This window comes from Salvelinus fontinalis, chromosome 8, assembly GCF_029448725.1.
Source record: "Salvelinus fontinalis isolate EN_2023a chromosome 8, ASM2944872v1, whole genome shotgun sequence".
NCBI classification, from domain to species: Eukaryota; Metazoa; Chordata; class Actinopteri; order Salmoniformes; family Salmonidae; genus Salvelinus; species Salvelinus fontinalis.
The window spans coordinates 8,084,579-8,152,090 of NC_074672.1; the positions used below are offsets into that span (position 1 = coordinate 8,084,579).

At 42.8% G+C, this 67,512-nt stretch overlaps 2 protein-coding genes across 2 annotated transcripts in view; one reads left to right on the forward strand and one right to left on the reverse strand.

Moving 5' to 3' along the window:
• LOC129860457 (serine/threonine-protein kinase 35-like) overlaps window positions 1-9,780 on the forward strand; it is a 21,344-nt gene extending 11,564 nt beyond the window's left edge. The window contains exon 3 of the mRNA XM_055930853.1: window positions 6,908-9,780. The gene's annotated coding sequence lies outside the window, so the exon portion shown is untranslated. The remainder of the gene's footprint in view (window positions 1-6,907) is intronic.
• Window positions 9,781-32,102: 22,322 nt separating this feature from the next.
• LOC129860458 (mitochondrial carrier homolog 1-like) lies at window positions 32,103-60,120 on the reverse strand. Its single transcript, XM_055930854.1, has 12 exons — window positions 59,849-60,120; window positions 59,150-59,234; window positions 58,951-59,057; window positions 56,978-57,055; window positions 55,930-55,987; window positions 47,358-47,409; window positions 46,902-46,961; window positions 40,831-40,924; window positions 36,847-36,894; window positions 36,575-36,642; window positions 35,885-35,960; window positions 32,103-35,698 (listed from the first exon to the last, which is right to left on the reverse strand). Exons 1-12 carry the CDS (start codon window positions 60,017-60,019, stop codon window positions 35,624-35,626), a joined length of 972 nt encoding a protein of 323 aa, XP_055786829.1. The 5' UTR covers window positions 60,020-60,120; the 3' UTR covers window positions 32,103-35,623.
• Between the last annotated feature and the right edge of the window lie 7,392 nt (window positions 60,121-67,512).

The window sequence follows — 67,512 nt, forward strand, 5'->3', positions numbered from 1 at the left end:
ATGTCTGTAAACACACCAGCCAGCTGGTCTGCGCATGCTCTGAGGATGCGGTTAGAGCCGGCAGCCTTGTGAGGGTCAACACGTTTAGATGTCTTGCTCACATCGGCCACGGAGAAGGGGAGGGGGGGGCGCAGTCCTTAGTAGCGGTCCACGTCGGTGGCACTATTATCCTCAAAGCGGACAAAGGTGTTTAGTTTGTCTGGAAGCAATACGTCAGTGTCCGTGACGTGGCTGGTTTTCTTTTTGTAGTCCGTAATTGCCTGTATAAACCCAGCCACATGTTTTTTGTCTGAGCCGTTGAATTGCAACTCCGCTTTGTCCCTATATCGACATTTCGCTTGTTTAATTGCCTTGCGGAGGGAATAACTACATTGTTTATATTCAGCCATATTCCCAATCCTCTTTCCATGGTTAAATGCGGTGGTTCGCACTTTCATTTTTGTGTGAATGCCGCCATCTGTGGTTTTTGGTCTGGGTAGGTTTTATTAGTCACAGTGGGTACAACAACTTCAATGCACTTCCTTATAAACTCACTCATGGAGTTAGCATGCATCGATTCTCTGAAGCGGCCTGGAACATTTCCCAGTCCGTTTGATCAAAAAAAATCTTGAAGCGAGGATTCCGATTGGTCAGACCAGCGTTGAATGGTTATAGTCATGGGTACATCCTGTTTGAGTTCTGCTTATAAGACGGTAGGAGCGAGATGGAGTAGTGGTCGGATTTGCTGATGGGAGTGCGAGGGAAGGCCTTGTATCCCTCGTGAAAGTTAGAGTAGCAGTGGTTCAGTGTATTGCCCGTGCTGCAATCAATATGATGATAGAATTTAGGTCGCCTTGTTCTCAAATTTGCTTTGTTAAAATCTCCAGCTACAATAAATGCTGCCTCAGGATATATGGTTTACATAAAGTCCAGTGAAGTTCCTTGAGGGCCGTCGTGGTATCTGCTTGAGGGGGTATATACACAGCTGTGACGATAACTGAAGAGAATTCTCTTGGGAGATAATATGGTCGGCATTTGATTAAGTAATTCTAGGTCAGGTGGACTTGAGTTCCTGTATGTTGTTATTTTTACACCATGAGTCGTTAATCATGAAGTATACACCCCCATGAATTTGATTCTGGATGTTTTTTTGAAGAAGTTAAATTCACTCCGTGTTTTGTTTCCTTGCCATGATACTAACGAGTATCGCGATACTGGTCTCATCCTGGTCCTAATGTTTGCCCAAGTAACTTTTTGGACCTGAATGCCAAAACATAGAGGTGCTCGAAGTTGACCCATTTTCCATACCACACGCTACCATGACACATCCATGTCTTCATCACTGAAATGGACAAACAGAATTTTATATACTTTGAATTGCTTACAAACAGGGTTGTCAAACTATTCTATGATTTCTTGAAATAAGGTAAGTTTAACTAATCTGAAGTGTTTGTTGTGCCCGTCATCGGTTGAGACACACTATACTCTTGAATTCAGAGCGGGTGTCCTTCTGATCAAAGAAATAGAATTTCTAGGATGGACCTATCCCTTCAGACCCTTGCAATTTAGCTGGTACACATCAGATTATTGTTCTTCAATAAAACAGTTTGACAACCCTGTTTGTAAGCTTTCAAATTTATATCAAACTCAACCGTGTATCTATTTCAGTGATGAAGACATGAATGTCTCGTAGGGTAGGGTATGCAAAATGGGTAAAGTTTGAGAACTTCAATCTCCTGAATGTTTTGGCGTTCAAGTCTAAAAAGTCACTTTCTGATCACTTCTACCATGGGCAACACTTCTACCATGGGTAACTCTGCATGCTGGAGACCCCTAGCTCAGTCTCTTACCACTCGTTGTTTGTCTGCTTATTCAGATAACCCCTCACCCTCTTTCTCTCTTTTGCTCTCTGGCTTTAATCAAAACCATGCTACTTGCCCAAGGGCCAAAATGTACCCTGTATAGTTGCCAGTACCAGTTCAAACTCCACCCCTCCCCCCTCTCTCTCTGGCCCACTTTTCATTATTTCATAACACTGTCCTACAGATCATCGCCTCAGGGGCTTTTAGTTTAGCACTTTGTATGCCTGTAGATGAGCAGATCAGCTGGGCTCGTCACCTTTCCCAAGGCAAACACAGCCCAGCCAAACCCAGCCCTTCCTTCCTCCTCTGTGAGTGAGAGTTGGTATCAGTTATCTGTAAACAAGCCCTATTATTCCTGGGCTAAGTTGAGTGACAGACGCCCTTTGCCTTAACTGTCAGGTACACTCGCATCACACCCCACCCATGTTCACTTTTTCAACACCACGGGTTGGCCTGAACTCATTGCTCTGCAGACTATACCTTGTGTTCCTTCCTTAGTCCTGTTTTTTTAAAATCATGACATATGGGAATTTCCTGGTAGGCTGATTAATTCCTCGTAGGGCATTGTGCCATGTCAGTCTTTGGGCCGGGGTTGTCCTCACCTTGTTTTTCTAAGAGACTATTCAGACTTGTTATCTCTCAGTGGATGACTCCCAGTGCCTGTGTGGTTGGGCGTAAGGCACCAGTGTTCAAATGGTAGCCTTTTTGTTTTCTTTAAAATACTTGATCTGCGCACACTCAAACTGCCGTTTACTCCTGAGGTGCTGTTACACCCTCTGTAACCACTGCTTAATATTTGACCCTGCTGGCCATCTATGATGATCTATGAACGTTTGAAGATCTTGAACGATCTGGCCTTAATGCCCATGTACTCTTATCTCCATCCGGCACAGCCAGAAGAGGACTGGCCACCCCTCAGAGCCTGGCTCTTCTCTAGATTTCTTCCTAGGTTCCTGCCTTTTTGAAAATAGTTTTTCCTAGCCACCGTGCTTTTACATCTGCGCCGTCCAATCTGTCGCTCTGAACACGGGGCGTTAATGGAGGGTTACGGGGGGGGGGGGGGGGTTAATCCTGTATTAAATACTAATCCTTTCACTGCTCAAGTTAGTGCAAGAGGATTATGCAGAACTGAAGGTGAGGTCATCATCTCAGTCCAGTACCAACCACTGCTGTGGGCATCCTCCATCCTCCACTACACTCTGAGAGCAGTCCATGGTTAGTGTTAGCGTCCCCCACCCTCCCACCTCTGGATAGCTGCACGGACTTCAGCTGCCAGTCCGATGCAGGGTTCAGGAGCCCTCCACTTTTCCACTCTCCCTCCCGCGCGCCCCCACCCCTCTCCCACTGGTAGACAATGAGGCTGCTGCTCTTTCTCGGTGAAGGCTCACGTTTGGAACATCTTGTCCTCTGTGTCTCTGCCTGCCTGCCAGCCTGTGTGTCTGTCTGCCTCTGTACCCAGATAAACCAGACCAATGCGCATTAGCTTTTGAAATAATGTTTTGACAATGTGAATACTGTAGTAGGATTTTTGTATGAACTGGGGGATTTAGAGTGCACTGCACATGGTGCGAAGTAACATGTCACGTGAAAGGCTTGTCTAATGAATGTTTAAGTCCGTGACATCAGCAAGGAGCACTGACTGTAGTGCTTTACATAAGTCTTTTTGTGTACGGTGTATGGGTCCCATACAGAGTCTAGTTCAAAACTGGCCCAGGGCACACAGTACACTTTAGGCGAGCAGAAGCTCGTGTTAACTTGAACTCGCTCACACTCTCTTTACTAGGGTCTCTATGGAAATGGTGTTTACGCAGTGGTTTGGCTGTATGGTACAGTACTGTGTGTTCTGTGGGCGTGTCTTACTGTATGTATAGAGGCTTGTTATCAGGGAAACTGGTTGGGGAGTGGGACGGTGGCCTTGACTGAAGTCAGCAAAAGCTAAACATAATATTAGAGTTGACTGAGAAATGCCAGCAGGAGGGCACTTGTTTTGTATCGGATTTCGGGTGAGAAAAGGGCGGGTGTTGAAGAATGAGAGCATTTTGGATTAGTTATGTAACTGGGTGTGTAACTGAGTAATAGGGATTGTAATTTTTTTTTTTATAAAAGACCCTTGTAATGAAAGGGCTTTCAAAGAAGCCTGCCTGGAACTTGGGTTAACAACCCAAAGATACATTTGTTGTGAGCTTCACACGTCGTATGGAAAGTCAGGTTTCCATGAAAGCTGATAGTCGAATCACCTGGTTGTGCAAGTAATACTAGGAAGTATGTTGTTTTTTAAAATGCTGTGTCACTGTCATAACTGGAGGGCCTTTGCCTTTCTGCTCCTCTGCCCCCAGTCAAACAGCACGGTTGGCTGGTGATGTAATTGAATCTAATGGATCTGCTTTTGTACGCACCCCTCAGGGTCTAGTCTCACCCTGCCTTAGACTCTGCCTATATCACTGTCTGGTTGCCAGTGCTATGGCAGTGCTAGAGTTCTGCGTAGGCATAGAGTAAGTGAGTCTCAGTGCTCTTTGGTGCCATGTTTGTTTTAAATCACTTTATTTTGTCAAACACTTATTTCTGAAGCTCTGCCTTTCAGTATTCTTCTTCTGATTATAGTTGGAGCCTTTTAAACTCTAACTGATGGATGAGAGATGCATGATCAGGTTGCGCTCGCTCTCAAGGATGTTTTCCACTACGAACATTCTAGATAAGCGTCACTGCGGTAGCTTCACTGAGAGTCTCCAAAGCTCCACACACTTTGCCAACCCCAACCAAAGCCATAAATCACCACCACTTTCCCACGAATCCTCAACTCGCGCTAATATTTAATCACTTAAGATGGGTGAATTACTTGAGGTGAATTCCTCTCAAACCTGAAAACAAACACACAGGCACAGCTAACCTCCGTGTCAGTTTGGGCGTTGCATAAGTTTGGGCGTTGCATAAGTTTGTCCGTTTCTCTGTTGCGCTTTCAGTTCCTTAAGCTCTATTTAATGGTTTTCTATGGTGTGGTTGTGGTTTGTACAGAGCTAGTTATAACCGGTTTTGTTGAGGACCAGACTCCTCTGCTGGTTTTAATTGCTATGCTGAACGAGGCCTGCCTGCCTTTCTCTCTCCATCGCCCTCTCTCTTTCTCTGGAGAGGGTAAAAGCATCTGCATGCTTCCCAGACGAAAGAGTTTGTGCATATATTATGACATTTTGTGACGTTTTTGTTCGTTTTGGACTTCAGTAAGTTTTTTTTTCTTCGGTTGACTGGGGGCACAATTTTTCTTGACGCCAACCGAAGTCTACGCCCCTTCGTCAGTGGTTGGTCAACAGTAGGGATTCTTCAGTGATGTCACGACTTGTTGTCATATAACTACTGTACTTGTCTGGCAGTGGTGGGTGGACTGAGGCTTTTCAGCCTTTTCAAATGCAGGAGCATGAATAATTCCAGTTAGTCGAGTATCTAAAGAGAAGCTTAAATGAGACGGGAACTTACTGGTTTATTAGAAAGTCACTTCTTTGAATTCCCATGTAATTCTATGGTGTAAAATCTAGCGGTCGACCTGTTGCTTACAGCCCCGTTATTTGGCAGTGTAATCGAGGCATCAGTATCCACATAAACCCACGTTGGCATCTGCATTCTTAGGCCTACTTGCATAAATCATCTCAATCTTTAATAGAGTACAAGTGAAGTGCTTTCTGTGTAAAAGCTACACGAATTGTTCAGTGCTACCAAACCACATTTACCACCGCTTTTCAACTCTATTGACACCCAGCCAGCGAGGGTCATGCATTGGTTTGGTTACACAACCACTCGTAAAAAAATGGATGTTATTTTCCTAAACTCAAATGGTAATGAGTTGCATGTATCCTGGACTTAGAGGAAGCCCTCCTCCCCCACGTCTCCACTGCAGATGCTAGTCTCTACGGGTTTTAACAAGATAGCCCTTTTGGGGGAGCATGTTACGCAACACGTAGTGGGATGGTTGAAGAATTACAATGTGGCTCAGTTACACCCTGCAGCCCCTCTTGTTCATGTGATGTTTGCCTTGGTTCCTGCTGCAGGCACGGACACTAGCAAACGGTCCACCCCTTTTTCCAGACCAACAACAATCAAACCAACAATAGGTTAGCTAATTTAAAACAGATTTTGGATTTGTTTAATTCAATTTGACACTTAGTGTAAAAAAAAAAGGGGGGGGGGGTTCAATTGGGTGCCTAAAATGGCAAAAGGTTGCAAGAGTCTTTGTAGTTACGCAATCTTACATGTTTGAGTCGCGGTATGGGAAGCATGCTAGCGGCATGGGGGAGGTTGTTTCAGCAGTCTTTAAATGGCCCTGTGCTCAGAGTAGGTGTCTCCCACCCAGAGTCTGGACAGGACCTTTTAGCTGACTCGTGTTCATTAGGCACTAAACGGGAAGAAAACTCACTGGAACTGGTTGAACTTGTTCAATAAGAAACACACATTTCTGTTTTTTTTTGTTGAAAAACATTTGAAAGCATTTTCTGTTGCTTGCCCTAAGGACCGTGACCCTGGTTCATGGCAGCGTGCATCCTCCTCCTCAGCAAGCCTGCACATGACTTAGAATGGGAGGTGAAGTCGGCCACCACCGCCGAGCTTAAGAGCAATCAATAATGGCCGGCATTTAGCCTGTCCTTGTCAGCTGCTGTAGGGCCCTTACAGCAGCTGAGAGCAGGGTTAACGAAGGAAAGGGGCCCTTTTGCTTGAGGAACCTCAGGTGCTGCAGTGGTTGCTGCATAAGAGGGGCCATTTAATGGGGTTGTGTAGACTAGGAATTTATTGTAGTGAACCCGAGGGTATTTATACCATGAAACAATCCGTGACATGAGACGTGCCAGTCGGTTGCATAATGAATCCCACCAATCATGCACATCTGAATGATCTTGCGTATTGGCACAATTCTATAGGCTTCATTTTGTATGCACAGATATTGTTTGCTGGTTCAGTAACATGCACTGGAGTTCCACAGTACACTAATAGCACTGCCTAAAGAAAAATGATACTCATAACCTGTAAGCCTCTATTTCATATTGGCTGACATTCAACCATCTTATTTTCTCCCCTCTTTCCAGATGTTTACTAACTCAATGTGGGATCCCGAGTCTGTACAGAGGTGGAAAAAGGGACTCTGATCATCTCTGAACTGTAACGCCTCTGTGATTGAGGCCAGCACTTCAAAAATCAGGACACCATCACAGGAAAAGCTATGCAATCAAGTCGTATGGAAAGTCAGGTTCTCGCCCCGCATCTTCTGTTTTTTAAATTTGGAACGTCGTCACCAAAAAGCCAAAAGACATTCACCAATGTATGATGGTCAGCTATGCCAGACCAGTGCTTCCTTGCACACCTGCTTTGAAATGGCCCAAAGGAGTAATCGTGATTAAGTTATGTTTATATCTTTTTTTCTTTGGTCCGGTTATGGACGGGTTCTTCCTTCTCCAATGTTGACATGTGTTGTTGGATGGGGCCACAGGCTAGTATGAATGGATCATTGTCACGTATGGACTGGAGAGGCTAACATGTTGCACTGTGGACCCTCTATGCCAGAGGTTTAAAAAGTTTTCCTAAAATGACCGATGATAATGTAGAAGGGACTTAATTTGTATCATGGACTTAGTACTGGGATGGACGTGAACCTTCTTATGATGGGATAAATGTCAGACATTTTGGTCAGGGAGTTGGTCAGCCATGGATTACCAGTACTATGATAAGATATTATGGAAATAGAATTTAACTGCACTGCTGACAAACATACACGTTATTGTATCTGCACTCTCTGTTTATTAGCTAGCCAGACAGATTTAGGCCACTTTTTTAAAACATTTATGGAATAATTTAACTGCCAATAGTCTGAGTCTATTCGCGTAATAATAAGGAATTACCCTCGACCACGCCCCATAAACAGCAAACATTCTTCTCCAATAAGCAATAAGGCCCGAAGAGGTGAGGTGTATATAGCCAATATACCACGGCTAAGGGCTGCTCTTAGGCACAACGCAACGCAGAGTGCCTGGACACAGCCCTTAGTCGTGGTATATTGGCCGTGTACCACAAACCCCCGAGGTGCCTTATTGCTATTATAAACTGGTTACCTACGTAATTAGAGCAGTAAAAACAAATGTTTTGTTGTACCCGTGGTTTACGGTCTGATATATAACGGCTGTTAGCCAATCAGCATTCAGGGCTCGAACTACCCAGTTTATACATGCCAACATTCCATTCATACAATGCAGTCAATCCACAGGCATACACTGGCTGAAATTGATGATGAGACTCAGACAAGTTGTAAATGCAACAGGTATTGACTGATACTGTATCATATAATGACACTCCCAGCTTTCCAAGAGAACTGTTATGGTCTGTTTTAAAGGCTATTTATACAGAAAATTGCTATTAAACCTAAATAAATGGCATTTATAATTATGACTAAATCTATTACACAATTTCTGATATGCAGAAAGATAAAAGGCATTTGATAAATAAAAGCAGGGTTATTCCTCTACTGCCATTCATTCCAATGAGACTGGTTTGGCCAATATGGTTGCTATTTTCACCCCATTCTGGAACTTTGAGAGTTTAGTAATTTACTAGCATCTCTATGACTTGTATACTGTGAATGGGAATTAAATTCAATACAACTTTATTATACAGACAATTAACAACAGTGGGTTTAGGCCCTTTTTGTTGGTTAAGCAGTTACCCGTCCTCAATGTGGACTCACGGACCAAGTATCAACCAAGCTGCATCAACACCCTTTTTTTCCTCCCTCTACACTCTTGTGCCTTACTTTACCTTCATCAAATGGAGAGCTAACTCATTTTTTGGGGGGTGAATCAAATATTTTAATGCAGTATATAAAAAAATATTTTGATGCAGTATATAATTTGTCCCTGGTAGCAGGCCTGTATCAGTTGATATGTTGTGCATTTGAAGACAGAACTGTTTGTCTCTCTATGAGATTATAAAATGGTTTTAGGGGCATTGCTTTAACCAAATTGTCCAAGAGTTTGGACACTGGTGTCACAATGTAATATTGGGCTAAATCGAAATTGATTATATCATGTATCCAAAAAAGGAGGCATGATATGGAATGATGTTAATTTAAGACCAAAAAATGATATTAACTCCCAACTTTTGACTGAGTAGCTAGTAATTACTATGAAAAGTCTTAGACGTGTATATTGTATGTCACTTACCATTATGTTTTTGAACTTGCACAGTCATATTTTCTACAGGAATTTATAATAAAAAATAGTGAGCATTTTATGGTTTCAGTGTGAGATGTGCATGAAGATTCATGACCCTAACCAAGTGAATTGTATTCTGGCTACTCAGACTCACTTTGCAGTCTAATACCATGTAAGGGAAAAGTGGGAACCTTTTTTGAGTGCTTCCAAAAATGTCTTTTTTTTTTAAACACTTATTTGACTTTTGATAGTGTTACAATAAAATTTGCCTTTAACATTGTGTAAATAATGCTATGGGATCGAAAGGACAGTTGGAATCAATATCATCTGATCTTTGAGTGGTTCTTGAATATCTGTTGTGGATGTACTTCCATTTAGGAAGTCTGTATGGGGATGTATTGGGAATAGTTCCCCAAGTAACACCAAGACGAGGCTAGAAACGTCTTTCCAAAATGGGTCCACTTTAGTCCACAACATCTGCCTAGCTGAAGTCTCTTCTCTTAATGAAAGCATTTCCAAACTGGCAGAATGTCATGTTCAGTACACAGTAATGCTCCGTATAACATGTTGAGCCATCAGTTGGTTTTCTTGTCTGTGTTCTGTAACTTTAGTGAATAGTGCATGGTGCCATGTTCCTTGTTTACCATTTGAGCCCATTTTGGTCGTTTCACTTCACACGGTAAACGAGGGGTGTGTGTGTGGAAATCGCAGTTGAGTGGACAGGTATTATACACCCCAGACGTACACACCCCCCCCCCCCCCCCAAGATAGTTGTCGTCAGCGTTTTTCAAACACTACCACTTTGAAGACGCTACCTTCTGGATTATGAAGTCTCTTTTTTGTATTTTTTTTTAATGATTTTGACTTGTATTTTTGCTCATGAGAATTCGTCACGCGAAGTCCGAGTTGCAATACCCGCTCAGGTAATGGTTGACTGTCTAAAACCAGGGCTGGATCATTACAAAAGCTCATTCTTGATTGCTGAGTGTGGACTATTTTAACAAATAGTTGAACCGCAGTATATTGGGCATATTGTCCACTGTCTTAACTACTAGCTTTTGTTTTGTTTGAAGTGAGCACGGTAGTTGATGGTTGACTCGTCAACGTGTTTCCAGGATTCAGTTGAGACAGCAGCTTGTGCTGCCCCATCACGGTCGAGGCAATCCATCCTCCATATTTATTAGCCCAGTGTAGCATCAATTTCTTTAAGTGTGATAGCTATAAACCTGGGACTGTTTGTTTCTCTTTAACGTCAACCAACCTCACAGGTTAAATTCCTCAAAAGCTTCTCGATGTGGTTTTTCGTTTAGCTACTTTTATTGCCGTTTGTCATTTTGAATACTTTACCTTAAAGCTTAGCTGCAGAAAATATTTGGCTTTTGCCTTTTTTAGAAATGTTTTTGAGAGTAACACACCTCTCTCTTTAATACCTCTGTTTTAATGTTACAGCCTGTACATTAACCTGGATTCCTCAGCTTTACCGATGGGACCAGTTTGTTACCTGGAAAACCTCTTGTAACCTCTGACTTCTTTCACAGTGTAATCAAGTAGGTGAGCGCTACATTAAACGTCATAGCGACGTCAACTGTCACATGACTACCCAACTTTAATGCCGAAGCACCGCCACAACGAAGCTCTTTCTGCCGCCTACTTGTTCATTCGTGACATCATATCTTGTTGGAGTAGTAAACATGTTAGCGTGTAGGTTAAATGACCGTCTTCACTCCACTTCAAATCCAACACTCCTCTATGCAACCTTCTCTCACTGTATACGTTGCGTAAGGAACCACAGCATTTCTGTTCTCCTGATCTACTACTTTCTTTCATCACATTGTAAAGACGCGTTACTGAATGAACACTGACAATGTCATGTAAAATATGAACTTTCTGTTCAGAAAGCTGACTGGAGCCATTATGTGTTTTAGCAAAGCATTGTGTTTTTTTTGCTGTAAATGTTTTGACAAACTTCTGTTTTTCTTGAAATAAATGATCCAAAATACAAGTCTTTGTTTGGTTTTAATATCATCAGCCCAGTTCATTCATTAGACATGATAAAAGTAGCGTTTTGTAATCTACTCCAACAAATACTTCTGTTCCTGTACAGTGGGCTCGAACCAACCTCTGCTAGCAGGCTTTAAATCAAATTGTATTTGTCACATGCGCTGAATACAACAGGTGTAGACCTTACAGTGAAATGCTTGCTTACAAGCGCTTAACCAACAATGCAGTTTTAAGATGTTTTTTTTATTTTTAAGTAAGAATAAACAATTTAGAGCAGCAGTAAATAACAATTGCGGGGCTAGATACAGGGGATACCGGTACATTGTCAATGTCCGGGGGCACTGGTATTGAGAATATGTAGGTAGAGTTATTAAATAGATAACAGAGTAGCAGCAGTGGGGGTGGGGGGGGGGGGGCAATGCAAATAGTCTGGGTAGCCATTTGATTAGCTATTCAGTAGTCTTATGGCTTGGGGGTAGAAGCTGTCTAGGAGCTTCTTGGATCTAGACTTGGCACTCCGGTACCTCCTGCTGTACGGTAGCAGAGAGAACAGTATGACTAGGGTGGCTAGAGACAATTTTTAGGGCCTTCCTCTGACACCGCCTTGTGTAGAGGTTCTGGATGGCTGGATGCTTGGCTCTGGTGATGTACTGGGCCGTATGCACTACCCTCTGTAGTGCCTTGCAGTCGGAGGCCGAGCAGTTGCCATACCAGGCAGTGATGATCCTTTATGAACTGGTTGAACCCCACTTATGTAACCAAGTTCATGGCACAACAGTAGAGTAGTGGTCCTCTGTAGCTCTATTGGTTGAAAATGGCGCTAGTAACTATACACTAGTGGGTTCAATTCCTGGGATCCAAAGTCAATTCCTGCACGCATGCCTAAGTCACTTTGGGTAAAAGCGTCTGCTAAATGGCATACATTATTATATATTAGATGGCGTGATAGTTATTTTTTGATACTCCCAATTTGAGAACTATTCTGACCAATTTGATCCTTGTCTTAAAAATGTAATAAATGATTGCAGTATCTCAGAGTGCCAGCTATTATGTCTGCTGTCTGTCAACCAGCTTAATCGAGCCCCCAACTGTCTCTGTTAGTCTGGTGCTCATCTGAGCACAACTGATCTGCATCAGACTGTGATGCCTACATATTGGTTTTACTGCTGCCATCCCCTGTCACTGTATATTTAGTAGAGGCCCAAATGGACAAACTTGTTTCCCACAGCTGTCAAAAATCCTTTCGATCAGAGCGGCTGTTTTCCTGCAAGGATTATCCCTCACTACCCTAACACCATTGTATTCCTCCAAAAGAACACTGTGTATTATATACTGTGTGTATTTAACTGATCCAATCATTACAAACTGTGCAGCGGCCATCTGATGAATGACAAGATACCTCTGTTACAAAACACCCAAAAAGTTGAATGACATTTGGAGATTGCCAAACCAAGCCTTTGATACTGGGTGAGCCTATAAGGTAGGGACTAGGGCTGTCCCTGTCTTGGTCGACCGAGAGTTGTCTTTTCTTTCGACTAATACATGTTTTAAATGTGTATTTCTCCATAGGCTTAAATACAGCGTATGTGTTTTAATAAAATCTACTACAGTATATGTACTGAGCTTGTCTGGTATTTTAAGCACAGTGTTGATTAAAAAAAAATAAGACACAAATGACTTGAGGGAGCCTGACTGCCACTGATTTGGGCCAGGCTCATACTTGACAGACTGTTAAAAAAAATGTGCTGAGTCCCTGTGTGACTGCCGCACGTTCTCTCCCTCTCCTCCCTGCTGCAGTGACCAGGGACAATAGTATAGCAACAGTGTTTTTGCGCTGTCCGTGGTGCTGAAGCTGCAACATAATTAGTCATTTCTAGTTTCTTGTTTTTTCTCTCACTGAAAAGTTAAGTTACCGAAATCACTCATTTGTTTAGGAAAAACATTGCCTAAACCCTTGCTCTTTTTACATGGCACATGTATCGCATGCATGTGACCAATAGGGCCTGACCTACTGTATAGCATATCATAATTACATCAATACATTTTTTATAACAAACTCCTACACCGTAGCACACGTGATTGCATAATGGATGCGGAGGACGTGAAAAATAAACGTAATGTTTAGTGGTTGCTCAGGAAGGAAAGGGGAAGCCCGATGTATGGAAGACATTTTAATTAGTTGTAGAAGCATACAATATTTAAAAAATCGGACCATTTGGAACAGTGTAAAGAATACTAAATACATTATAATTGTACCAAAGAGTCTTGTAACTACTTTTTTAAAAGCCTCTATTACTGCAAACACTAAAAACAGACGCATCAGCCCCAGCGCCAAAACAAATCAGTTGGAGCGGCATTCCATTTCCATGGACCGGACCATTTTTTTTTTTTTCATGGAGGTGCCAACAGTCTTTATTATTGAGATGTAAAAATGCAACTTATACAATGGGTGGGCTTAGAATTATAATTCCCATTGTTTAAAGAGCGTTTCAAACCTGTAATAAAATGCACAACATAGATCTGCATACCCATGGCCATGTTCCACACGTTGACATGGCCTGTTGGTGTTCATAGGCTTCCTCAGTAACGGTACATTGATCTCTTAACTTCAGCATCACGGACAGCTCTACATATTCGTATCGTGCATGGCCTACTACATGAAATAGCGAAATACAGTATGATTTCAATTCAAATGCTTTTACCAACAACTGTAGCTGTTCACATCAATATCACCTTTATATTAGGCTAATCTATGGCAAGACTTGAAAATGGCTGTCTGGCCATGACCAACAACCAACTTGTCAGCGCTTAAATAATTTTTAAAGAACAATGTGCAAATATTGTACAATCCAGATGTGAAAAGCTCTTATAAACTTATGCAGAAAGACTGTCAAAGGTGATTCTAACATATATTGACTCAGTAGTGTGAAATAGTTATGTAAATGAGATGTTCCTTTATTTAAATTTCAATCAACTAGCTAAAAAACATAAAAAATCTGAAAACATATTTTCACTTTGTCATCATGTGTGTGTGTACATGGGTGATCATTTAAATCCATTTTGAATTCAGGCTGTAACACAACAAAATGTGGAATAAATCAAGGGGTATGAATACTTTCTGAAGGCACTGTATATGTTTTACATTAATTTGTTGAAGTAATGTGTGAGTAATACCATTCATATGTTCACCAATAAGCCCATATCCTCCGTTCTGACCAGTCACTATTGGGCCAAGAGCTGATCCATGATGACTTTATAGAGATGGGAGTTTAGCATACCAGTAAAGGCTAAAGAGGGCGAATCCCAACTTTCACTTAAGTCAAATTTGTACTGCAAACTGCAGAACTGTTTGTGTAGTATTCCAATGTGGTCTCAGGGCAATTCGTATTATTCTGTGACATTCCATTTAGTATGATATATTACATTATGTTTGGTTACATTAGGAATAACAGTTTTACAATGTCATAAGAATTATATGACGTATAGTATCATACATCTTGGAGGACGAATACTATTACACGTCTTTCTCTAAGACCAGGTTGCTTGTTGCACAAAAAAAAAAAGATTTATGGAGAAAATGTACCTTGGTGGTTAGGGGAACTAACAACAAAGTTTAGGATAACTAAAACGACAAAGGTTAGGTGCATTTACGTAGCAGGTTAGGTGAATTGGGTTAAGTTTGGAATAAGGGTTAATAAGGGTTGGAATAAGGGGTAATAAGGGTTGGAATAAGGGGTAATAAGGGTTGGAATAAGGGGTAATAAGGGTTGGAATAAGGGTTAATAAGGGTTAATAAGGGTTGGAATAAGGGTTAATAAGGGTTAATAAGGGTTGGAATAAGGGTTAATAAGGGTTAATAAGGGTTGGAATAAGGGTTAATAAGGGTTGGAATAAGGGTTAATAAGGGTTAATAAGGGTTGGAATAAGGGTTAGCTGAAAATGCTACAGTTGTAGCATCCCCCGATGCGACTCGAAAACGCAACCTTTGGATTGCCAGACAGTCGCGGATTACGCCAACCCATCCTCCCCGACCAACCTCCCTACTTTTGTTTCTAAATGTGTAACTGCACCGTTAGAAAGAAATATGCTATCTAGAACCTAAAAGGGTTCTACATTTGTATAAAATACAATCATTTCTCATTTAGCAGACACTCTTATCCAGAGCGACTTACAGGAGCAATTAGAGTTAAATGCCTTGCTCAAGGGCACATCAACAGTTTATTCACCTAATCGGCTCAGGGATTCAAAGCAGCTAACTTTCGGTTACTGGTCCAATGCTCTTAACCGCTAGGCTACCAAGATAGAACCCAAACAGGTTCTCTTATGAGGACAACCGAATAACCCTTTTGTAGACCATTAGTACAGTAGGTAGTACCATACGTCTTGGAGGTGCATAGAAATACGTAAGTATGTTTCGTATGGCTCAGAGGCCAGGCTGAGTGTTCGAGTGGGAGGGGCTGTTGTGCGATAAGGCCTTGGCCCTTGTGCCAATAGAGGATCAGTAACATGTTGATACCATCAGCTTTGTTCTACAGCCTCCTGTGGCTCAGATGGGTGGAAATTGAAAAAAATAAACCGGTTTTGTAAGAGACAGACAGGGGAAGAGGGGACTTCTGTGGTCTGGACATGGCACGCGCCATGAAAGCCTTTGACAGGAAATCATGGTTAGGACAGAGAGTACTGTAGACTGGCACACACGCACATGTACACAATCATGTGTGCGTGTACGCGCACACAAACATGCAGACCCATAGTTAAATAAAGATGACATTTTAAAAAATGAGTCTGGAACTCTTCTATTACATCCTTGCAGTAACACACCGAATACACCCAAAACCCAGTCCAAACTGAAATCCCTGATAGGTTGATTATTTGAATCAGGTGTGTTAATGATGGACTGGAACAAAAAGCTCCAGTAGCCCCTCCAGGAGCAGAGTTGAAAACCCCGTCTGGACAAGAGCCTCACATAAACTTCATACCCCTGGCTAAATCTAAAGCAAGGATTTTTAAAGGGGTGAGAGAGAGATTTAGAAAGTGCCTTTAGGGCCCAGACAACACAGAACAGAACAGGACAGGATGTCCAGAATAAAGAGCTCTGCACAGCTGTGTTGAGCCGCCTACAGCAGAATCTCTCCATCTGTCCACTGGACTAAGCTGACCCACTTGTTAAATTTAGTTGCTGCGTTTCGTCCCAGCACGTGTCCCAGACGGACAGACTGGGTGACAGCCTCTCCAGGGCCGTGGGCAGACAGAACTGTTTACGTTCAACTACAGGCCCTGTTGGAATAGTCTTGAAGAGTATCCTTCTTTCTTCCCTTCCTTGATGGAATCACTGATCTGATATATGATTGGTGACATAAGGTGGAAGCTTTGCTCACACCTATCAAAGTAGTCAAGCCCCAACAAGGACACACACCCAGGTTATTGCGATGGTCAGTCCAACACCTTAGCCATTACACAAATAGATCAGAACCTCTTGATGAAGTTGTTAGGTGTTTACTTAAGTCACTACATTATAGATCAGTAATTACTACAAGGAAGATAGGAAAGAGGCATGCATTGTAAGAGTATTCAAACAGGGACAGTGTTCCTCTTTTGACTGTGTTCCTCTTTTGAATGTTAATTTGACAACAATTTTGATTGAGAATGCTGTTTATTTTGAGCAGGGAATTTCCCCACACATTCCCAGTGAGACTTCTTGAATAGCACTGTCTTTAGCTATTGACTGTGCATTATGTACAGTGCATTCAAAAGAATTCAGACCCATTGACTTTTTCCACATTTTATTACGTTACAGCCTTATTCTAAAATTGATTACATTATTTGTTTGCCTCATCAATCTACACACAATACCCCATAATGACAAAGCAAAAACAGGTTTTTAGACATGTTTGCAAATAAAAAATAAAAAAACAGAAATACCTTATTACGTAAGTATTCTGACCCTTTGCTATGAGCATCAAAATTGAGCTTTGCTGGTGACACTGTCAGGCACACTTAACCAGCATAGCTACCATATAATTCTGCAGCGATAAGCCATCCCATCTGGTTTGCCCTTAGTTAGGACTATCATTTATTTTTCAACAGGACAATGACCAAACTCTAGGCGGTGTAAGGGCTGTTTGACCAAGAAGGAGCGTGATGGAGTGCTGAATCAGATGATCTGGCCTCCACAATCACCCAACCTCAACCCAATTGAGATGGTTTGGGATGAGTTGGACAGCAGAGTAGGGAAAGGCAGACAACAAGTGCTCAGAATTCCAGAACATGATGTCATGGCTTTAGAAGCTTCTGATAGGCTAATTGACATCATTTGAGTCAATTGGAGGTGTACCTATGGATGTATTTCAAGGCCTACCTTCAAACTCAATGCCTCTTTGCTTGACATCATGGGAAAATCAAAAGAAATCAACCAAGACCTCAGAAAAAAAACTGTAGACCTCCACAAGTCTGGTTCATCCTTGGGAGCAATTTCCAAACGCCTGAAGGTACCACGTTCATCTGTACAAACAATAGTACGCAAGTATAAACACCATGGGACCACGCAGCCGTCATACCGCTCAGGAAGGAGGCGCGTTCTGTCTCCTAGAGATGAACGTACTTTGGTGCGAAAAGTGCAACTCAATCCCAGAACAACAGCAAAGGACCTTGTGAAGATGCTAGAGGAAACAGGTACAAAAGTATCTATATCCACAGTAAAACGAGTCCTATATCGACATAACCTGAAAGGCCGCTCACCAAGGAAGAAGCCACTGCTCCAAAACCGCCATAAAAAGGCCAGACTACGGTTTGCAACTGCACATGGGGACAAAGATCGTACTTTTTGGAGAAATGTCCTCTGGTCTGATGAAACAAAAATAGAACTGTTTGGCAATAATGGCAATTATGTTTGGAGGAAAAAGGGTGAGTCTTGCAAGCCAAAGAACAGCATCCCAACCATGAAGCACGGGGGTGGCAGCATCATGTTGTGGGGTTGCTTTGCTGCAGGAGGGACTGGTGCACTTCATAAAAGAGACGGCATCATGGAGGAAAAGTATGTGGATATATTGAAGCAACATCTCAAGACATCCATCAGGAAGTTAAAGCTTGGTCGCAAATGGGTCTTCCAAGTGGACAATGACCCCAAACATACTTCCAAAGTTGTGGCAAAATGGCTTAAGGACAACAAAGTCAATGTATTGGAGTGGCCATCACAAAGCCCTGACCTCAATCCTATAGAACAGAACTGAAAAAGTGTGTGCGAGCAAGTAGGCCTACAAACCTGACTCAGTTACACCAGTTCTGTCAGGAGGAATGGGCCAAAATTCACCCAACTTATTGTGGGAAGCTTGTGGAAGGTTACCCAAAACGTTTGATCCAAGTTAAACAATTTAAAGGCAATGCTACCAAATACTAATTGAGTGTAATAAGAAATAAAAGCTGAAATAAATTGTTCTTCCTACTATTATTCTGACATTTCACATTCTTAAAATAAAGTGGTGATCCTAACTGACCTAAGACAGGGAATTTTACTAGGATTAAATGTCAGGAATTGTGAAAAACGGAGTTTAAATGTATTTGGCTAAGGTGTATGCAAACTTCCAACTTCAACTGTATCTATTCACCCCCTTTGCTATGAAGCCTCTAAATAAGATCTGGTGCATCCAATTAGCTTCAGAATCCACATAATGTGTTAAATAAAGTCCACCTGTGTGCAATCTAAGTGTCACATGCACTTATGTGTCACATGATCTCAGTATATACACTGCTCAAAAAAATAAAGGGAACACTTAAACAACACAATGTAACTCCAAGTCAATCACACTTCTGTGAAATCAAACTGTCCACTTAGGAAGCAACACTGATTGACAATAAATTTCACATGCTGTTGTGCAAATCGAATAGACAAAAGGTGGAAATTATAGGCAATTAGCAAGACACCCCCAATAAAGGAGTGATTCTGCAGGTGGTGACCACAGACCACTTCTCAGTTCCTATGCTTCCTGGCTGATGTTTTGGTCACTTTCACGCTAGTGGTAGCATGAGACGGAGTCTACAACCCACACAAGTGGCTCAGGTAGTGCAGCTCATCCAGGATGGCACATCAATGCGAGCTGTGGCAAGAAGGTTTGCTGTGTCTGTCAGCGTAGTGTCCAGAGCATGGAGGCGCTACCAGGAGACAGGCCAGTACATCAGGAGACGTGGAGGAGGCCGTAGGAGGCCAACAACCCAGCAGCAGGACTGCTACCTCCGCCTTGCTGTACACCAGCAGAACCCATCCAACTTGAAGGACCTGGAGCAGTTTTGCCTTGAAGAATGGGCAAAAATCCCAGTGGCTAGATGTGCCAAGCTTATAGAGACATACCCCAAGAGACTTGCAGCTGTAATTGCTGCAAAAGGTGGCTCTACAAAGTATTGACTTTGTATGCACGCTCAAATGTTCTGTTTTTTTGTCTTATTTCTTGTTTGTCACACAATAAAAAATATTTTGCATCTTTAAAGTGGTAGGCATGTTGTGTAAATCAAATGATACAAACCCCCGAAAAATCTATTTTAATTCCAGGTTGTAAGGCAACAAAATAGGAAATATGCCAAGGGGGGTGAATACTTTCACAAGCCACTGTATGAGTCTGTATCTCAGGCCACTCTAGGCTGAAGCATAGCTCTGTCACATGTCATTGTGCAGCCACCTCACTGTACAAAGTTGGATCTGCCCCACTGTGAATGGACAGATAAACCGTTATCAGCCTCTAGCTCCTCTTGAAGTGTGATATACATACACTGGGTTGCCTGCTATGAGTACTGCCACCTGTAGGGCTTTGTTGATACATGAAAAACAAATGCTTGTTATTGCTTATGTGATAAATTGTGTTGTTTTCTTTTCCCAAATCTCAACTCCAAACAGAGGTACCTGGGTTGTGTTTTATAATGTTGTGCAACATTGTGCCCTAAAGAACACAACCCTCTTTTGGACTTTGGTGCTGTATTGTTGCTCTCTGGGTTTTGGGACAGGGCGCTGATTTATGTGTTAGCCTCCCCCACACACACACGTCACTTCCTGTCCTGGTTCTCATTAACACGAGGACTGGTTATGTCTGGACACAGGTAGATTACTAATCCTAATCCAATCTACGTACCTGGAATCTGAGGAGAGGACAGGTCTTGCTGAACACACTGTGCCCTGGGAGAGGTGACGCAGCAGTAGCAAACATGACAGTACATGTGTACTGTACACGTACGCGCACACACCCACATAGGAACAGCCGGTGACAGATTCCAATGAAGTGGCATCGTGGTTACTGACTCCCCCGTGTCTTAACTCAGTTCAGATTATCATGAGTGAGTATATTGTATCTCAAATACTTTTGCTGCATGGAATAGTCCCAGAAATGCAAACTCCAGTAAATAAATGTTTAATCTCATATTCATTATTTCCAGACCCATATTTAAGCAATTAGGTATGGGGGGGGTGTGGTATATGGCCAATATACCACGGCTGAGGGCTGTTCATATGCACAACGCAATGCGGAGTGCCTGGATACAGCCCTTAGCCGTGGTATATTGGCCATATACCACAAACCCCCAAGGTGCCTTATTGCTATTATACACTGGTCATCAACGTAATTAGAGCAGTAAAACTACATGTTTTGTCATACCTGTGGTATACGGTCTGATATACAGTACCACAGCTGTCAGCCAATCAGCATTCAGAGCTCGAATCAACCAGTTTATAATAGTATTTATATTATGTGGAAATTTGGATTTTCTGCATTCTGAAGAAAAGGTCTGAAGAAAATTATGATGGGCTGTCAGTGGCTAATAAGGGTATCCTCAGGCGGATTGTGAACCTGGGGACCAAGCTCTGCGGGCTGCAGTGCAGGAGGCTTCATTTCAGGGCCTCTATGATAAATGGGCAAGGAACAAGGCCAAGCGCATCATAGATGACCTTACACACAATCTTGCCCAATGATATGAGCTGCTGCCTTCCAGAAGGAGATTAATGGTCCCACTGTTCTGCAAGAATAGGAGCAAGGCAAGTGTAATTCCATCAGCCATCAGGCTACTGAATAGTGTGACGTACGGTAAGACAGATGCAGGCCCAATACACATCGGACAGTTGGCCGCAGACTTTGAATATGTGAAAATGTAAATGTCTGACTTGAGTACTAACTTTCCAGTTTTCCGTGCTGCATGTAGTATATTGTGTTGTGTATTTAAATGAATTTCCATATAAATGGACAATAAAGTATATCGTATTGTATGCCAATCAGTGATTTTTTTAACTACACACTACAATACACAGACAAAGAAACACGTGTTCACTAGTACAATATGTTCACTAGTAATTAGAAAACGATGTGCTGGAAGCTGGGCGCTGGAGCCAGTGGTCAGAGTGATGTCTATAAGCAGTACGCTACAGACCACTTAACCCACACACGATGCTGAACTGAGAGATGCATTACCGCCCTCTATGAGCCATCACAGGCATTGCATCTGTTCTCTGTTCTGTTATGAGCTGATGTTGATATGACATTTGAAGTTGTAAACACACACGTGTAACGGTATACTGTTACACACGCACCCACACAAATTGGAATAATTACCCAATCCTAACCCCAGACGCTATAAGCCTCTGGTCTAGATGGCCATTGGCTCATACAAGCAGGAGAGGAGACAACACTATGAATGGATAAGCCTTACAGACAGGACTGACGCAGTGAAAAGAGTCCATTGACTAAGCAGTGTTGGGATGAAATCAGCACTCTTTAATCTTAGATTAGGAATTGTTATGGTAATTTAATTGTTTTCCCCTGCGCAGCAAACTGACTGAAACGTAGCATGTAATTGCATTGTTGCGTAACCCCCCTGAAAAAGGGCAATGTGTAGTAATTTAGACTAAATATGGAACAGCCCATCTGGGCGGGCGGGCGGGCGGGCGGGCACGCACGCACGCACGCACGCACGCACGCACGCACACACACACACACAGGATTAAAATCTGAAAAAGATTGAGTGAAGAGGAATAGTGATTTTGCAATGAAATAGTAGACCGTGTGTCATTACACCACACAATAAGCCTCTTTGACCTCTGACCTTGTGTGAACAGGACCTATTAGATGTGCCATGGCACCTCTGCACCTCTGTTACTAAAAGATGACTGCTATGGTGTGTGGTCATCCACACACCCTCCCAAAATGGCTGCTGTGCCATTTTTTCCCCTTGCATTACTTGACATAGATCCAGAAAAACTAGATGTGTAAATCTAGTAAGTCCAGAACTGGCATAGTCCTTTAATGGGTCCTTTAAGACAACGGGGCAGATATTGTATGTTACGGACGTTGTGATATGGGCCTGTAGTTCTTGGCTGCATCATTTCCAACCCTAAATGATGATTGTGTTCGTTTATGCGCCAGATCACTTCCAATGGGAAGCCCAGGCAACAGCCAGTTGCATTAGAACAGACGGGAGATGACAAGTGCCTGGATTAGGATTTGTGCCACTTCTTGTGTGAGGTAGGGTAATACTCTAGGGATGTCGTAGAGCATGAACCTGCCGAAGCGAGTCACTGCTTTTATGTTTTTCAGAGAACGACATGGTGTTGTCCAGGATCACGCCAAGGTTCTTTGCACTTTGGGAGAAGGAAAGCGTCGATTTTTCAACCGTGATGGAGAGGTCTTTGAGGTTGCGGGCCTTCCCCGAGAGGAAGAGCAGCTCCGTCTTGTCAAGGATGAGCTTGAGGTGGTGGGCCGACAACCAAGCTGACGCAACAGGATAATGACCCAAAACACAGAAGTAAATCAACAACAGAATGGCTTCAACATAAGAAAATACGCCTTCTGGAGTGACCCAGTCAGAGTCCTGACCTCAATGCGATTGAGATGCAGTGACATTACCTCCAGAGAGAAGTTCACACCAGACATCCCAAGAATATTGCTGAACTGTTTTGTAAAGAGGAACAGTCCAAAGTTCCTCCTGACCGTTGTTCAGGTCTGATCTGCAACTACCTGGTTGAGGTTATTGCTGCCAAAGGAGGGTCAACCTGTTATTAAATCCAAGGGTTCACATACTTTTTCCACCCTGCCACACTGTGAATGTTTACACGGTGTGTTCAATAAAGACATGAAAACGTATAATTGTTTGTGTGTTATTAGTTTAAGCAGACTGTGTTTGTCTATTGTTGTGACTTAGATGAAGATCAGATCAAATTTTATGACCAATTTATGCAGAAATCCAGGTATTTCCAAAGGGTTCACATACTTTTTCTTGCCACTGTAAATCCTCTTGATTTAAATGTACTTTTTTACACATTTCTTCATATTTTATTAATGGTAGCTCCGAAGATCTAGTATTTAAGTTGAATGACAAATACTGTAGCATGACATACATAACTTCAAGTGCTTAGAGCGAGATCAACTCAGCTAGAACATAACGTTCTATAACGTTTTGAGAACCATCCCAGCTAGCACATGTTTTGTGAACCATGTGTTTCTTAGAGCTTGGTGAAAGCATAGTTGTCCTATAGTTATTTTGCATGCAACCTTCCCACAACTTTCTGGGAATGGTGCAGGATATTTGCTTGGCTTTGGAACATTCTCAGCACATTTAAGGAACTTTACAAAAAAAAGTTATTTTCTTGGTATTTCATTACTTTTACGGAACGTTTCCTAAAAGTTAAAATATGGTTACATTAAATGTTAATAATGTTCTAGGAACATTTTCTAACTGGTTTGACATTGCGAATGTTCTCAAATTGTTCAGAGAACGTTAAGAAACAACATTCTTCTGTGGGAATTTCAGTACTTCAGAATAAGGTTTCCTACAGGTTTCCTCAAATTGTTCCGAGAACGTCAAGAAAACCTTCCAGGGAAAAAAAAAAAAACTTTAACATTCAGAGAACATTACATTATACAATGCTCATCTTTTTCATTCGTTTTTGATGGAGGCTTAGCTGGATCTACACAACAGAGATGGCCTGGGATGCTGACATATCTCAGCAATCGTCTACTTCTGAGGTCTGAAAACATCTGACAACTTTCATTTTGTAGTGAAATGTCCCTTTAACTCTTAGGCTGGATATAACATGTTGATGTAGAACTGTAGTAGTAGTAGTGGTGGCTGCCTGGCTCCAACAGTTGTGCATCAAAAGACAACTGTATTATTAAATTATGGATGTGTCGATCAGGTAAGGCCATACATACTTAATTAACTATTCAACAGATTATTTTTTTGCAAAGTGAGGTGAAGGAGCAAGTAGAAGTATAAAATACTATAGTGACCTTAGTTCAACACCTAGCGATCTTGTCAACAGCTATTGGCTCTTCATGTAATGGCTAAGATTTTGGACTGACAGTCACAGGGACCTGGGTTTGAGTCCCAGGGTCTGAGGCACTGTTCATTTTTCATAATTTGAGAGGACATTCTGTATCTCTTTAGTGGAAGCTTCAGGACAATATTTGCTGTAATCTTGCAACTTTTCAGTTTTTATATTTGAGAAATGTGAGGGGCATCTGTTAAATAGTTAATTAAATTTGGCCTAAAGAGTGTCAGACTCAAAGAAACACTGGATTCACTGGACTTAATAACCAAGATAAAAGCCAGACACAAAATAATATCCTATTTAAATGACTATTTATAACCTTTACACCCTGTCATGTCTACTCCCGCTCATCCTCTCCGGTGCTAGATGTCGCCGGTTTACTAATCACTGGCTCTGACTACCATCATTACGCACACCTGGCACCTTTGTTACGTGCACCTGCGCCTCATCATGAGACACACCTGGACTCCATCACTTCACTGATTACCTCCCCTATATCTGTCACTCCCTTAGTTCCATTCCCCATGCAGTATTTACTATCTGTTTCATGTCTAGACACTACTCTTGTCTTCTATCATTCCATGTTCATTATATTATTAAACTCACCACCTGCTTTTCGACTCCCTCTACATTACAGAATACTGCCTCGACAAATGGAAGCAGCAGGAACACAGGATATCTCCCAGACGGTCGACGAACAGGGATACCTACTTCGTCAGCACCACGATCAACTGGCGCAGCTGGGGATATTTATGGAAGAGGTCCTTCGCAGTCTTCATTGTCTCGGACATAAGCGTTGCCTTCCACTAGCGGAGGATACTCTACCACCAGCGAGCGAGCACACCAGTCCATTCAGCAGTATGCCCAGGTCAGTAATGCCCGTTTGACCCTCCTGGATTAATATGACATAACCCTATCTAAATGCCCTGGCTTCCTACTCCAGTGCTCCCTCAATTTTGCACACCAAATGGGAGCCCCACCACCGAGAGGTCCAAGGTTGCCACGGTTATTTCTCTGACTGGGCGGGCAATAGATTGGGCTACTGCCATCTGGAAGAGAGGAGAGGAGGAGCTGGCTTCGTATAGGGGGGTTCATGGCTCTGTTCAGAGGTATCTTCAATCATCCACCGGAGGGCAGAGGGAGGGGTGAGCGCCTACTCCAACCACAGCAGGAACACCAGACCGCTGCAGAGTACAAGCTCACCTTCTGGACATTAGCAGCATCTAGCGGATGGAATGAGCCGGCACTCCGTTTGCTATTCAGAAGAGGACTGCCCGAGGAGGTCCAAACGGAACTGGCATGTTGTGACGACAACCTCTCCTTGGACAGACTCATGGCAATGGCCATCCATTTGGATAACCTACTTCTGGAGCTTTGGTTCCCACATCGCTTCTCTCCCTCCCTCAGTGAACACTCTGTATCAGAGCCTGACCCTATGGAGGTAGGGGTCACACGGCTCCCCGCGGTGGAACGAAGCAGACGAAGACTGCTGGAGCTCTGTCTTTATTGTGGTCAAGGGGGGCACCAGCTTCAGCAGTGTCCGGTACGTCCCAACTCGGGATCCACGAGAACAGAGGGATGGTCATGTGATCTTCCACCTCCTGGGGCAGGCGTGAATATCTCATCTTCATAATTTTCTGCCAAACCCTTTTTAGTGCCGATTATACTAGCTGTCTGTCCCTCGTGCTGTTTCTACAGCGCTGGTGGATTCCGATGCCACTGGGAACTTTATTGACCAGACCCTTGCCTCCTCTCTGAACATCCCCTCATAACCGCTCTCCTTTCCGTTTCCGGTTTCAAGCCCTTGATAATCGGCCACTAGGATCCGGAACCATCACACACATCACCACACCACTCACCCTCACATGGAGTCCATTCATCAGGAAACAATTCCCTTCTTCATCATTAGTGCACCAGCTCACAAGATCATCCTCTGCCTCCCATGGATCCAACGGCATAACCCCACCATCTCATGGTCAAGGATGAGAATCACGGACTGGTCAACCGAATGCCGGTGGACCTGTTTTCCTGTTACCTCTCGAACCGTAGCCCCTGTGGTCTGGGACGTAGATGCGGACATTCGCCAGGCTCTGGAGAGGGAACCCGCACCCACTACCTGTCCTCCTGAGCGCATCTACATTCCCACGGGGATAAGGGAGCGGCTGTTGACCTGGGCACACACAGCTGTCGTCACTGGACATCCTGGAATCACCCGTACTATACAATCATTCTCCTGGAGGTATTGATGGCCCACCTTGGCGCAGGATGTTATTCGCTATGTCAACTCCTGTTCGGTGTGCCCAAACTAAGCCTCCCCAGCATGCTCCAGCAGGGAAACTCCTTCCCGTGCTTCAGTGTCCCTGGTCTCATCTATCCATTGTCTTTGTCACTGATCTCCCCTCTGACAGCTTCACCACCATTTTGGTGGTTGTGGATAGATTTTCCAAATCATATAATTTCATCCCTCTCTGATCTCTCCGTACTGCTATACAGGTCGCTGAGGCCCTGTTCCAGCAGGTCTTCTGGCATTGTGGCCTTCCGGAGGACATCGTCTCTGACCGTGGCCCTCAATTTACATCAAGTATGGAGAGCCATTATGGAGAAGCTTGGTCACGGTCAGCCTCACTTCCAGGTATAGGCATCAGTCCCAACAGGCAGGGGGAGAGGATGAACCAGGAGCTGGGGGGGCTCCCGTGTTTCATCCTGGTGATTGCGTATGGCTCTACACCAGGAACCTCCCACTCAACCTGCCCTGTAAGAAGCTGAGCCCCCGGTTTGTGGAGCTGTTTAATGTTCTCCGGAGGGTCAACGAGGTGATGCATTGATTACAGCTCCCCAGTGACTGCCGTATCTCACCTTCCTTTCATGTCTCCCTTCTCAGGCCGGTGGTTCCTGGTCCCCCGGCTGAGGCTGTCCCCCACGACACCCCTCCACCTCCCCTGGATGTCCATGGTGGTCCCGACTAGGCTGTCAGATCCCTACTGGACTCCCAACATCATGCGGGTCAGCTCCAGTACCTGGTGGACTGGGAGGGGTACAGTCCAGAGGAGCTGTGTTGGGTGGAGGACATTCTGGATCCCAACATCATCTGGGATTTCCACCTTCGCCGTCCGGACCGGCCCGCTCCTCGCCCTCGAGGCCGTCCCCTTGGCCGGTGTCGTCCTGCGGCTAGAGCCGCTCGTCGGGGGTACTGTTACTTCTACTCCCCCTCCGGCACTCAACGTTTCCGGTTTACTAATCACTGGCTCTGACTACCATCATTACGCACACCTGGCACCTTCGTTACGCTCACCTGCGCCTCATGAGACACACCTGGACTCCATCACTTTACTGATTACCTCGCCTATATCTGTCACTCCCTTAGTTCCATTCCCCAGGCAGTATTTACTACGTGTTTAATTTCTAGACGCTACTCTTGTCTTGTATTGTTCCATGTTCATTATATTATTCAACTCACCAACTGCTTCTCGACTCCCAGCGTCTACGTTACACATCCCTCCTTCCACAAATGCATAATAAGCCTACAGTTTTTCCAGGTGCGGGACTTTCTTCAACGGTTTCAATCATGCTTCAAATATATATAGCGCTCTTTTTTTCAGAAATCAGATCACAGCAAATGGTAGACAACATTTGGAGGAAAAGAGGAGGGCTATTATATTACTTAGTGGCCAATCCTCAAAGGGCTTTAGTTTTTGAGACACCCCTACCCGAGGAATAACAAAGCACAACTTTGTTTTTCCGAATATCTACGGTCTCCCATATATTAAATGGATGGTTGTACAGAAATAACATTAGGATATCTTCATGCATCTTGGAAATATCAACTATGAATTTTTCTGATGAACACAAGTAGTCAGTTTCCACTTCACTTTTTAGTAGCTGTTCAATAGACAACTCTTCCAAGTCATTCAGTGCTGTATGGTCCTGCCTGACCAAAATACATACAGTTCCAAATGTTTTGATGTTGTGGCTATTGTCATCGGATCTAAAGCAAGTGGGCTCAGACACTGCCCACATAAAAAATACTACAATTTACTATAGAATTCTATAGTACTTACTATAGAATTCTGCAATAAACTTGAGTAAACTGTAGAATCCTATACTCCCAGTCAGTATTAAATAAAACGTTGTGGCCCCGCCCACCTGTGGGGAAAACAACCCATGGTTACCTTGGTTACATCATTGGCTCACATCAAACACAGTTTTCTTGTCTGCTTGTTTTAGTCAATTACAAAACTACATTTAGGAAAAGTACAACATCTCTAAAGATTAATTTTTTTTACTACTAAAACGTAATATTGTCCCTTTTCATGACGGCAAGTGAGTGGTATCTAGCTATCAACCAGAACATTAAGCTAGCCAAGACCAACAACACAAACAAATGGACTATACAGCTACAAGTAGTGAGTGGGGTTACACACAGACTAACATTATACTAAATAAGTTAAATGTCTTAACTGTGATTAAATGTTTTTCACACACATAGCTACGTGTAGCCTTCTTGGACACCGGGTCTCCAAAATGTCCTATTATTCCACACCAAATAGACTGAAGCCACAGCAAAGGGCTCTTCTTGCAGGCTCTATTTCCCTATGTGGAAGCATTGCGAACCATAGGTTAGGATTTTTTTACCTGGTCACATGGACATTCAACAACACAGCAGATTTTCAGCATGTTTTGTTATTTCTGTATAGCAAAATATTTACGACGAAGTTGGCTCCTTTACAATGGGGGTCAATGGGAAAGAGTGTTTGTTTTCCCTAATTTGTGGACGTGGTCGAGGGGAATTCCTTATGACATGAATATACTCCACACCGTAGTATCCCTTGATTGTGTAGTGCTTTATATAGACTTTTGTAGTATACTGTAGTATCCCTCGATCATGTAATCATAATAATATATTACATTTGTAAAGCACTTTTCATTATATAAGAATGAGCTCAAAGTGCATAAAATAGAGAAACAATAAAAAGGTTAGAGGGAATTAGGTAGGAGGATCTGATGGCATTTTGGGTTTTGTAGACAAGGAGGATCATTTTAAAGTCAATTATTTGAGGAACAGGTAGCCAATGGAGATTAGCAAGGATGGGGGTAATGTGGGCAGACTATGTTGTGTGTGTCAGAATCCTAGCTGCACTGTTTTGGATGAGCTGTAGTTGATTCATTGAATTTGCAAGCAGGCCCCAAAGTACTACGTTCCCATAATCAATTCTGGAGAAAAGGAATGCATGGATTAGCTCTTCTGCGTCAGATGTGGTGGGAGAGGGTCTTAGGCCTTAGACGTTCTTCAGGTGAAATATTTACTTTTTACAGACGTGACTAATGTGGGCATGGAAGGAGAGAGCAGGGTCGATTTTTCACACCCAAATTAGAGATGACTGAGGAGAAGGGGGGATGCTGCAGGAGTTGGTGATCTGCTGGGGGGTGTCCATCACCATTGCTTCTGTCTTGCTGATGTTGAGTCGGAGAAAGTTGTTCTGCATCCAAGATTTTACCTCTTCCAGACAGTTGGACAATGTTGACAGAGCAGATGTTGTGTCAGGCTTTGTTTTAATGGATACCTGTGTGTCATCTGCGTAGCAGTGGAATTGGACATTGTACTGTATGAAGATCTGGCCAAGTGGGAGCATGTAAAGCAGGAAGAGGATAGATCCTAACACCAGCCTTGTGGGACAATGCAGGTTATGGTGGAATCCTCTGATCTTGCCTCACCAAAGGTGATGTATGTACTGCTTAGGGTTACAAAGGTAGGACGTGAACCAGTTAAGGGCAGTCCCACAGATGGCAGTGTGCTCTCTGAGGCGCTGCAGTGGAATGGTGTGATCTACTGTGTCAAAATCAGCACTGAGGTCCAGAAGAATCAGGATGGTGTGGGATCCTGTATCTGCAGCCATGAGCATGTCATTTACAACCTTCACCAGGGCTGTTTCAGTACTGTGCATGGGCCATAAAGCTAGACGGGAGAGACTCATAAAGCTGGCTAGCGCTAAGGTGTGTGTGAAGCTAAGTTGCCACTACCTTCTCCAGGACTTAAGATAAAACTGGGAGATTGGTAATAGGCATATAGTTTGAGAGAAGGTCTTGTCAAGGGATAGTTTCTTGAGCAAGGGGGTGATGACATCGATTTTTAACACTGATGGCACCTGCCCAGTGTGGAGGGACTTGTTGAACATGTTGGTTACAAACTGGATGAGAGCAGATGAGCAAGTTTTGAACAGTGATGTTGGAATAGGGTCGAGTGGGCGACTGGTAGTTTTCATTTTTTAGATTTCTAATACGGCAGCAGGTGAGACTAGAGCAAAGTCACTTAGAGGGGGGCAGATATGGTTGGGGGAGTAGGAGCCGGGTTGGGGGATACAATCTTCTTTCGGATGGTGTTGATTTTAGCCTTGAAGAAGTAAAATTGGTCGCATTGTTCGGTAATTGCTGTTGGAAGGCCACTGATGGTGGAAACAAGGTCCTGGGATTTCCTCGGTCGTTGTCTATCATGGCAGAGTAGAAGGTGGAGCGGGCTGCTTTTAGTACCTTGAAATAGCAAGCATGGTGGTCTTTATACGCCAGTACATGAAGAGTTAGGCCAGTACTTCTCCACAGACGCTCTAGCACCTCTGTGAACCACGGGGAGGACCATTGGAAGGATACTTAACGTGTTTTTTTAGGGGCAAGGCTGTTTGTGTTGCCTAAAGTGCAGGTAAATACAGGTCGAACATCTCATCAGAATTGTAAGTCCAGGAGTACTCACAGACTTTGTCACAGACCTAAGGTCAGATACAGCTAGCTCATGTACATCCAGGTCTGAGGCAGGGACTTCTCCAGTGATGAGGTCTAGTGTATTCCCACGATTGTGTGGGGACGTTGACATGCTGTACCAGGTTGAGACAGTCAAGCATGTTCAGGAGGTCAGTAGCAGAGGAACATTTTCTTGAATCAATGTGAATGTCACCTAGGATAACAACATTGGAGACGGTAGGACACAAGGATGCGATCAACTCAGAAAACTCTGTATTACGTTAGTGCCTTGTTGCAAACAGGATGCATGTTTTTTAATATTTGTTATTCTGTACAGGCTTCCCTTTTTTCACTCTGTCAATTAGGTTAGTATTGTGGAGTAACTAAAAATGTTGTTGATCCATCAATGCCTTGGTAAGCAGCTCCAGTGTATATTTGGCCTTATACAACAGGTGGGTCTAATGCTGATTGGTAAATAGGCTTTTTAATAGATAGATTTACCCGGTGGTAACTTGTGGAATAGACACTAGCTAAATATGAAGTTAAAATGCCTATTTACTATTATCGGTCTGACTGTGCAATCCACTGTTATCAGACCAGCCAGGCAATTTATGAACTTCATCTCCACTACAAAAAAACATCTAGACATTATCTCACAGTTTTTTCCATTAAACTCTGTTTTAATCCCTGAGAGGTTTCCTTCCTCTCCGGCAACTGAGTAAGGAATGACGCCTCTATCTTTGTAGTGACTGGATGGTGTATCAATACACCCAAAGTGCAATTAGTAACGTCACCATGCTCAAAGGGATATTCAATGTCTACTTTTTTTTTTTACCCATCTAGCAATAGGTGCCCTTCTTTGCGAGGCATTGGAAAACCTCCCTGGTCTTTGTGGTTGAATCTGTGTTTGAAATTCAATGCTTGACTGAGGTATCTTACAATTATCTGTATGTGGGTCCATGGAACTTATGTCACTTGTTAAGCAAATGTTTTCTCCTGAACTTATTTAGGCTTGCCATAACAAAGGGGTTGAATACTTATTGACTCATGACATTTCAGTTTTTCAATTTTTATTAATGAGTAAACATTTCAAAACACATTACCCCACTTTGACTTTATGGGGTATTATATGTAGGTAGGTCAGTGACAGAATTATAAATTTTTAATTAAGGCTGTAACACAAAATGTGGAAAAAGTCAAAAGGGTGTGAATACTTTCTATTTTTAATTTTTTTTTTAAAAATTTTATCCCATTTTCTCCCCAATTTTCGTGGTATCCAATCGCTAGTAATTACTACCTTGTCTCATTGCTACAACTCCCGTACGGGCTCGGGAGAGACGAAGGTCGAAAGCCATGCGTCCTCCGAAGCACAACCCAACCAGCCGTACTGCTTCTTAACACAGCGCGCCTCCAACCCGGAAGCCAGCCGCACCAATGTGTCGGAGGAAACACCGTGTACCTGGCCCCCTTGGCTGGCGCGCACTGCGCCCGGCCCGCCACAGGAGTCGCTGGAGCGCGATGAGACAAGGATATCCCTACCGGCCAAACCCTCCCTACCCCGGACGACGCTATGCCAATTGTGCGTCGCCCCACGGACCTCCCGGTCGCGGCCGGCTGCGACAGAGCCTGGGCGCGAACGCAGAGACTCTGGTGGCGCAGTTAGCACTGCGATGCAGTGCCCTAGACCACTGCGCCACCCGGGAGGCCGTGTGAATACTTTCTGAAGGCACTGTAATTTAGCATTTCTTTGTCACTGGTAACACAAACATACCCATCACGTCACACAAATTAGAACACAAAATGTGTGATATTGACAAATGCAGTTGTATTCAGGTCCTGATTGGTAAAATAGTGTTATTTGACACGCAAAGACCCAAACTGCGTTCCATAGATATCCTGGCTGAGAATGAAATGACTGAACAACGAAACAGCACAGCAAGTACAGTTGAAGTCGGAAGTTTACATACACTTAGGTTGGAGTCATTAAAACTTGTTTTTCAACCACTCCACAAATTTCTTGTTAACAAACTATAGCTTTGGCAAGTCGGTTAGGACATCTACTTTGTGCATGACACACATGATTTTCCCAACAATTGTTTACAGACAGATTATTTCACTTATAATTCACTGTATCACAATTCCAGTGGGTCAGAAGTTTACATACACTAAGTTGACTGCCTTTAAACAGCTTGGAAAATTCCAGAAAATTATGTCATGGCTTTAGAAGTTTCTGATAGGCCAATTGACATAATTTGAGTCAATTGGAGGTGTACCTGTGGATGTATTTCAAGGCCCACCTTCAAACTCAGTGCCTTTTTGCTTGACATCATGGGAAAATCAAAAGAAATCAGCCAAGACCTCTGAAAATAAATTGTACACCTCCACAAGTCTGTTTCATCCTTGGGAACAATTTCCAAACGCATGAAGGTACCACATTCATCTGTACAAACAATTGTACGCAAGTATAAACACCATGGGACCACGCAGCCGTCATACCGCTCAGGAAGGAGATGCATTCTGTCTCCTAGAGATTAACGTATTTTGGTGCGAAAAGTGCAAATCAATCCCAGAACAACAGCAAAGGACCTTGTGAGGATGCTGGAGGAAACAGGTACAAAAGTATCTATATCCACAGTAAAAACGAGTCCTATATCGACATAACCTGAAAGGCCGCTCAGCAAGGAAGAAGCCACTGCTCCAAAACCGACATCAAAAAGCCAGACTACGGTTTGCAACTGCACATGGGGACAAAGATCGTACTTTTTGGAGAAATGTTCTCTGGTCTGATGAAACGAAAATAGAACTGTTTGATCATCGTTATGTTTGGAGGAAAAAGGGGGAGGATTGCAAGTCGAAGAACACCATCCCAACCGTGAAGCACGGGGGTGGCAGCATCATGTTGTCCTGTTTGCTAGAGGAAGGACGGGTGCACTTCACAAAATAGATGGCATCATGAGGACGGAAAATGATGTGGATATATTGAAGCAACATCTCAAGACATCAGTCAGGAAGTTAAAGCTTGGCTGCAAATGGGTCTTCCAAATGGACAATGACCCCAGGCATACTTCCAAAGTTGAGGCAAAATGGCAACAAAGTCAAGGTATTAGAGTGGCCATCACAAAGCACTGACCTCAATCCTATAGAAAATTTGTTGCAGAACTGAAAAAACATGTGCGAACAAGGAGGCCTAGAAAACAGACACCAGCTCTGTCAGGAGGAATGGGCCAAAATTCACCCAATTTATTGTGGGAAGCTTGTGGAAGGCTACCCGAAACGTTTGACTCAAGTTAAACAATTTAAAGGCAATGCTACCAAATACTAATTGAGTGTATGTAAACTTCTGACCCACTGGGAATGTGATGAAAGAAATAAAAGCTGAAAGAAATAATTCTCTATTATTCTGACATTTCACATTCTTAAAATAAAGTGGTGATCCTAACTGACCTAAGACAGGGAATTTTTACTAGGATTAAATGTCAGGAATTGTGAAAAATGTATTTGGCTAAGGTGTATGTAAACCTCCGACTTCAACTGTAAGTGAAATAAATAGGTTTTGATTATGTTTGACTGGTAATGGGGACATATGTAAATGCCAACAAAATAACTTTTTGGTCAGTGTGGTGTGTTTGTATGTCTAACCTTTATTTAAATAGGCAAGTCAATTAACAAATTCTTATTTACAATGATGGCCCGGGCGATGCTGGGCCAATTGTGCGCCGCTCTATGGGACTCCCAATCACGGCCGGATGTGATACAGCCTGGATTTGAACCACGGACTGTAGTGACGCCTCTTGCACTGAGATGCAGTGCCTTAGTCTGTTGCGTCCATGTGTGTGTGTTAACTATTTAACTGTCTAGAATGCTTAAAAGGCCGCTAAAATTGTATATATCTGTTATCGGTGCCGTTTTTTGGGGGCAAGGAAAATATTGGATATCGGTATCGGACAAAAATGTCATATCGGTGCATCACTAGAGAGCACTCCAGTTTTTGTGGGATTATGGTGTTTGTAAATAGGTATAATTGTTAGTTAAAGCACTTCTGATAGGAGGCAAATGAGCACTTTCGAATGCAACCACTTATCATGCTACTAGGAAGACCCTTTGAAAAATAAACATTTGGCAGTTTTTCAATAGATGGAAATCAACTATCCAATTTTAAAGCCTACATAGAACTTAATTAAACTGTGTCCTATAAATATAGCAAAATTAAGTGATAGATTCAAATAAATAAAAAAATAGTGCAACTTTGCTGGTATAGTAAAAGGAGATTATACCCTCAGCATTCAACCAAGACAAAATATATTGGATATAATTTTGATTTGTTCACATTAAGTCTCACTCCTCCGACCTCTTACTTTTGAGTGGCTACATTATTATTTAGATTAAAAACAAGATTAACAAAACTCTTCATTTGAAAGTAACTACTTCAGTAAAACACCTAGCCCAATGATAACATGCTGCTCCGGCTTTATCCGCTGGGGGGTTTAAGGTGAGGGGGCGGTTGAACATTGGTCTCACTGAGGTACCGGTTAGGAGGGAGAACAGTGGCACAGGTTGTGCGGTGGTTGATGACATCACTCCTCAGTCAAAGCCATCCCTGTCACAGGCACGCGGCGATAAAAGAAGCTGGATCCTCGGAAGAGATGGCCCTAATGGGTGAGAAACAAAAAGACCGTTTCAGACATGCACTACCAGAGAAAACAATGACATGACACACACACACACACACACACACACACACACACACACACACACACACACACACACACACACACACACACACACACACACACGAGTGTGTTCCATTTGCTCCAGCTGAATGAGTGTGACTGTACCTCGTGGCTCAGATGAGCCCAACAGTGGATCCAGGACTTAAAGATGGGAGAGTTAGGGGGAAGACCAGCCACCAACCTGTGAACACACAAGACGGAGATCCATTATAAGCTGAACCCACAAGCTAACACTTCATGTTATTTTGTCTCTCAAACAAATACATTTAAACTGTATCCTATTATTTTGTGATATATCAAGTCTATACTTTGACTTGATATGAAAGTCGTGACAGATACACCATTATGACTATTCTCAAATGGCACCAGCTATACGACAGTTAAGTACAGGTAACAGACAGTTTGTTTTATATATGTAACTGTATATTATTGTTTCGTAAACTGGAAATAGAATGGGCCACAATGCACCCATTTGTCCTGATGAAGGTTGGTAAAGCACCATAGCCTATAGCCAGTTTCATATGAGTCTTCCTCCTATCCACATAGGCAAGATGGAGTGGTTGAGACCACAATGCATGTTCTGTAGACAGGTGAGATCTGTTAGATGGGATACAACTGGACACACTTTTCAAAAGCGCCTGCGTAATTTTCTCCATTGTTTTCAATGGTGCACTCGCATTTGGGGCACGTCTCCTCCAAAGCATGCACGTTTTTGTAGAGTAGGTAGTCTGGAGTTTAAAACATTTGAACTGTTTTAAACAGACAAAAAAAACGTGCGTGTGATCCCAGCCTTACCCACAGTTGTTAACTGCCATCAGGTCTGCCACCAGCATAAATGGGTACGTCAACACACTCACTGCAATCTGGAGACAGGGGTAGGGAGATCAAACATGGGGAAATAAGGTGGACACAAGTGCTGGAGTTGCAACGCCATCGGATAAACAAAGTAAAAGGAGGAGGCTTTTAGAGATAACCTAGGGATACAAAATATTCAAAATATCCTCACCACATTTCAGTTTCAGAAAAATGTGTACAAAGACATGTAGAGGTTGTGCAGCTGAACTTACCCCCATCACAAACTTGGTGTAGCTTCTCACTGCTGGGGCTTGGCTGAACTGCAGAAACGTGTGAGAAGGGAAGCATTTACAAAATAATTGTGTGCACAAGTTCTGTGCACAAAACCACTGTTTTCCAACACATGATCTCTTCTGATGACTGGCTCTGGGTCATCTGCCCTGATCTGCTAGATATTGAACCGGTGTTGAGAGACCAGATGCAAACTGGCTACCCAGTCATTGCTGGATTTACCAGATCATCCAGCCCAGTGTTGAACTGCCAAGTATCAACCCCTACCTTGTACCCCATTGTCACTGGGTTTACCAGACCCTGCCTCAGACGGATCCAAGGGAGGCCTTGAACCATGGACCATCACCCTCCAGTACCAACCTCATACTCATTGTGCATATGTGCACATTCATTTTAAACATAATATACGATCTGAGAGATCATGTGCTGGAAAACAGAATTTTCATGACGGAACACTGTAGATAACCAACATAATAGTGTTTAACATGATTTTTGAATGACTACCTAGCTCATCTCTGGTGCTCTCTAGCTAAACCCGCTTCCTGTTGAACGCGGGACAGCTCTGTTTGTTGTTTTGGAAAGTTTTGAAAGTCTCTGAAAAAGTGTTCTATTGAAAAAGCTTGGTTACTAGCTAGCTACCTTTTGAGTTTGGATCCCATGACGCGGTTGGCATCAGTTGCTGGGACCGCTGCTATCTGTCCAGGGATCCTGCCAAACATGGGTCTGAGGAGCTGCTTGGCGTGGCATCTAGCCTAGCTGCTAACTGCCTATCAAGCTAGCTGGGTTTTCTTGAGGGCTTGGGGGCTAGCTGGGACAGATTGTCAGATTTGTGGCTGTCACAGATTGTCCCGGGCTTGTGGCTGTCATCTTCCCTGCGACCTGCCCTGACTGGAACTGCGAGGAGCAACAGCGTAGCCTACGTTGGTAACATGACAAAGACTGAAGCCGGTGGGAGTACCGTTGACGACGGTGGTGTCTCGTTATTACAGGTGAAGGTTATTTTAAACGAACAAAAATCATTCTATATGCATTTTTTACAACAAGAAAATAGATTCAAGTGTTGTGTCAAAATACGGGTGGAGTCGACTAATAAAACAAATGGTTGACCTGACCAGAGAGGTCCAGGACCTGAAGAACAGTTTACAGTTTCCCCAGGGTCAGTTCATTAAGTTTAAACAGGAGAACGGCAAGATGACAGCAATCTGTAAGTCACTGAGGGAGAACATCAGTTCTGTATGTGAATCCATGACAACAATGACAGAGAAATCAGATTATCTCGAGGGACAATCAAGGAGGAACAAGATTGTTGTGGACGGAATTGCAGAGTCTGAGGACAAAGTGAGGGAAATGATCTTGGAGAAACTGAAGATGGACCACAGCAAGATTGAGGTGGAGTGCGCCCACGGGACTGGAAAACTCACCACCGGCCCAGGTGACAGGCCCAGGCAGATAGTGGTCAAGTTCCTGAGGTTTAAGAACAAGGTAGTTGTTCTGGAAAGAGCCAAGAACTTGAGAGGAACCGACATCTTCCTCAACAAGGACTATCCTGAAGCTGTGCGCCAGAAGAGGAAATAACTTCTCAGCCATGAAAGCTGCCAGAGTGTTCGTAGCTTAAAACGTAAATATGACATTTACATAAGCATTCAGACCCTTTACTTAGTACTTTGTTAAAGCACCTTTGGCAGCTATTACCCAAGAAGACTCAAGACTGTATGACGCTACAGGCTTGGCACACCTCTATATTTGGGGAGTTTCTCCCATTCTTCTCTGCAGATCCTCTAAAGCTCTGTCAGGTTGGATGGGGAGCATCGCTGCACAGCTATTTTCAGGTCTCTCCAGCGATATTTTATCAGGTTAAAGTCTAGGCCAGGTTTCCTCCAGACGTGAGCTTGGCATTCAGGCCAAAGAGTTCAATCTTGGTTTTATCAGACCAGAGAATCTTGTTTCTCATGGTCTGCGAGTCCTTTAGGTGAACTCCAAGCGGGCTGTCATGTTCCTTTTACTGAGGAGTGGCTTTCATCTGGCCACACTACCATAAAGGCCTGATTGGTGGAGTGCTGCAGAGATGGTTGTCCTGGAAGCTTCTCCCATCTCCACAAAGGAACTCTGGAGCTCTGTCAGAGAGACCATCGGATTGTTGGTCACATCCCTGACCAAAGCCCTTCTCCCCCGATTGCCAAGTTTGGCCGTGCGGCCAGCTCTAGGAAGGTGCTTGGTGGTTCCAAACTTCTTCCATTTAACAATGATGGAGGCCACTGTGTTCTTGGGGACCTTTTTTGGTACCCTTCCCCAGATCTGTGCCTCGACACAATCCTGTCTCGGAAGTCTACGGACAATTCCTTCAACCTCATGGCTTGGTTTTTGCTCTGACATGCACTGTCAACTGTGGGACTTTATATAAACAGGTATGTGCCTTTCCAAATCATATCCAATCAATTTACCACAGGTGGACTCCAATCAAGTTGTAGAAACAACTCAAGGATGATCAATGGAAACAGGATGCACCTTAATACTAATGTAAATATTTCTGTTTTTTATTTTGAAAAAGGTCAAGGGGTCTGAATACTTCCCGAAGGCACTGTAGATTCAATGGTTGTAAAGATGGGGGAGAGGTATGTCCCTAATAAAGACATGCTCTGCTTTTTTGACACCACACGTCCTGTAATCTCTAGTTTTATCTTATCTTGATTATTGTCCATTCACATGGTCAAGTGCTGCAAAGAAAAACCTAGTAAAACTGCAGCTGGCCCAGAAAAGAGCTACAGGGCTAATATTAATACTATGCCAGTCTCTCTTGGCTAAGAGTTGAGAAAGACTGCACCACTTCCTGTTTTTATAAGAAATGAGTGCATGGAACTCCCATCTCATATAGTGCAAGTGAACAGCAAACCTGGGTTCAACAAAACAAATAAAGCAAGTGAACAGCAAACCTGGGTTCAACAAAACAAATAAAGCAAGTGAACAGCAAACCTGGGTTCAACAAAACAAATAAAGCAAGTGAACAGCAAACCTGGGTTCAACAAAACAAATAAAGCAAGTGAACAGCATACCTGGGTTCAACAAAACAAATAAAGCAAGTGAACAGCAAACCTGGGTTCAACAAAACAAATAAAGCAAGTGAACAGCAAACCTGGGTTCAACAAAACAAATAAAGCAAGGGAACAGCAAACCTGGGTTCAACAAAACAAATAAAGCAAGTGAACAGCAAACCTGGGTTCAACAAAACAAATAAAGCAACACCTCACGGCACAAGCATTTCCCACCATGTGACCTAGTTGTTTTGTGTATGTACAGACATGTATGTGTAACTGATAGATGCACACAAAATGTATGTCGATTTTACAGTCTTTTGTCTGTAATGTTTTTTTTTGTTGTGTCGGACCCGAGTAAAACTAGTTGTCTCCATTGGGGATCCGCCTAATGGGGATCCTAATGTATATTTAGATATTTTTTGTACTATTCCTATGTAATGGGTATCATTAAAGAAAAAGTACAAAGAATACATTGCTGACTTTTTTCTGACTTTATCTATGAAACTCATGTCCAGTGCTGAACCAAGGATGAACTACAATTTGTTTCCAGGTTTATTTTCCTGTTATTCAAGAGTTGGTAACAAAACAAGTAGATTATTGTATTCTTCCTGCCCTCATGGGGCTCCCAAGTGGTGCAGCGGTCTAAGGCACTGCATCTCAGTGCTAGAAGCGTCACTACAGACCCTGGTTCGATTCTAGCCTGTATCACAACCGGCCATGATTGGGAATCCCATAGGGTGGAGCACAATTGGCCCAGCGTTGGCCGGGGTAGGCCGTCATTGTAAATAAGAACTTGCCTAGTTAAATAAAGGTGAAATAAAAATGGCTTCGTAAAGTATCTACAACTTCAACAGAGATGTGTTGTCTCACTTAGGTTATTATAGTGACCGCTGATCTTAGATCAGTGCTTAGAGGTGTATGTACCGTGCTTACATTGTCGTCCACGGCGTAGGTGTTGATGAAGTGGGCCAGGAGGTTACAACACCACAGAAAGATGATCTCCCCTAGGACATGGGGCACAACCCCCCTGCAAACATAAAGCGTCCAATAAGGGGAAAGGACATAAATACAGTACAGATCAAAACAATGTCAATGGTTTTGAACCAGGAATATTTATTCTTACCTAGGGCCCTATAAAATCTGTTTTATTTTTTGTCTGATTCCGTTTATTTTTTCACAAATTCCGTTTATCCAGATTTCAGTGTTTCCAGGTTTTTGCTAAAAAGCAAAACATTTGAAGTTCTAAGTCCACAACAATTGACTTAGAATCAGGAGACCAATCACATCAGGAGACAATTTCTGAGGTCTGGGGATTTTTTGTTGTTGAAAATGTCGATTATGGGTGTAGTCACCCTTTAATGCAAGTGTGTACCAGGAAGAGATTGCTGTTTGGTGGTCAGTGCTATCCGGAATACTTGGGATGTCTGTACCCTGATGGAATTATGTTTTTAGAATTGTTTTAAAGTAATACAAAATTAAAGTCTGAAACATATTGAGTCAATAAGTATTCAACCCCTTTGTTATGGCAAGCCTAAATATGTTCAGGAGTACAAATTTCCTTAACAATTCACATAATAAGTTGCAAGGACTCACTCTGTGTGCAATAATAGCGTTTAACAAGATCTTTGTATGATTACCTCATCTCTGTACCCCACATATAGAATTATCTGTAAGGTCACTCAGTGGAGCAGTGAATTTCAAACACAGATTCAACCACAAAGAAAAGGGAGGTTTTCCAATGCCTCGTAAAGGGCAACTTTTGGTAGATGTGTAAAAATAAATAAATATATAAATAAATATCCCTTTGAGCATGGTGAAGTTATTAATTACACTTTGGGTGGTGTATCAACACACCCAGTCACTAGAAAGATACAGCCGGCCTTCCTAACTTAGTTGCCGGAGAGGAAGGAAACCGCTCAGGGATTTCACCATGAGGCCAATGGTGACTTTAAAACAGTTACAGAGTGTAATGGCTGTAATAGGAGACAACATTGTAGTTACTCCACAATACTAACCTAAATGAAAGAGTGAAAAGAAGGAAGATTGTACAGAGAAATTTTCCAAAACATAAAACCTGTTTGCAATAAGGCACTAAAGTAAAACTGCAAAACAATTGGCAAAGACATTACCTTTATGTCCTGAATACAAAGCGTTATGTTTGGGTAAAAACACAACACATCACTGAGTACCACTCTTCATATTTTCAAGCGTGGTGGTTGCATCATGTTATGGGTATGCTTGTCACTGGCAAGGACTAGGGAGTTTTTTGGGGGGATAAAAACAAAAGGAATATACATAAGCATAGGCAAAATCCTAGAGGAAAACCTGGTTCAGTCTGCTTTCCAACAGAAACTGGGAGACAAATTCCCCTTTCAGCAGGGATGTTACTAAGTGGCCTAGATACAGTTTTGACTAAAATCGTCTTGAAAATCTATGGCAAGGTGTGAAAATGTCTGTCTAGTAATGATCAACAACCAACTTGACAGAGCTCGAAAAATAAAACAATTTGCAAATATTGTACAATCCAGGTGTGCAAAGCTCCAGACACTTATCCAGAAATACTCACAGCTGTAATCAATGCCAAAAGTTGGTTCTAACATGTATTGATTCAGGGGTTTGAATACTTATGTAAATATAATATTTCTGTATTTCATTTTCAATAAATGCGAAAACGTTTCTAAAAACATGTTTTCATTATTGGATTTATAAGTCTCCGACCACTACCTTGTATCCTTTTCCCTCTCGCTCTCATCCAACACTTCCCACACTGCCCCTACTCGGATGGTATCGCGCCGTCCCAACCTTCGCTCTCTCTCCCCCGCTACTCTCTCCTCTTCCATCCTATCATCTCTTCCCTATGCTCAAACCTTCTCCAACCTATCTCCTGATTCTGCCTCCTCAACTCCCTTTCTGCATCCTTTGACTCTCTATGTCCCCTATCCTCCAGGCCGGCTCGGTCCTCCCCTCCTGCTCCGTGGCTCGACGACTCATTGCGAGCTCACAGAACAGGGCTCCGGGCAGCCGAGCGGAAATGGAGGAAAACTCGCCTCCCTGCGGACCTGGCATCCTTTCACTCCCTCCTCTCTACATTCTCCTCTTCTGTCTCTGCTGCTAAAGCCAATTTCTACCACTCTAAATTCCAAGCATCTGCCTCTAACCCTAGGAAGCTCTTTGCCACCTTCTCCTCCCTCCTGAATCCTCCTCCCCCTCCTCCCTCTCTGCTGATGACTTCGTCAACCATTTTGAAAAGAAGGTCGACGACATCCGATCCTCGTTTGCTAAGTCAAACGACACCGCTGGTTCTGCTCACACTGCCCTACCCTGTGCTTTGACCTCTTTCTCCCCTCTCTCTCCAGATGAAATCTCGCGTCTTGTGACGGCCGGCCGCCCAACAACCTGCCCGCTTGACCCTATCCCCTCCTCTCTTCTCCAGACCATTTCCGGAGACCTTCTCCCTTACCTCACCTCGCTCATCAACTCATCCTTGACCGCTGGCTACGTCCCTTCCGTCTTCAAGAGAGCGAGAGTTGCACCCCTTCTGAAAAAACCTACACTCGATCCCTCCGATGTCAACAACTACAGACCAGTATCCCTTCTTTCTTTTCTCTCCAAAACTCTTGAACGTGCCGTCCTTGGACAGCTCTCCTGCTATCTCTCTCAGAATGATCTTCTTGATCCAAATCAGTCAGGTTTCAAGACTAGTCATTCAACTGAGACTGCTCTTCTCTGTGTCACGGAGGCGCTCCGCACTGCTAAAGCTAACTCTCTCTCCTCTGCTCTCATCCTTCTAGACCTATCGGCTGCCTTTGATACTGTGAACCATCAGATCCTCCTCTCCACCCTCTCCGAGCTGGGCATCTCCGGCGCGGCCCACGCTTGGATTGCGTCCTACCTGACAGGTCGCTCCTACCAGGTGGCGTGGCGAGAATCTGTCTCCGCACCACGTGCTCTCACCACTGGTGTCCCCCAGGGCTCTGTTCTAGGCCCTCTCCTATTCTCGCTATACACCAAGTCACTTGGCTCTGTCATATCCTCACATGGTCTCTCCTATCATTGCTATGCAGACGACACACAATTAATCTTCTCCTTTCCCCCCTCTGATAACCAGGTGGTGAATCGCATCTCTGCATGTCTGGCAGACATATCAGTGTGGATGACGGATCACCACCTCAAGCTGAACCTCGGCAAGACGGAGCTGCTCTTCCTCCCGGGGAAGGACTGCCCGTTCCATGATCTCGCCATCACGGTTGACAACTCCATTGTGTCCTCCTCCCAGAGTGCTAAGAACCTTGGCGTGATCCTGGACAACACCCTGTCGTTCTCAACTAACATCAAGGCGGTGACCCGTTCCTGTAGGTTCATGCTCTACAACATTCGCAGAGTACGACCCTGCCTCACGCAGGAAGCGGCGCAGGTCCTAATCCAGGCACTTGTCATCTCCCGTCTGGATTACTGCAACTCGCTGTTGGCTGGGCTCCCTGCCTGTGCCATTAAACCCCTACAACTCATCCAGAACGCCACAGCCCGTCTGGTGTTCAACTTTCCCAAGTTCTCTCACGTCACCCCGCTCCTCCGCTCTCTCCACTAGCTTCCAGTTGAAGCTCGCATCCGCTACAAGACCATGGTGCTTGCCTACGGAGCTGTGAGGGGAACGGCACCTCCGTACCTTCAGGCTCTGATCAGGCCCTACACCCAAACAAGGGCACTGCGTTCATCCACCTCTGGCCTGCTCGCTTCCCTACCTCTGAGGAAGTACAGTTCCCGCTCAGCCCAGTCAAAACTGTTCGCTGCTCTGGCACCCCAATGGTGGAACAAACTCCCTCACGACGCCAGGTCAGCGGAGTCAATCACCACCTTCCGGAGACACCTGAAACCCCACCTCTTTAAGGAATACCTAGGATAAGATAAAGTAATCCTTCTAACCCCCCCCCCCCCCCCCTTAAAAGAGTTAGATGCACTATTGTAAAGTGGTTGTTCCACTGGATATCATAAGGTGAATGCACCAATTTGTAAGTCGCTCTGGATAAGAGCGTCTGCTAAATGACTTAAATGTAATGTAAATGTAAAAATGTAATTGGGCATTGTGTGTAGACAGGTGAGATAAAAAAAATTGATTGAATTCAGTATGTAACAACAACATTTGGAATAAGTCAAGGGGTATGAATACTTTCTGAAGGCACATACTGAACAAAAATATAAACAATTTCAAAGATGTTACTGAGTTACAGACCATATAAGGAAATCAGTCAATTGAAATAAATAAATTAGGCCTTAATCTATGGATTTAACATGACTGGGCAGGGGTGCAGCCATGAGCAGGCCTGGGAGGGCATAGGCCCACCAACTGGGGAGCCAAGCCCAGCCAATCAGAATAAGATTTCACACACAAAAGGGCTGTATTACAAATTCTCTAAAACAATGTTGGAGGTGGCTTATGGTAGAGAAATGAACATGCAATTCTCTGGCAACAGCTCTGGTGGACATTCCTTCAGTCTGCATGCCAATTGCACGCTCTTGATACATCTGTGGCATTGTGTTTCATGACAAAACGACACATTTTTAAGTGGCCTTTTATTGTCACCAGAACAGGGTGCACCTGTGTAATGATCAATCTGCTTGTTTAATCTGGTTCTTGATATGCCACACCCGTCAGGTGGCTGGATTATATTGACAAAGGAGAAATGCTCACTAACAGGGATGTAAATACATGCGTGTGCACACAACGTGAGAGAAATAAGCTGTGCATATGTAATATTTCAGGGATTTTTTTATTTCAGCTCATGAAACCAACACTTTACATGGTGCATTTATATTTTTGTTCAGTGTAGTATTTTTGGCATTAGCTAGCGCTAGTCGACTGCACCTGCGGCAAAACTCTGGTATTTGTCATCCTATAGCTTGTTCTACATCTTATTTTTAAATAGTGAGCCAGCATGTTTTCAGGACTTTTAGTTCCGTAACTGATCAAAACAATTTTTCTCATGCTTTCTCGTCTCTCTGCAGCAGATGTCTAGGCCACAATTCCGACCAAAGTAAAGTGCGCGTAAATGTAAAGTAATTCCCTTTTTATGCACTCTCTCTATGCATTCTCTGACCTTGAATTTAAGCATGAGAAAAGCATGCTACTATTCACCCACTAAACGAAGGTGTGGCAGTGGTATGTCTAGACAGTGGCGGTTCTAGCTTGTCTGACTAATTGCATTAGTACTGTAGAAAGTTGGAGGTGCGCTATTTGATAGATTCCCTCGCAGTAGCCTGCCTAGCTCACAAACTAGAATCAGGGCGCCCACTCCGACAAGGTTAATTGACCCAAAATCCTACACGGTGACATGATATCATTAACGTGAAGCGGAATGGTGCCCCTTTTTAGTCAGTGGAGGAAAGGGAGAGTGGAGGGATGTTGAGAGACAGACCCTCAGTCTGTGGCTCTCTCTCTCCACTGAGACTGACCTTCAGATGCAGGCACCATCAGCTCAGTAAAATAAAAAGCAAATTACTTAAATGTATGCTCACTCAGCTGTGCCTCACAAGTAATACAACAATGGATCTATTACCGGTGTGATCATATAGCCTAACTCAAATTTTGAAATATATATATTTTTAAATGTCCCGAACAACAATACATTGGCAGGTAAATTCAAGCAAAGCCAGTCTGTGGTGATAATGTATTGGGCCTATAGCTTACTGCACAAACCTCATTGCTACAGTACTGTTTTTAATTGGTTAATGTTGCATAGGCTAACGTTTTTTAAGTCATGTTAATAAACAATCAGAGCGGTAGATCTCAGCTTGCATTCTGACTCAGAAAGTGATCTTGACTCTGAAAAAGGTTGGCGACCACTGTGCTACACCAAACTAGGAGATTCCCACTACCATTAGGGTGATGACGTCAGTAAGAATTACACTTAATGACAAAGAATGTCTCACTTCTCCTACTTACAAAGTCTGACTGGTAAGAATATAAATATGTTTAACAAAGTGGAATAAAAAAAAGCATTACTTACACAAAGAATCCCCCAACGCCCTCATCGTTGAAGATTCTCGTGATGCAGCCGAACAGCCCCCTGTCAAAGTCAATCCCAGAGGAAACCCAAGATGAAAACTTCAAATGAAACACGAATCACCCAAGTGTTCATCTTTTACAACTACGCGTTCAGAACCTCTGAGTGCCTCTAATTAAACTAAAATATCCATTCCATTACTTCAACTAATGTAGACCGCTAAGATTTCTTTTGCATAAACATTCTGTATTGTACCATGTCACTGTCAATGGAGTCATGAAGTTGCAGTAATGAAATGGACACTTTCTTCTCGATTATGACATGCATGCCAAGTGTTAGGTGAACTACCATGACACTCTTGACACACTGAGAAACTGGAAGGTAACCGAGTCAAGTCAACAACTCCCTTTGTTCATTTGCGGTCAGAATCTGAGGTATGCTGCACGTGTCACACCTTACCTGTACTTGTCTTCTCTCCCCACAAACTGAGCCATGCATCGCACTGAGATCACTGGAAAAACAGGAGCACAACATCAGGGGACCAGACAGTGTTATCTGCAGGACATCACAAAAGAAACCCAATCTGAGAGCTAACAAATAACAATCTGAAGATAACTGCTACTAGAAAGCTACACTAACCAGGTTTCCATCCAACAAACGCATGCGGATGAATTAGGAAAAAAACTCAAGGCAGGCCTGATGGAAACGGCAAATTTGTCAGCAAAATATCCGAATTAATTATGTGACAATTGCAGTGGAAACGCTGTTATGCACAACTGCTGATATAATAACCATAAAAGGAGGAGCACGCGTGAACCGGCAGGACAGATGGGGAGTGAGGAGCTCTGTTTTGTACTGACAAAAATGTGGTTATATGTAGAAACCAGACAACAAAGTTTAAATGAAGCCTCGAAAATCAACAAATCAACATACGCCCAAGCAACAGGGAGAGAGTGAGTGATCGCGTACTGTATGTACAACAGCGAACCAATCAAATCCAACTGGATTAGTCACACGCACCGAATAGAACAGCATAACAACCTCACAGTGAAATGCTTTACTCACGAGCCCCGAACCAACAATGCAGTTTCAAAAATAAAATACGGATAAGAACAAGAAATAAAAGTAAGAAGTCATTAAAGAGCAACAGTAAAATACCAATAGCGAGACTATATACAGGGGTTATCGGTACAGAGTCAATGTCCTGGGGGCACCGGTTAGTTGAGGTAATATGTACATGTAGATATTTATTAAAGTGACTATGCATAGATGATGACAACAGAGAGTAGCAGCGGTGTAAAAGTTGGGGGGGGGGGGGGGGGGGGGGCAATGCAAATAGTCTGGGTAGCGATTTGATTAAATGTTCAGGCAGGAGTCTTATGGTTTGGGGGTAGAAGCTGTTTAGAAGTCTCTTGGACCTAGACTTGGCGCTCCGGTACCACTTGCCGTGCGGTAGCAGAGAAAACAGTCTATGACTCGGGTGGCTGGAGTCTGTGACAATTTTTAGGGCTTTCCTCTGACACCGCCTGGTATAGATGTCCTGGATGGCAGGAAGCTTGGCCCCTGGGCCGTACACACTGCCCTCTGTAGTGCCTTGCAGTCGGAGGCCGAGTAGTTGCCATACCAGGCAGTAATGCAACCAGTCAGGATGCTCTCAATAGGGCAGCAGTATAACTTTTTGAGGCTCTGGGGACCCTTAGCCAAATCTTTTCAGTCTCCTGAGGGGGAAAAGGTGTCGTTGTGCCCTCTTCACAACTGTCTTGGTGTGTTTGGACCATGATAGTTTGTTGGTGATGTGGACATCAAGGAACTTAAAACTCTCGACCCGCTCCACTACAGCCCCGTCGATGTTAATGGGGCCTTGGTCAGTCCTCCTTTTCCTGGAGTCCGCAATCAGCTCCTTTGTCTTGCCTCACATTGAGGGAGAGGTTGTTGTCCTGGCACCACACTGCCAGTTCTCTGACCTCCTCCCTATAGGCTGTCTCAAAGTTGTCGGCGATCAGGCATACCACTGTTGTGTCGTCAGCAAACTTAATGATGGTGTTGGAGTCGTGTTTGGCCATGCAGTGGTGGGTGAGCAGGGAGTACAGGAGGGGACTAAGTACACACCCCTGAAGGGCCCCAGTGTTGAGGATCAGCGTGCCAGATGTGATGTTGCCTACCCTTACCACCTGGGAGCAGCCCATCAGGAAGTCCAGGATCCAGTTGCAGAGGGAGGTGTTTAGTCCCAGGGTCCTTAGCTTAGTGATTAGCTTCGTGGGCACTATGGTGTTGAACGCTGAGCTGTAGTCAATGAACAGCATTCTGACATTGGTGTTCCTTGTGTCCAGGTGGGAAAGGGAAGTGTGAAGCGCGATTGAGAATGCGTCATCTGTGGATCTGTTGGGGCGGTAAGCAAATTGAAGTGGGTCTAGGGTATCCAGGAGGATGCTGTTGATGTGAGCCATGACCAGCCTTTCAAAGCACGTCATGGTTACCGACGCGAGTGCTACAGGGTGGTAATCATTTAGGCAGGTTACCTTCGCTTCCTTGGGCACAGGGACTAAACACAAACAAAGAATTTGTGTTTAGTGAGTCTGCCAGATCAGAGGCAATAGGGACGAGCAGGGATGTTCTCTTGATAAGTGCGTGAACTGGACCATTTTCATGCTAGCCATTCAAAACGTAACGAGTACTTTTGAGTTTCAGGGAAAATGAATGGAGTAAAAAATACATTATTATCTTTAGGAATGTAGTGAAGTAAAAATACAAATTTGTAAAAATATAAATAGTAAAGTACAGATACCCCCCAAAAATACTTCGGTAGTACTTTAAAGTATTTTTACTTAAGTACTTTACACCACTGCCAACTAATTGCAGCATTGCCGCAAAAATGGAAGAGGCAAAAAGTTAAGACCTTGTCTGTCGGCCCTGCATTAACCTCTTCGGGATCGATGTCTCTACACCGGGACGGTTGTTGCTAACGTGCACTAACGTGACTAGAATGTCGTTGTAAGGACATATGTGCTTAAATTGTAGTAGCTATTACAGTGAAAAAATACCATGCTATTGTTTGAGGAAAGTGCACAACAATAAAATGATACATTCAGCTCTGGAGGTAAATAATGTAGTTACATTCAGTAATCTTGCTCTAATTTGTCATCCTGAGAGTCCCAGAGATAAAAATGTAGTTAGTTTTGTTTGATAAAATTAATTTGTATATTCAAATGTAGGAACTGGGTTAATTTCACATTTCCACAAACTTCAGTGTTTCCTTTCAAATGGTATCAAGAATATGCATATCTTTGCTTCAGGTCCTGAGCTACAGGCAGTTAGATTTGGGTATGTCATTTTAGGCGGAGACTGAAAAAAAGGGTCCGATCCTCATTAACGACCAAAATTGGTTCAAGAAAATTGTGATGAATAAAAAAGTAGACCAGTTTCATTTAAGGACCAGAAAAATGACAGCTGTGCCATATAGATTGCAAAATAGTTGGGAAGAGATTCGATGTACCGATTCTATGCACATGGTTTATGAACTGATACACAAAATGACACCGGATTCAAAACTTTATTTAAATTATTATACATTGCAACCAATAGAATGTTATATACTGTATATGGGGGATACAACCATCCCAGTTCGGCATATTTTGCTGCAAAGAGACAATCATTAGATCATTTGTTTTGGTGCATATGTAGCTTGTTTTTGGTAGCAAGTTCAAGAATGGCTAAAGAATTGCAACATTAACCCGAGGCTAACTATGCAAATAACAACGATGTGTGATTTGTATTTGTATTTATGATTGATCCCCATTATCTGCTGCCAAGGCAGCATGTACTCTTCCTGGGGTCCAGCAAAATGAAGGCAGCTAATAACATTTGAAAAACAGTACAATACATTCACAACACAGCCCTCAGGCTCCTACCCCACCACATATCTAAAGTACAAAATCCATGTGTGTGTATACTGCATATGTTATCATGTATGTGTATGCATGTGACTGTGCCTATGTTTGTGTTGCCTCACAGTCCCCGCTGTTCCATAAGGTTTATTTTTATCTGTTTGTTTTTTTAAATCTAATTTTACTGCTTGCATCTGTTACTTGATGTGGAATAGAGTTCCATGTAGTCATGGCTCTATGTAGTACTGTGCGCCTCCCAAAGTCTGTTCTGGACTTGAGGACTGTGAAGAAACCTCGTGGCATGTTTTGTGGGGTATGCATGGGTGTCCGAAATGTGCGCCAGCAGTTCAAACAGACAGCTCGGTGCATTCAACCTCTCATAAATACAAGTAGTAATGAAGTACATTTCTTCTCCACTTTGAGCCAGGAGAGATTGACATGCATATTCTTAATAGTAGCTCTCTGTGCACATTACATTTACATTTAAGTCATTTAGCAGACGCTCTTATCCAGAGCGACTTACACATCCAATGCCAGCTGTGCTGCCCTGTTCTGAGCTAATTGCAATTTTCCTAAGTTCCTTTTTGTGGCACCTGATCAACAGTCCAGGTGTGACAAAACTAGGGCCTGTAGGACCTGCCTTGTTGATAGTACTATTAAGAAGGTAGAGCAGCGCTTTATTACGGACAGACTTCTCCCCATCTTAGCTACTGTTGTATCAATATGTTTTGACCAAGACAGTTTACAATCCAGGGTTACTCCAAGCAGTTTAGTCACCTCAACTTGCTCAATTTCCACAATATTTATTAAAATATTTAGTTGAGGTTTAGTGAATTTGTCCCAAATACAATGTTTTTAGTTTTAGAAATATTTAGGACTAACTTATTCCTTGCCACCCACTCTGTAACTAACTGCAGCTCTTTGTTAAGCGTTGCAGTCATTTCAGTCGCTGTAGTAGCTGATGTGTATAGTGTTGAGTCATCCGCATACAGACACATACAGGCTTTTCTCAAAGCCAGTGGCATTTCATTAGTAAAGATTGAAAAAAGGAGCCTAGACAGCTGCCCTGGGGAATTCCTGATTCTACCTGGATTATGTTGGAGGGGCTTCCATTAATGAAAACCCCCTGTGTTCTGTTAGACAGGTAACTCTATCCACAATATAGCAGTCGGTGTAAAGCCATAACACATACGTTTTTCCTGTAGCAGACTATGATCGATAATGTCAAAAGCCGCGCTGAAGTCTAACAAAACACCCCCACAATCTTTGTATCATCAATCTCTCTGCCAATCATCAGTCACTTGTGTAAGTGCTGTGCTTGTTGAATGTCCTTCCCTATAAACATGCTGAAAGTCTGTTGTCAATTTGTTTACTGTAAAATAGCGTTGTATCTGGTCAAACATTTTTTTCCAAAAGTTTACTAAGGGTTGGTAACAGTCTGATTGTTCGGCTGTTTGATACAGTAAAAAAGGGAGCCTTACCATTCTTAGGTAGCGGAATGACTTTTGCTTCCCTCCAAGCCTGGGGGCACACACTTTCTTTTATCCTTCAAATGGAAATATGGCAAATAAGGAGTGGCAATAGTGCAGGGTGAGCTGCATATAGTGGACTTCCTCCTAGGGCACACCGCCTCAGTGCTAACAGTATACATCTGGTTCATAGGCAGATGATTACTATATAAGATAGCTGTAGGATCAGCAGAGGCATTCAGAGGTACATACATTAGGTTACTTACATTGTGTCTACCAAGGCCCCTGGTGTAATGTTCATTTGTTGAAGCATTATGACAACTCTTGCGTCACAATGGTAAGGATTAGTTGAGCTGGGCTTGGGTCATTGATAAGTTAGTCTCTCAACGCAGTCTTATAATGCTGTGAAAAGATGATTTGGGTGGATTCCATCCTCCTTATAAAACGTGTTTTGTTTCCAAAAGGTATTGAAATTGTCAACAAAAGTTACACCCATTGAACTAAAATAATCACGTAGCCAGTTGTGGGGAGAAAGAATACTGCTAAAGCGTTCAATGCAACGATTCAGAGAGGGCACAGGGCCAGATATGATGGGTCTTTTGAAAAGTCATAGTCAATTGATCAATAATATAATCATACATTTTTTTGCTAAAGTCATGTTTTTAAACAATCTGAGCGGTAGATCTTGGCTTACATTTTGACTCAGAAAGTGATCTTAACTCTGAAAAGTTCGGTGACCACTGACAGAGGACAGAGAAAAGCCTCCCCCCCGATATAATTTGGGATGCTTTTAAGGCGTAGATCAGGGGAATGATAATATTATACTCAGCAAAAGTTAAATCTGAGTAAGAAATTAGAATGTAAGAAAAATAAATAAAAAAGGTAAAGAAGAAAATACCATTTCTGAACTTAAGCAGGAATATTATATTTTACTTTTGAAGAGAGACAACAACTACAGGTTAAAACTTAAATAAGCATACTACTTAATGGCATATAAACCTGGTAAACATCTCACAGCCCTCACAAAATGAAAACCCACCAAACTAGTGATAATTTTAAAAAGATACAAATGCATTAATTAGAAACAACAATGCAATGAATACAATTTTTAAAAGCTACAATGAAAATCTATACAAATCCCAATTAAACTAAAGTTGTACTGATCCTACAGCCTTTAGACTAAACAACCTGAAGCAATTATCAGCAGACCAAAATATATAAAAAAATAAATAAAAAAAAATCACTAAAAACAGAGATCACTAACCCCCCCCCCCAAAAATGACACAGTTAAAACATTAGGGCGGAGAAAAGCACCAGGAGGGGATGGCTTTCCCATAGACTTCTATTTAACATTTTGGGACAGAGTAGCCCCCCTATTTACACAGAAGATAGCACACATGCCACTCAATTCAGAGCTTCCTAGTTCAGTGACACTAGTTCAGTGACACTGTTATTTCAGTTACACTGAGCAAAAATATAAAACACAACATGCAACAATTTCAAAGATTTTACTGAGTTTCAATTCATAGAATGAAAGTCAATTGAAATTAGGCCCAAATTTATGGATTTCAAAAAACTGGGCAGCGGCGGAGCCATGGGTGGGGCTGGGAGGGCATAGGCCCACCCACTGGGGAGCCAGGGCCAGCCAATTGGAATTACTTTTTCCCCACAAAGGACTTTATTAAAAGACAGAAATACAACTCAGCACCTCCCCTACTCACTAACAGGGATGTAATTTGTGCACAAAATGTGAGAGAAAAACTTTTGTGCATATGGAACATTTCCGGGATCTTGTCTGAAATAAAAAAGAGACGAAATAAAATGGGACCAACACTTTACATGTTGCGTTTATATTTCTGTTCAGTATATATTAAAACCAGGAAAATCTGGATAATCCCCTGCTGACTACAAAACCATAAATGTAATAAATTGTGAGAGAAAAAATGAAGAAAGCTCATAACCAATAGAATGGCAAAAGTCTTGGCAGATACATACAGTGCATTCAGAAAGTACTCAGACCTTTTGACTTTTTCCACATTTTGTTACGATACAGCCTTATTTTATTATGGATTTTTTTTTATTCCCTCAATCTACACACAATATCCCATATTGACAAAAACAGGTTTAGATTTTTTTTGCTAATTAATTAAAATAAAAAACAGAAATACCTTATTTACATAATTATTCAGACCCTTTGCTATGAGACTCAAAATTGAGCTCAGGTGAATCCTGTTTCCATTGATCATCCTTGAGTTGTTTCTACAACTTTACTGGAGTCCACGTGTAGTAAATTAAATTGATTGGACATGATTTGGAAAGGCAAACACCTTTCTATATAAGGTCCCACAGTTGACAGTGCATGTCAGAGCAGAAACCAAGCCACGAGGTGGAAGGAATTGTCCGTAGGGGTACAACAATGTGTCGAGGCACAGATCTGGGGAAGGGTTTTTTATTTTACCTTTATTTAACTAGGCAAGTCAGATAAGAACAAATTCTTATTTTCAATGAAAGCAGAACGACATATTTTTTACCTTGTCAGCTCGGGGATTCGATCTTGCAACCTTTCGGTTACTAGTCCAACGCTCTAACCTCTAGGCTACCTGCCGCCACAAGGGCACCAAAACATTTCTGTAGCATTGAAGGTCCCCAAGAACAGTGGCCTACATCATTCTTAAATGGAACCACCAAGACTCTTCCTAGAGTTGGCCGTCCGGCCAAACTGAGCAATCGGGGGAGAACGGCCTTGGTCAGGGAGGTGACCACAATTGGCCTAGCGTCGTTCGGGTTAGGGAGGGTTTGGCCGGTAGGGATATTCTTGTCTCATCGCGCACCAGCGACTTCTGTGGCGGGCCGGGCGCAGTGCGCGCTAACCAAGGTAGCCAGGTGCACGGTGTTTCCTCCTACACATTTGTGCGGCTGGCTTCCGTGTTGGAGGCGCGCTGTGTTAAGAAGCAGTGCGGCTTGGTTGGGTTGTGTTTCGGAGGACGCATGGCTTTCGACCTTCGTCTCTCCCGAGCCCGTACGGGAGTTGTAGCGATGAGACAAGATAGTAATTACTAACAATTGGATACCACGAGATTGGGGAGAAAAAAGGGGATAAAATTAAAAAATAAAAATAAATTTTAAAAAGTGCACCGTGATGAGATTCAAATTTCCAATAAATATCGAGGGTATTATTTGAAAGCTGGTGACAGGATGATCGTTGCTGGGCTTCCATGATCAAATAAAAATAATCTTTCTCTTATCCATTTCTCATCAGATAACCTACCCTGTCAAATTTCTCAACGACCACTGTCTAGACTAGAGAGCATATGCCAAAAACAGATTGGGCAAGATTGCTATTTATCGCAACAGTTTCTGTGACAAAGCCATCAGTAGAGTTGAAAATGCGATGTAAACACGTTGAACTTCTGATTTTTTATTCGGTAGTTGGAAACGTAAGCTCAAAAGTGCTTTTTATGTGCACTACGTCATCAAGCACAGATTTTTATCCACAACATGTCAGTTTGATGGAAACTCTCAAAATTCTCATCTTTTTTCCTATGTGGATTTTTGAATATTTGCATGAAAATCTGTTGCATATTGGATGGAAACCTAGCTAGTCTGGATTACAAAACAAAGCTATAAACTCCAAGCCAATAAAGAAAATAAACAGACAGACAAATCGCCAGGATTTACCATGGAAGGGATGAGTGGCTATTCTGGACAGGCACTGGATAACCATCTCATGTGAGGTCTTGAGTGAGAGAAAGAGGAAATCAAACTGTGCCAAGTATCAGTGGGCATAGCTATGCAAAACTGCTACATCTAACCCGTTCAGAAATCACCAAGTAGGCAACACTGGAATCTATTGCGAACACTAAAAATAAGACCAGCAAACATAGAACTGTACAACAATGTTATATATCATTAACCACAACATAAGAGGATTTATTATTAACTTATTACAGGTATTATACATATATTAGAAGTCCATGCTTTCATTCAAATGTTACTGTATTGACGTGTTTATTTAAATAATACACTGAGTAAACCAAACATTAGGAACACCTTCCTAATATTGAGTTGCACCCCTCCCCTTTTGCCCTTCGGACCAGCCTCAATTCGTCTGGGCATGAACTCTACAAGGTGTCGAAAGTGTTTCACAGGGATGCAGGCCCATGGTGACTCCAATGCTTCCCACAGTTGTGTCAAGTTGGCTGGATGTCCTTTGAGTGTTGGACCATTCTTGATACACACGGGAAACTGTTGAGCGTGAAAAATCGACAGCGTGGCAGTTGTTGACACAAACCCGGTGCGCCTGGCACCTACTACCACACCCCGTTCAAAGGCACTTCAATCTTTTGTCTTGACCATTCACCCTATGAATGGCACACACGTCTCAATTGTCTCAAGGCTTAAAAATCCTTCTTTAACCTGTCTCCTCCCCTTCATCTACACTGATTGAAGTGGATTTAACAAGTGGCATCAATGAGGGATCATGGCTTTCACCTGGATAGCCCATGTCACGGAAAGATAAGTTTTGTGCGTGCGTGCGTGCGTACGTACATACACACACACATTATATGGATATCGTAATCTTAATACTTCCAGACCAGAATGTCTAGAAAATGGAGTGATAAGGAGCAAATTCACTCCAACCTAATAAACTCAACTGGCTTCACATGGACACACTTGACATTTTATACTTTCATATTATGCTCCCTATCACACTTTGACCTCTCACCTCTTTCATCACTTTCCTGAGGGAGGTCTTCAAGTCGTCTCTGTTCGATACATGCTCCGCCTGCTCTGCTGGAATGGCCTGGAGGGGGGAAAGACGGGCTTAAATACAGTCGTATGAGAAAGTTTGGGCACCCCTCTGAGGCTGCATAATAATTTACTCTGTCGTCACAGAAAATGATCACAGTGGCATGCCATTCATTTTCTAATAAAAGCTGAGTACTGGGGTATTGTCCAGACAAAGATTTTTAGTGTAGCAATATTAAGTTGTATGAAATTAAATCAGATGTGAAAAATAGGCTATGCAAAAATGTGGGCACCCTTGTCATTCTGTTGATTTGAATACCTGTAACTACTTAGCACTGATTGATTGGAACACACAATTGGGTTGGTGAGCTCATTAAGCCTTGAACTTCATTGACAAGTGTATCCAATCATGAGAAAAGGTATTTAAGGTGGCCAATTGCAAGTTGTTGTTCTCTTTGACTCTCCCCTGAAGAGTGGCAACATGGGGGCCTCAAAACAACTCTCAAATGACCTGAAAACAAAGATTGTTCAACATTATGGTTTAGAGGAAGGCTACAAAAAGCTATCGCAGAGATTTAAGCTGTCAGTGTCCACTGTGAGGAACATAGTGAGGAAATGGAAGACCACAGGCACAGTTCTTGTTAAGGCCAGAAGTGGCAGGCCAAGTAAAATATCGGAGAGGCAAAGGATGGTGAGAACGGTCAAAAACAGCCCACAGACCACCTCCAAAGACCTACAACATCATCTTGCTGCAGATGGTGTCACTGTGCATCGTTCAACAATTCAGCGCACTTTACACAAGGAGAAGCTGTATGGGAGAGTGATGCGGAAGAAGCCTTTTCTGCACACACTCCACAAATAGAGTCGCTTGAGGTATGCAAACGCACATTTGGACAAGCCAGCTTCATTTTGGAATAAGGTGCTGTGGACTGATGAAACAAAGATTGAGTTATTTGGTCATAACAAGGGACGTTATGCATGGTGGCAAAAGAACACAGCGTTCCAAGAAAAACACTTGCTACCCACAGTAAAATTTGGTGGGGGTTCCATCATGCTGTGGGGCTGTGTGGCCAGTGCCGGTACTGGGAATCTTGTTAAAGTTGAGGGTCGCATGGATTCCACTCAATATCAGCAGATTCTTGGGAATAATGTTGAAGAATCAGTCACAAAGTTGAAGTTACGCCGGCGCTGGATATTTCAACAAGACAACGACCCCAAAACACTGCTCAAAATCTACCCGGGCATTTATGCAGAAGAACAAGTACAATGTTCTGGAATGGCCATCCCAGTCCCCAGACCTGAATATCATTGAGAATCTGTGGGATGATTTGAAGCGGGCTGTCCATGCTCGGCAACCATCAAACCTAACTGAACTGGAGATGTTTTGTAAGGAGGAATGGTCCAAAATACCATCCAGAATCCAGACACTCATTAGAGGCTATTGGAAGCGTCTAGAGGCTGTTATTTTAGCAAAAGGAGGCTCTACTAAATATTGATGTGATGTTTCTATTGGGGTGCCAAATTTATGCACCCGTCTAATTTTGTTTTGATGCATATTGCACATTTTCTGTTAATCCAATAAACCTCATTTCACTACTGAAATATTACTGTGTCCATCAGTTATTTGATAGATCAAAATGAAATTGCTGATCCAAACACCCAATTATTTATAAATGGAAATCATGGAAATAGTCAGGGGTGCCCAAACTTTTTCATACGACTGTAACTTGATATACAGGGTTCTTCCCACATATTGTCACAAACGCATTATTCAATTACATGTGTCTCTCTCATTTGATAAGGACACTGACTACACATTGGCAAGCTCCGATGATTGGTTGGATTATACGCTTTTGTGGCCAGAGTGGCGAGTTTCAAAAACCTATTGAGAGCAGTTGCAGTTATGAGTGATAATGAAGTACCACTCCTCTGGGTCTAGGATCCCCTTACCTCTTTGACTTTACTCCGGACCATGGTGGAGATGGCACTGGACATTATACGAGGGGACAGACCTCGGAAGAGTCCCATCTTTCCGTCGACCCTTACGATGTGCTGTGCTGTGGACAGATAGACATCACAGTCCTATCAACTCTTATTCCCCATATACAGGGTGACAAAGGATGTTAACCCATGGGCAAGACTCACACACCATAGGAGAAGAATCCAGGTAGGTAGAACACTTTCCTCCCAAACATGGTGGCTCCAACAGTTGGGGTGAGGGGCTCATGTCCAATCTGAAAGCACACACACAACTCACTGGAAGCAAGCTGGCATACTGAAGGGGAATCATTTTGATATCTTTTTCATAGCTGTTGTAGCTGGCTAGGCCCTAGTTGTAGTGGTAGGATCTTGGTACTTGCAGATGGCAGAGGTGGATTCTTGGACAGTTAGGTAGTGAAAAAGGGCAGGCTGGCATGCAGAGAATTTGACCAAGTGTAGCTAAGATTGAATGCAAATAATATCAATTTCGCTTTATCTGTCCTCCCCAGACACACATACTTAAAAGAGATAATATTGGCTATGCTCAACGCTTGAGGTTTGACTGGGGGTGGGCAAAGCCAGGACTAGAGACGATGCCATCTCTGACGTTAGTTATTTAGTTAGCAAGCTAGCATGATGGAAATATGGTAGAAAAGGGGGTGAAATAGCAAAACATTTATAAATAAGCTAACGTTAGGTCTTGACAGCAAACTCCCTAGCTAGCAGGCAAGCAAACTCAAACACGACAATCATAATCCTGAAAGAGGGACTTCAAAGTGATAGCCCTCGTGCTTTCTGGCAAAATAATGAATAACTCAAACCAATGTAGATTTGGCTAAATCGAGTAACTAAGTAACTAGCTAGCTACCTGAATTAGCAGTTTGACATACAGAAGCGGGTGTGTGATCGCTGTCACCCCGGCTCCGAGAAGCACGATTGCCGTGTCCATATCCACGGCCGTCGCGGACGCATCCTGGTCAAATCTGAGGGGCTCCCTTCGCCCACCTGTATCGCCAGACAAGTTCTCAGGTGTCACCATTTTCACGGCGATATTGAGAGCAATTGTCCAGTCGACAGTTCCACAGGCTGTGCAGGGAATGGGATGCGCAAAACAAGAACATATCACGTGATTCCGTCGAGGATCAAAACAAAAGAGGCGGGGCTCTTCCTGTGGAAGAGGAATGAGCTGCATGCTCTTTTCTATCCAGCAGATGGGAGTGTTTGCTTCATTTTCTTTTGACAGTACACTACAGCTCAGTACAAGAGCTTAGCTCTACTGCCAAAGATGAACCCATATTCATATGCCATGTAAACTTCGATGACGTAATTGTAAAATGGAAAATGTGAAGACATATGTGGGTCTCGATTGTCCATTGTATATAATCTATATATACTTGTGTTCCCTCATGTACTTTCTCTATTGATTTGTTGTTAATAAAAATATATATATTAAAAAATAAAAATAAAAATATTATTAAATAAAAACATCACTAGGGCTGGACTTCGGGCTTAATAAAATAACTTGGGACTTTTCCTTAAATAAAAATAAAAATACCTATGTGGGTCATTCTATGAAAATGGTGGCTTTTTGAACAGCCAACTTTGAGAAATTGTAATTACTTTTTTAAAAATCAAAACTTAGTCAGATAATAGTTAACCACTTAACATTATAAATCAACATAATTGACAGCTTAACATATATTTTTTACCACATTACATAAACAAATGCTTGTGCTGCCATATTGTCACTGGTGTTACCTATATTTTAGATGACAATTCAGGCTTTCTAGAATGTAATTTCAGTCTTTAACTTGCATATATAATCAAAGACAGAAAAGGTTAATGATAATACTAAGAAATTGTTTGGATTAGTAATAACTTACTTTAAACATGCATGTGTAATGTTCTATTGTCTGACATGTTTCCATTTATACTATTGTTTTTTGTTTTTGTAACATTAGAAATAATTGAGGGTGAGTCATCAAAATTGAATGATCATATGCTTAAAATGTTTACTAATGAATGTAGCAACAGTTAGGTAGATACAAAAACCATATTCAATTAAATTGGGCAACTCTGATGCCAGAACACCAACATGCCATAAAGTAATACCAGTGACGCAATGTAACACCAGTGACACAATGTAACACCAGTGACACAATGTAAAACCAATGACAAACATAAGATTACTTCAAATACATTTTAACAATTTATTAGTAATATTTTTTATTACAAATCATTTCAGATTTCATTTAATATGAACAATAAAATGAGGGTTATTGGTCAAAGATTAAGACCAAAAGATGAAGCCTATTGACTAAAATGTGTCTTTCATAACACAACATTGTCATGCAAACATATTAAACATGTCCACTAGAACATTAGAAACACTAACATTGAACATAAACTAAAACTGTTTTCCTAACCACACTGATACGAACATTTTGTATGCAGTAAATGTTCATGGAATGTTTCCTGTATTGTTCTTCACTTTTACTTCAGGTATGTTTGTCTTTGCTATGCTATTGTGTTGCGTTCATCACTTATCATCTCTGAGCCAATCTCCAGTGCTTTCTAGCTACTGACAGCTTCTTCACTTGTAGCCAGTGCACATCTGCCACTTTCACAGTCAGGTGCTCCTCCAAGTACTTCCAGATACTGTGACAAACAGTATATGTATATACTGTACTCTATATCATCTACTGCATCTTGCCATCTTTATGTAATACATGTATCACTAGCCACTTTAAACTATGCCACTTTATGTTTACATACCCTACATTACTCATCTCATATGTATATACTGTACTCTATACCATCTACTGCATCTTGCCTATGCCGTTCTGTACCATCACTCATTCATATATCTTTATGTACATATTCTTTATCCCTTTACACTTGTGTGTATAAGGTAGTAGTTGTGGAATTGTTAGGTTAGATAACTTGTTGGTTATTACTGCATTGTCGGAACTAAAAGCACAAGCATTTCTCTACACTCGCATTAACATCTGCTAACCATGTGTATGTGACAAATACAATTTGATTTGATTTGATTTTGAACTGAGCTTTTGTTCACTGGCAGCGACTCTGGCATCAGACAAACAATCTGGTCATCTCCATACCAGATATCATCTCTTGGGCTTGGCCAGTAGAACTTGTTGGCATTATGTTCTTCAACCTACAGTACAATGCCAGTGTTGTTCGTCGTAGTTCACAATACACCACTGTCCACTGTGGTGAGACTCGATGACATCTGAACGAAGTGGAGCTGAGATATCTAGATTGACGAAATCTGGTTGATGTGGAGGTGAGAGATCACGGCCATTAGCCGGCATTGTCGGGAGGGTGACTTCTTGGAGTCCATAACATGGGCAATCCCACACGCCTTCCGCTGCATGGCAGAGACAACTTCTGTCTCTATATTTTAGGATGCCAGATGTGATATTTACAACCTGGTGCATTCCCATGGTTCCTTTTATGGTAACCAGAGATACCTCAGACATCTTCTGTGCCTTTCTTTCCACCTTTTCTTCGCTGACATAATGCAACTGTATTTGACTGCCAGTCCCTCAACTCCTGGTTGAAAGACATTGCATCCGTTATGTCTATCTCGTGGCAGACCAAGAGGTAATATGTGCTCAATTTAGGGAGATTTTAAGCAGAATACATAATACAAAAACAATTACAAACATCTAAAGTGCTCAATTTTGTTTATTTTCCTGAACAATGTTTATTTCGGCCTAGCTCGTTTGTCGAGCTTTGTTTCGTGGCTTCCAGGCTTTGTATGAAAAACCAATGCCCAGCTCACACAACTTTTTGAATTTCTTTATCAGCTTTCCTGTCAGTATATTTACAAACCCCTGTTTGGCTTTGTCTGCTTTCTCTGCTTTGTACTTTGCTCTTAGATCCCCCAAGAGAGCATAGTGGAAGTTTAGAGTTGTTCTAATTGATGAAGAGGCCGGGCAGCCTTGTAGAGTGCTTCTCGTCTTCGTTCTTGGACTGTCAAGGTCTTGATCTTTAGCCTGCAAACAGTGACAACATTTTTGTATTTGTGGTGTAGTCTTTTGTACTCTTCCAACTTATCTTGCAACTCTATACGTTTTCTTCTGCCTATCTGTCCTTCTCTCCTGCGCACTCTCCTTGGATTCATTGTCTGTAAAGATGTAACGTATAATTGTAGTCGATTTCCAGTGTAAGATGCATGCAACATAATACAAGCATGAAATCCTACTCTGTCACGCCTATCAATAAAACTACGTAGCTTGTTAAAACAGTATATATATATATAGCAATTTTTGTGCCATGTGACAAATATTGTGTAGGCCTACTTAAAGGGATAGTTCATCTGAACTACGAAATGACATATTGGTTTCCTTACCGTGTAAGCAGGCTATGGACAAGGTATGTCACCAATCAATACTTCGGTTTTGTGCCACAAATGCTAAATAATTAGCATTTGAAACAGTGGCCAGGTAAACAGAAGCATAGCTTGCTGTCATACCTTGTCCATAGACTGCATAGATGGTAAGAAAACAAATATGTCATTTTGTAATTTGAGTGAACTATCCCTTTGAGTCTACAATACGTAAAACACTAAACAAAAATGGTGTTCATGGGAGGACACCACGGAAGAAGCCCAACAAAAACATTGCTGCATGTCTGAAGTTTGCAAAAGAGCACGTGGATGTTCCACAGTGCTACTGGCAAAATATTCTGTGGACAGATGAAACCAATGTTGTGTTGTTCGGAAGGAACACACAACACTATGTGTGGAGAAAAAAAGGCACAGCACACCAACATCAAAACCTCATCCCAACTGTAAAGTATGGTGGAGGGAGCATCATGGTTTGGGGCTGCTTTGTTGCCTCAGGGCCTGGATAGCTTGCTATTATCAACGGAAAAATGAATTGCAAAGTATATCAAGATATTTTGCAAGAGAATGTAAGGCTATCTGTCAGCCAATTGAAGCTCAACAGAATTTAGGTGATGCAACAGGACAACAACCCAAAAGACAGAAGTAAATCAACAACAGAATGGCTTCAACAGAAGAAAATACGTCTTCTGGAGTGGCCCACTCAGAGTCCTGACCTCAACCCGATTGAGATGATGTGGCATGACCTCAAGAGAGTGGCTCACACCAGACATCACAAGAATATTGTGGAACTGACACAGTTTTGTGAAGAGGAATGGTCCAAAATTCCTCCTGACTGTTGTTCAGGTCTGATCTGCAACAACAGAAAACGTTTGGTTGATGTTATTGCTGCCAAAGGAGGGTCAACCAGTTATTAAATCCAAGGGTTCAGATACTTTTTCCAACCTGCACTGTGAACGTTTACACGGTGTGTTCAGTAAAGACATGAACAATTATAATTTTTTATGTGTTATTAGTTTAGGCAGACTGTGTTTGTCTATTGATGTGAACTAGATGAAGATCAGATCCAATTTCATGACCAATTTATGAAGAAATCCAGGTAATTCTAAAGGGTTCACATATATATTTATACAGCGGGAAGAAAAAGTATCTATATTGTCTGAATACACTGTATATACAGTATATATACTGTGCATTCGGGAAGTATAAAGACACCTTGACTTTATCCACATTTTGTTATGTTACAGCCTTATTATAAAATTGATGAACATTTTTATTTTATTTTATCAATCTACAAACAATACCCCATAATGACAAAAGCATAAACTGTTTTTATTGTATTTTTATTTTGGGAAAGGTATTAAAAATTTAAAATAACTGAAATATGACATTTACATAAGTATTCAGACCCTTTACTCAGTACTTTGTTGAAGCACCTTTGGCAGCGATTACAGCCTCGAGTCTTCTTTGGTGTGACGCTACAAGCTTGGCAGACCTGTATTTGGGGAGTTTCTCCCATTCTTCTCCACAGATCCTTTCAAGTTCTGTCAGGTTAGATGGAGTGTCGCTGCACAGCTATTTCCAGGTCTTTGTAGAGATGTTCGATCGGGTTCAAGTGCAGGGTCTGCATGGGCCAGTCAAGGACATTCAGAGACTTGTCCCGAAGCCAATCTTGCGTTTTCTTGGCTGTGTGCTTAGGGTCGTTGTCCTGTTGGAAGTTGAACCTTCACGCCAGTCTGAGGTCGTGAGCGCTCTGAAGAACGTTTTCATCAAGAATCTCTCTGTACTTTGCACCTTTCCCTCGATCCTGACTTATCTCCCAGTCCCTGCCGCTGAAAAATATCCCCAAAGCATAATGCTTCCACCACCATGCTTAACCGTAGGGATGGTGCCAGGTTTCCTCCAGAAGTGACGCTTGGCAATCAGGCCAAAGAGTTCAATCTTGGTTTCATCAGACCAAAGAATCTTGTTTCTCATGCTCTGAGAGTCTTTAGATGCCTTTAGGCAACTCCAATCAGGCTGTCATGTGCCTTTTACTGAGAAGTGGCTTCCGTCTGGCAACTCTATCAAAAGGCCTGATTGGTGGTGCTGCAGAGATGGTTGTCCTTCTGGAAGGTCATCCCATCTCCTCAGAGGAACTCTGGAGCTCTGTCAGAGTGACCATCAGGTTATTGGTCACCTCTCTGACCAATACCCTTCACCCCCAATTGCTCAGTTTGGCCTGGTGGCCAGCTGTAGGAAGAGTCCTGGTGGTTCTGTCAGGGGTTCACCTAGGGGCCATGATAGGGGCTGTACCAAATGTTTGATGTATAATAATAATTGATTATGCTTATGTTGTATTAATAGAAGGGGAGGGGTTATAAGACCCCTCCCTCCTTACATTTATAGGTCCTAGACTACAGATTAACCATATATATATATATTCATTATATAGGTTTAATATTGTTCCACAGTTTTTTTAGTCTCTCAGCCTCTTATAAAGAAACGGTATGAGAAATGTGTGACTGAGACAGAACTCTGCAGGGGAGTATAAGAGATGAGACGAGTCAGACATTCCACTATGAATCAACTTGGAGGAGTGGACATTTACTGCTTAGCCCTTAGAAAACACTGGAACTATTGTATCTCTCTTGCAAGTTTGTATAGCTGTGTATGCATGGGCTTGGTCTGATGAGTAAAAGGTAATGACGTATGCAGTGACATCACTAGGGCTGGACTTCGGGCTTAATAAAATAACTTGGGACTTTTCCTATTTTGCAGAACTTACTCGGAAACATGCGTGCTATGTTCCTGTTGTCAACTTCTGTCTGCAATTGCATCAATAAATGTTTTTGAATGATTTAATTAAAGATATTGTCTGAATGCTAAATTCACCAATGAGCCAATAATTGACAAGGAAAACGGAACGAACCCCAACAGTTCCAAACTTTTTCCATTTAAGAATGATGGAGGCTATTGTCTTCTTGGGGATCTTCAATTGATGCAGACATTTTTGGGTACCCTTCCCCAGATCTGTGCCTCGGCACAATCCTGTCTCGGAGCTGTCACGTTCCTGACCTATTTCTGTTAGTTTGTTGTATGTGTTAGTTGGTCAGGACGTGAGTTTAGGTGGGCATTCTATGTTGTCTGTTTCTATGTTGGTTTAGGGTTGCCTGGTATGGCTCTTAATTAGAGGCAGGTGTTTGGCGTTCCTCTAATTGAGAGTCATATTTAGGTAGGTTGTTTCACAGTGTTCGTTGTGGGTGGTTGTCTCCTGTGTCAGTGTTTGTCGCACCATACGGGACTGTTCGGTTTGTTTGTTCATCGTTATTTATGTGTAGGCTATTTTCCCTGTTCGTGCGTTCTTCGTGTTTATGTAAGTTCGTCGTCCAGGTCTGTCTACTCCGTTTGTTATTTTGTTTATTACTCAAGTGTATTTCGTTTTCGTGTTTTTCCGTCTTTACTTTAATAAATATCATGTCTTCACAATCCGCTGCATTTTGGTTCAATCCCTGCTCCTCCTCTTTGGATGAAGAGGAGGAGGACAACCGTTACAGAACCACCCACCGATCCAGAACCAAGCGGCGTGAATTCGAGCAGTGGCCTGCTACACAGGAATCATGGACTTGGGAGGAAGTATTGAAGGGAAAAGGACACTGGGCTCACATTGGGGAATATCGCCGCACTCGTGAGGAGATGGAGGCAGCGAGAGCCCAAGAGCGGTGGTATGAGGAGGCAGCAAGGAGACGTGGCTGGAAGCCCGAGAAGAGACCCCAAAAATTTCTTGGGGGGCGGCTAAGAGGTAGTGGGCCGAGGGCAGGTAGGAGACCTGCGCCCACTTCCCAGGCTTACCGTGGAGAGCGGGAGTACGGGCAGACATCGTGTTACGCAGTAGAGCGCATGGTGTCTCCTGTACGTGTGCATAGCCCGGTGCGGGTTATTCCACCTACCCGCACTGGTAGGGCTAGAGTGGGCATTGAGCCAGGTGTCATGAGACCGGCTCAACGCGTCTGGTCTCCAGTGCGTCTCCTCGGGCCAGCTTACATGGCACCAGCCTTACGCATGGTGTCCCCGGTTCGCCTACATAGCCCGGTGCGGGTTATTCCACCTCCCCGCACTGGTCGGGCGACGGGGAGCATTCAACCAGGTAAGGTTGGGCAGGCTCAATGCTCAAGGGAGCC

Coding starts and splice junctions, on each gene's coding strand:
- LOC129860458 (XM_055930854.1), bottom strand. CDS start 60,019: ATGGTGACACCTGAGAACTTGTCTGGCGATACAGGTGGGCGAAGGGAG. Junction 57,056..58,950: donor TCCGGAGTAAAGTCAAAGAG/GTAAGGGGATCC, acceptor TCCCCCCTCCAG/GCCATTCCAGCAGAGCAGGC. Junction 35,961..36,574: donor ATGGCAGTTAACAACTGTGG/GTAAGGCTGGGA, acceptor GTGTGTTCACAG/GTTGGTGGCTGGTCTTCCCC.